Genomic DNA, 72,089 nt, shown 5'->3' on the forward strand with positions numbered 1-72,089 from the left:
TGAAGATAGCCCCAGAGCAATGGGGGAAGTGCTATGCGCACATACAGCGTGCAGAAGGGATCTCAGAGAGGGCTGCTGATTATTTGTCATTCTTAAATTCATATAATTTTACTTTAAAATTATAATATTAACAATAAAAGAAAAAGAGGAATAAGGAAAGAGAAGAAACGGAGGAAGGGCTAGAGTAGCAATTTGATTTGGAGAAAAAAAATAGAAAGATAAAACATTTTATTTCATCTTTTACCTAAACTTACCTAAGTATGCTTAGGTAAATTTACCTTTTACCTAAATTTAGCCATTCTAAGGCCAAGGTTCTCGTTGCCTTGCTCCCTGAAAAGATAAAGAAAAAAAGTATTTTTTTCCTAGGTTCAGCTGGTTTTTCTCTTGGAGACCTTGAAGCCATTTCTGGACGTGGAAACCAATGAATTTTCAACTTAGAATGATGCAGATACATGTCAAGGAGTGATGGGCAGACGTGGCATACAGAAACTTCAGTCATATAATCCTATCATGATCCCAGACAGATGCTGGATTAAGTACATCAAGGTTAGGAATTTGTATTACTTTATCTAATACTCTAACTGGAATCTACATTTTTTTTGTTAGAATGTAGAACTATTCAAATGAATAGTTTATAGGCTTTTTTCCTCCAGTTTTCTGCCTGACCTGACTTGATGACTGCATCACTCACCTCTGGCACATCCCCTTTTGTATTAACGAGAAGACAGAGTCATCATTGTTGGCTTACAAAGTTAGCTCATTTATCTGTTGTTACTTTGTTTCATGTCTAAGGTGTTTTGCTAGATCTTATTTTTTATTCTGTGTCTGAAAAATCATGTGTCCTCCTATAACATGCCACCAGAATTATACCTTTTGTCTATTTCCAATTTTAACAGTTGAAGGCTGAATAAAAATTGGTATCCTCTTCTGAACTTGAGGGTCCAAGACGTCAGGAATGCTTGTGACCCCAGGCTTTCTTTTCTGTTCTGTGAGATTAAATGCCTACAGTGGTCAGTAGATGTGAAGGGACTGGTTATAAGACAATGAAGAAAGGAGGATTCTACAATAAATTTGAGAGCTTGTGACTTACCTAAATCCGTTTGCATTAAAAATAAAATCAAACATTGTTATGAGCAACCAGAACACATCTGTGGGCAGAATGCTGCCTAACATCTGCATGTCTCTGACTTCGGTGGTAGTCTTAGACTGTGTCTACCAATGCATACACGTAATCTGGGACCCACAGCTGGGTATAGGCTGCCTTACAACATCCGAGACAGGCTGTCCTCAAGGCCATATGTGATGAAGGAATGGGATCACAAGGGTTACGTCTAGGACTGTGAGTCAGAACTTGCTCTCTACATTTTCTTAGGAGGGCAGCTTACTGACAGACAGTCACGAAGCAAGTGGAGTATTGTTTCCAGGGGACTAGGTGTCTGTTAATTCTCAGAAGGATGTACCTGTGCTGACAAAGAGTATGAGAGTATAAATAAGGATATGGGTTCTCAACAGGATGCTGGATCCAAGAAACTGCAGAATGTGAAGAATTTGAAACCTCTCCATCCTTGCTCTGGGATAAGGCAACCAGAGCCTGGTAGGTGCCCTAGAGACTCAAACTGAATTTCCCTGGGATGATTTTATGTTTCCCAATGAAAACTCTGCAATTTATGGAGATCAATCCTATACCATTCAGAGAGCTGGAGGTTAAAACGCTTCATGGGTTGTCCAGCCTAAGAGATCAAGCTACATTTGGGACAGCACTGATAGCTGAAGATATTAGGGTCCATATGTGGGATGGGGTACATCTTTGTGTTTGTGTGATAAACACAGTTGAAAAAGCAATGCTGTGAACAGTAATTCATTTCTTGAGGAGACTCATTGAACAAGAATGAACAGTGTGTAGGGGCTGGCCCAGTGGCACAGCAGTTAAGTTCACACGTTCTCCCTCGGTGGCCCAGGGTTCGCCGCTTTGGATCCCAGGTGCGGACATGGCACTGCTTGGCAGGCCATGCTGTGGTAGGCATCCCACATATAAAGTAGAGGAAGATGGGCACAGATGTTAACTCAGGACCAGTCTTCCTCAGCACAAAGAGGAGGATTGACAGCAGATGTTAGCTCAAGGTTAATTTTCCTCAAAAAAGAAAAAAAAGAATGAACAGTGTGTATTCACTTTTCTCCCTCTGTCCAAGTCTCACTCCTTTGCTGGTCTAGAGCTGTTTAAAGGAGAGTTACTCGAGGTGTCAGTGATGTCCGCACCAAAAATATGAGCAGAATCAAGTCTAAATATCAGAGATAAGAACCTGAATTTGTCACCAATCTAAAAGGTAGACAGAGAAGCCAAGAGCAATGGAAAAGGAATCCAAGAGTGAGGGAGAAGGGCAAGAGTTGTGGCTCTCTGAGCAGGGCCAGTAGTAGCTTGGGAAGGGTGTGAATGCTACAAGTGCCTGCAAATGACATCTGTGGGATGTGTTGCATGTCAAGGGAACTTTAACTACATTTGAAAGGCTGAGGCAAAATGGACAGTAGCACTGTGAGCAGAAAATATGTTCTCCTCATCCAGCCTCCTCGCTACTCTTCTCCACGTAACACGCCCATACACACCACTACACCTCCATCATAGTCTCTATTTCAGTCAACCTGAGGCAAAAGTCCTTCCAAAATCTTGGCAGCACAGAAAAATTCAGTAACTATTTTCCCTTCCTTCACTTCTTTTATTTCTGCCCTTCACCCTTTAATTTCTTCTGTCTATATGCAACCTCCTCCTTCTCTACCTTTACCAAGAAATGCTCATAAATCCCCCATGGAAGGACAAATGCTTGTACCTGGTCATTCCCTCCTTACCATTTACTGTGGTCTCCTTGCCAGCAGTTCACTGCTGAGGTAATGACAGCTGGTGTCAGAGGAGTCCTTTTTCCTCTGCTACCTGAGGTGCTGTACTCACTCATACTGCCCTGCCTCAGGCTACTGTCAAGTTCTGGCAAATGGTATCTAGCCCTGGAGATCTCTTTGGGTTTGGGGGTTTACGGTTCTAGGAGTGGTGCTGTGTAAGACAATTATGAGGACAACAAGAATTAAGAGAATATAGGATACAGAGAATAACATCTGTGTTTTCACAATTCTGATGGGAAAATTTAAACATTTGTATATTTGCTTCATGCATTATCAGGGTTTTTCTTGAATGAAAAAATAAAACATTACTCTTAAATTTGAAGTTTCTTTTGGCCCCTGCTCCATTCCCACCATACTCATTCTATTGTGATTGTGTGTGTGCATTTGTATGCATAATTTCCAGTCTAGAGGTCAACAAACTTTTTCTGTAAATGGCCAGAAAGTAAATATCTTAGACTTTTCAGGCTGCATAACTGTCTCTGTCACATATGTTTTTCTTCTTCTTTTTTTAAAAAGATATAATCCTTCAGAAACATATTTTTTTTCGGCGAGGGGGATTGCCCCTGAGCTAACATCTGTCCCAATCTTCCTTTATTTTGTGTGTGGGACGCCACCACAGCTTGGCTTGGTGAGTGGTATGTAGGTCTGCACCCAGGATCCAAACTCACAAACCTCAGGAGCCTGAAGCAGAGTTCATGAACTTAACCACTACACCACCGGGCCAGCCCTTACAAATATTTTTTAAAACTTCATAGCTTGTACAAAAATAGGCCATGGGCTGAATTTGGCTCTGCATCTTAGACTGCCAACCTCTGTGGAAGATCACTTTTATATTTTCACACACAGGTACCATGAATAATAATAAAAGATTTAGACCTCCTTTAACTCCTGCTACTATAGCATCTGTGGTTTGTGTGAATATATGACCATGACCACATCCACAATATTAGAGCTTTTCCAGATTGCAATATATTCCAACTTAGTTTACTTGATGAATAAATCTCAAAAAGTGAAGGTTAAAAAAAAAAGGTTATTAAAGAACCTTGTGACTTCCAAGCTACAGAGTCGTTTAGAAGTATCAGAGAATAAAGATACATTTAAAGAGCATACAGGTCTTAAATGAATATCAAGAAAAATCTGTTTAAATCTACTCCATCTTTTTCTTTATATGGAAAAAGTTATATTACATTATTTATTGACCCCTAAGGATGAACTATATTTAATTTAACAGACAACTGAACTTAGTTGTGTTCAGTAAATACAATTAAGAGAATTTCTGTTTATTGTTGATGTTATTTATTTACCAGGGACATATAAATGAGAGACCTAATTATGATTTTTCCTCTCAATACTTCAGAAGTTGAAATCTCCACATTCCTGTTGATTGGCATCCCAGGACTTTAGTGTGTGCACATTTAGGTCTCCTTCCCTGTCTGCCTTGTGTACCTCATGGCTATCCTGGGCAACTGCACCATCCTATTTGTCATCGAGACAGAGCCTTCTCTGCATGAGCCAGTGTACTATTTCCTCTCCGTGCTGGCCCTATCTGACCTGGGCCTTTGTTTCTCCTCTCTCCCCACCATGCTGAGGATCTTCTTGTACAATGCCATGGGGATTTCTACCGATGCATGCATTGCCCAGGAATTTTTCATCCATGGATTCACAGACATGGAGTCCTCAGTGCTCCTGATCACGTCCTTTGATCGCTTTGTAGCCACTCACAACCCCCTGAGATATAGCTCCATCCTTAGCCGCTCCAGAGTTTTGCAAATCATGCTGGCATTTGCTATTAAAAGCATTCCCTTAGTTCTCCCCCTTCCTTTCACTTTAAAGAAACTCAGCTATTGTAATAAACACCTGTTATCATACTTCTACTGCCTCCTCTAGGATGTCCTGAAATTAGCCAGCTCTGACAATAGGATTAACTTTTACTGTGGTGTGTCTGTTGCACTCTGCATAATGTCAGGCAGTGTGTTCATTGCTGTTTCCTATGTGTTCATCTTGAAGACAATATTGGGTATTGCATCTCATGGGCAGTGGCTTAAAGCTCTTAAGATCTGCATGTCCCACATCTGTACTGTGCTCATCTTCTATGTGCCCATGATCACCCTGGCTACCATGCATCACTTTGCCAATCATATGTCCCCTTTGGTTATGATTCTGATAGCTGATGAATTCTTGCTAGTACCACCCTTGATGAATCTCATTGTGTATTGTGTAAAGACTTGGCAGATTAGGGTGAAGGTCTTGGAAAAATGGTCTGAAGGCTAAATGAGGGCAAAGGTGGAAGTTCCATTTTCTCTAGATTAAATTGTCTTAAGAGCAGGGCAGTGTTTCTTCCAAAGAGGAGATGTTTCCATTTACTCCATACTCTTTAAATTACATTAATTAGTTAAGTAATTCACCAATTAATCCTTATTGGGGATCTAAAACACCACGGCTTTTCCACTTCTAAGGAAGAAGAGGCCTGCATTTCAGAATCCTGTTGTTGTCTGGGGATTGAGGAATCCTCAGGTGATAGAATGAAGAGTAAGAATCCAGGGAAGCTTCTAAAGAGGAGCTCTGAAGAGTTGCCCTGAACTGTGACTGGGAGAACTCCACAAGGTTCTGGAACCGTGTAACACCTTTACCTTCGCCACCGTTTATTTGATTCCTCACTGTGATTTACATTAAACCCTTTACGATGTGTCTAAGTTTGTCTAAGTATGTTCCCTACCTCGCTACTCAAAGTGGGAGGTGCTGATCAGCAGCATCAGCAGCACCTGGAAAGTAATTAGAATTGCAGAATCTCATGCCCTGCTGTAAGCTTTTCAGTCAGAATCTGCATTTTTGCAAGAACCTCTGTGATTGGTGAGCTCATTAATGCTTGAAAAAAACTTTCTTGGGCAACGTGAAAAGGGAACCTAGAGAGTGTGTTTTTTGCTGAAGCCAACTTTGGAGAAATTATAGAAGAGCATTGGCATTTGGCAGCAATTTTAGTAAAGATAAGGGACTGAGTCCTTGGGGCACAAGGGCTAGACATCCCAGGTGGCTCCAACAGCATGCATATGTCTCTCTCACTGACTACATTGTGAATTCCCAACAGGAAAGAGCTGGGAATTAGTCAACTTTAAAAGTCTCCTCACAAGAAATTACCTTGTCCATAGTATGTGCTTGGTAGATGTATACCAATTTGAGCTAAATTAATAGTCCAAAGAAAAGGGCATAATATCTACTAAAATGACAGGCATAAAGAAGTTTAATAAATATTACAACAAATAATAATTCCAGGAGTCTCCTTGAAAAGGGAAACTTGATCATAGGATGAAAGGGCATTCAACATGTCATGTAGACCAGAGGCAACCATTGCTCAAGTATTTCTGGACTGGGGAGTCGGGCATAAATCAGGCTGCCATCATCTAGGCTCGACTGAACTCTCTACTCTCTGCACCTCTTACCAAGAAGTTAACATTGACAGGGAACTTAAGGGGCCTTTGTGAGAGACAGGGAAGCTTCCTTTGATGCTACCTTCTGAACTTAGGGCAGCTCATAATACCATTAGGTAATAATAACTGCCAAGCCATAGTGCAGAATCCACACCACTGTGGCCAAGTGGACATCTAAACAATTTTAAAACCTGAGGCTCCCTCAAGCCACCTGTCACTTCCTAGCATTTTAAATGGAGCCGCTCTAAAGAGCTCCCAAAATCTCCTAATGAGAAAGGGTCAGCAAAGAAACTTTAGGAGCCACTACGGCTATTTATCCTTATTTAGGAGAACAGAGGCCAGGATTATTGCCAGTCAGTAAGATATAATGTAGCTCCAGATTAAGGATTTAGAAGCCACCTCAGAAAAGGAAAAGGAAATAGTCCCCAAAAGGGGTTACATGTCCTCTAAACTATCTATGATGACAACTTAGTCCTGCCAGGGAGGTGGAAAGATGAGTGGAATAGGTCAGGACTCAGCCAGGAAACAAGCCCTCTGTTCTGAGCTCTGCTGTTTCCTGGCTATGTCGTCTTGAAAAAATTACTGTCTATGTATTGTGTATTATGATATATTTCATATGCACTTTGAAATTTAAAAAATAATTCCTTCTTTGTGTATTGCATGGATTAATAAATTAATATTTTTGAAAGCAATAAAAGCCAAATATGGTCTTCAGACAGGTTTGTCTGGACAAGATATTGTTTAGATGATTTCATATAAAAGTAGAGATTTACAAGTCATCTTAAAAGTGGGAAGATAGGCCTATATTTCCCCATAGAAACACTCAGTAGGAATCCACTGAGAAGTGGCTCGCCCCTTAAATTAACACAGTCCCCACTACTCATAGTCTGAGTGTGTATTTGCTCCACTTATTTCTAGTCTCACCTCACTCCTCTAGTTATTTGAATTTACAATCCCTGTTTTTATTGCAGATTAACAAATTTTAATGGAACCAAATTGGTCATACAATAAAATTTTATATATGTTCACAAAATATGATTTAAGAGTCACATTCATAATCTCTCTCTGTCTCTCACATGCATACACAATTAAATTCTAGCTACAAGTCTGGAGGGCTTTGTTCAGCAATAGGAGCAAGATGTGGGTTTTGCAAAGCTTTTCCTGGTCTGCAGTTTTGTCCAACTCGCATGCTACCTTTTCTTTAAAATTGTAAATGTTCTTGCTAATATTTCTATTCCCCTGTGTGCTATTAGAGGAGGAAATAGTTTTCCTCAAATCTGTCAGTCAAGTTGATATGGGCTGATCTGCAGAGAGAACAGTGCCCCCTGACAGCCAGGAGTGGTAATAGCAACCACCAGGATGGATGTGGGTGCGCCCAGTGGTCAGGAGACAGTGAGAACCAGGAGAGAGCAGTTGAGGCCCTGGTGAGAGAGAAAGTTCTCTGCTTCCCTCACCTAGAGAAGTAATAAACACACAGAGGCAGCCAGCAGTGCTGGGTTTAGCTCATCTACCACTGACTGACCAAAGTCCATTCAAAAGTGCTTTCAGCAGGCCCTAAGTTGCAGTTTTCTGTCTGTAAAATGAGGTAATAGGAGCTTAAAGAAACTTCCTGTCACAAAATTCTTTGTTCGTATTGAATATATGCATACCAAGTCTAAAAGGGGTTATTTTAATTTCATCATTAACTCTAAATAAGTACCATTTACCAAGTATCTCGAATGTTTAGACACTACGATACCGGGACTTGATTTTACGTAATCCTCATTATACCTATTTTACAAACATGGGAACAACTGATGCCAAACACACAGGAAGCAGTGGACTGAGAACTCACCGCCCAGCCTGCGTTTCTTCACATTGTTCTACTCTCAGTAAAGAAATGGGAAGCTGGAGGTGGTGTATCAGGGAGGAGGAAAGTGCAGAATTTGGGGAAAGCAGGGCTTTTCAGAGACCTCATCACCATCCCTTCAAGACCAAGCTGTTTCTCTATTCAACAATGTTAAAAAGAGTCTTTTGTAGCAGGGGCCTTGGATTAAGGCAAATCTGAAAATCAGTGCTGTCTCTGCAATGCGCTTTATAGACTTGGGGCTTGCTTAGTTTCTCAGCCTCAGCATCCTCATTTGTGAAATAGAGAGGCTCACTTATCTAATTAGTTTAATAAGAGAACATATAATACACCTTGCAGAGAAACTTGATATGAAAATATATCTATTCCTGCATTCCTGGAATATTTTCCAGTATATCATTGTATGATCTTCTTTTGGTACTAACTGGAGTCAATTGCCACTTTTCATTTAAAAGGCATTATTCTATAATCACAAGAGAACAAGAATGTTTCCACATCAGACAAATTTTCAACACATTAAAGCAGACAATTATAATCATATTAGTGGATGCTGACAAAGGATTAGATAGGATTCAGTAAATGAGTTTATTAAAAAAATGAATAAAATTGGAATATGAATGAGCTATTTAAATGTTACAAAGTTTACTCAAAGACCTAGCAGCCAACTATTGTTCTAATAGGTGAGACACTAATGCCATTTCTATTAAAATGAGAGACAAAATTTGAAAGTTCACTTTCACTCAATATTTTATAGTGGGTTGGAGATTCTAGTGAATTAAATTAAGAAAATGAAATAATTTGTATGAATATTGGGCAAAAGTTACCGATAATCTTTTACTTATATACGCTAAACACAAATAAAATCCAAAAATTAAAAAGAAAAAAACCTACTATAATGTATATGATAATTTGGTAAAGTGTATATTAATGCAAGATGAAAAGTGTTTTGCTCAATCTAGCGATATATTTGTGGAAATAAAAATGGAGATGTGTTTTATTTATAGTAGCAACAAAATCGTACATTTACAAACTACATGGAAATAAATTTGACTAAAGCAAATAATTTTTACTGAAAAATGTTAAAAAAGTATTGATCAGTGAAACACCTATCATATATTCTTGGATGTGAAAACATTATCACAAATGATAATTCTCTTACATTTACTTTATAAAAACAATGCTCTTCCTGTTAGAATTCCAAAGCTCTTGTTTGTTTTGTGAGAGGGAGATCGCTTTATATCAGTAACACATTAACTAAATCACACAACGAGGCTACTCTACTCGAACAATGACATGTGATAATATACCAAAATCCAAAAACGATCCATCAAGCAAAGTCTGACTACACTCACATTTAAAAGATGATATACATAATATTTTATTTCAGTGAGAAAAAGAGACTATATTTAATAGATCATGCTGTCACTAGTTACGCATTCACCTTGATTAATGTAAGTTTGAACTTCTGACAAAGAAAGACTTAAAAGTAAAAAATAATACAACAATTTTAGAAAATAAGGATAAGAAACTATACGTAGAACATGGGGGCCAAAGATACTTTTTTTTTTAAAAAAAGCAACATATTAAACACAAGAATTGTAAAGTAAAACAAAGGTGGATTTATTTATGTAAAATTATCTATATCTGCTTGAGATTTGATTGCCTAAATAAGGCCAAAGACAAATACTATATTAATAAAGGCATAAAACTTGGATCTCTTGCACATTTATATTTAAAAAACCGATAGTAAAATTGATGAAGGGTATTTGAAGAGGCTATTCATGGAAGAGAAAACAAAATAACCAACAGTATGTGAAAGGCATTCATTGTTACTATTAGGGAAATCCAACATAAAGTAAAATGAATAATTCTCACTAGTAAAATTAATGAAAATTTAAGAATAGTAGAGACAGTGAATTTTGGTGGATTTGCAAGAAAAAGCCACACTCCTACATAGAGTTGAAACAAGAACTGATATAGACTTTGCAGAAGGGAATCACTAATACATAACTGAAATTCAAAATCTACAGCCCTTTGAAACCAGGAGTGATGACCTGGTGATCAGTCTTATAGAAAGACGAGCATAAGTGCACATGAAAAGCTGAACAAGAATGTTTATTACAGCACTATTTGGAGTCCATAAAACTGAAGACAACTCCAATAACTGTTACTAGGAAATAGTTGAATTATTTGCAGTCCACCCATGCCAAGGAATATTTTGTAGTTACTTGAATAAATTATATCCATACTGATTTATTTGGAGGGATTTCCACCATAAGAAAAACAAGATGCAGAAAGGCATATAGCATGTATTTAACTTTTGTACTACAAATGAAGCAAGCTCTTCATATATGTGCATTACTCATAAGAATATAAAGGAAAAAACATTAGGAAATTAACCATGCTTATAGAATAAAACTGCAATTATACTTGTTAGTCCACTTTTGCTAAGTACTAATCACAAACTCTTGGCTGCATACAACTACAGAATTTATTGCAATGCTCACTGACTATCTGGTATACAGAGGTCCTCTTGATCTATGCTGCTTTGATCCGGTGGCTCTGATTCAGGTCTCTGGTCAGTTGGGACTGGCTTCAGGCTGTAGGTTTGGGTCAGAACTGCAGCATGTGTCTCATTCTGGGGACCAGGTTGAAGGGGCAGTACCTACCTGAGCTATGCACTATTCATAGCACAAGAAGAAACCCCATTGCAAAATCCTGTGTAGGCTCCTGCTTTCATCACGTCCACTAACAGTCTATTGACCAAAGCAAGTCATATGGACTACCTTGACCAGAGCAAGTCATGTGTCCAATTCAGAGTGAAAGTGATGGTAAATACAGTCTGCTCACTCTGACCCCCATGATGTGGATGTGGATGTAGGAAGTAAAGAATTAAGACTGATACTTTCATGTATCATGTGTAAAATTCCATTTATATAAAACTTTACATTTATTAGCGTTTACTAAAAAGGTAATTATGGCTACATTTGGATAATATAGTTTAAGGTAATTTTTATTTATTCTATTTTTTCCAAATTTTTGAAATTTTAATTATAAATATGCATAGATATTCAAAAAGTATACTAACATTTTGAAAATTAAGTAAAGGGTGAAAAAAATGCAATTTTTTTGTGGCCTGATCAGAGTTATACAGCATATTTCTTGGTGTGAAGAGCCTAAATGAGATACTTACTTGCATCTTCCTCATTTATACAATCCCCATGGATAAGTCAGAATTTCTACTTCTTATGAAGTTCCAACACTAGTTGAAGGTCCTCTGTCTAGATGAGAAGAACATTTCTGTCTTCTCTTTCCTTCACTGTGTAGCTGATTAACTCCTCCAGTTTCCTCAGTTATTAGGGTATAGATGTGGTGGAGAAATGAACAAAAACAAAACAACAGACACACACTTTGATCGTTGTGACAAGACCTAAATTCTGTCTCTTTCTGTGCCACAGATCTATAGTGTTACGGTGGGTATGTCACTGTCATTCTCTGGGGCTTGTAAGTTTTCATCGGTAAATACATGTGCACTTCTCGGGACAAGCAGACACATCTGTGAATGTGTGCTTATGTTTACCCGAGTGACAATTTCATGGATGGTGAACTGATTTCTCAGTCATAGTAACCTTTGTATCCGATAGCCTTGAACCACCAAATGTAGAGGGATATCCTCCTCACTAAGCACAACCCACCTTCCTGGAGTACAACCTCTTAATAATTCTCTCTCTAATCTCCTTCATCTTGACACTATAGAGAATAGGGTTTACCAGTGGAGGAAGCAGGAAGTGGACATATGAGAGAAGTGTATGTGCAGGCTGAGGGATTGGCACTCTAAGACGGTCAATTAGTGCCAGGAGGATCATGGGCACATAGAAGAGGAGGACAGCAGAGAGGTGGGCAGCACAGGTTTGGCAAGCCTTCCAACGATCTTCACTGGACCCCAAACTTTGCAATACCCTGCCAATCAGGCCATAGGAGAAGAAAATAAGTAGGGGGTCCAATCCCATGGCTGACAGGACCACAAAGAAGCTGTAAACTGCACCCCAAGCTCCTGGGCAGGCCAAACGGGCCATATCTGGGTGCAAACAATAAGAATGGGTCAGGACTTGTGGGTGGCAGTAGGGCATGTGGGCCAGGAGGAACGGCAGGGGCAGATGGAGACCCAGGCATCGGGAAGCAATGGCCAGGCCAATCTTGTTAATGTCGCCATTGTTGAGAAGTGTTGGGTAGTGGAGAGGGCGGCAGATGGCCAGTGCCCGATCTACGGCCATGGCAAGCAAGACAGAGGACTCCATAACGGAAAAGACATGGACAAAGAACATCTGTAGGAGGCAGGCTGAGGCAGGGACAGCATGAGCATCAGCAAGGGCAAGACCCAACAGGGTGGGCATCAGAGTTGAGGCCAAGCCAACATCAGACACACTAAGCAGGAAGAGGAAGAAGTACATGGGGCGGTGCAAGGTGGGCTCCAGGGCAATGATCCAGAGGATAGTACCATTGCCCAAGACAGAGAGAATGTAGACAGTGATGAGGGGTATTGTCCACCAGGAGGGTACAGCTGACAGGCCTGGCATGCCCACCAACAGGAAAGTGGGGGCCATTGACGTGCTGCCGTTGGGGGTTGCCTGGGTGGGGAATGTTGACATAGTTCGGGATCCCACTTTGAACTCTAGAACCTGAAAATTGATTAGAAAGATTTACTTAATCTTATGACACATTTGCATGATACTTTCTAAAACAGACTGCCTCTTCTCTCCTCTGCCCCGCGCACACACACACATATCCCCTCCCTACACACATACATTCTACTGTCTATGCTTTAGTCATCCCTTGCCTTGGAGCTTTTCCTATAGCTGTCCTCAAAGCTCTGTTTCTCTCCCTAAATTGCTTTCCCATTTTCCTTTAACCCTGCCTTTCCCTGTAGCATTTTCTTAATTTATCTCCCTCCCTTAAAGACAAACACCTGAAAGAAGGTCTGTACGCCAATAAACGCTTTGTCTACTCCTCCCAATCCCAGGCCATCTGACTTCTGTGCTGCCCTAACACACTCACATTTCAGTTCACTTTATCTGCTCTCATTAAGGTCCCCAATTACCCTTTTGTAACTAAACCAAAGACACTGATATTTCCTAAAGTGATTTACTTCTCTATGAGCTTTAGCTGTTATGAATCCACTTTCTCTTTTTCTTTTTAACTCTGCCTTTCAGAATTTAACTTCTTAGTTCACCTTGCTGTGTCCCATGCAACTTATACATTGGTATTTTTGAGGGATCTTTACTTGACTCTCTTCTTTTTCCTCAGTGGTCTTATTTACTCTCATTAATTGAACTAAACTCTATAAATTAATGAACCACAAATATATGGCCCAGATCTTTCTATATTCATCCCATCCTGGAAATCTCTACTTGAATGTCTCATGCATTTTAAATTAAAACAATCCAAAACAGATCTTAACAGATGCATCTTAAAACCCCTTCCAGCTTCTTCAGCTAGGAGACAGTGCTGGGGAAATTATAACAATGACAAAAAGGAAACATATTTTGGTTCCCTAAGTCAGTTAGGAGCATCACCACTCACCAGTTTCCAAAATAAAACCCTCATAATCAGGCTCACTTCACTTATAATATACAAATATTATTTATAATTTCAACAAGGACTGGGCACACACTATAGATATATTTCCCTCCCTAGTCAAAGGCCTAAAAAAGTGAGAAATGAAATTCTGGGCTAAAGGACCATGAAAATTACAATACGGGGAAAAGCAAAATAAAAACATGCTAAGTTGTGTTTTTACAGGAATGATATGGATGCAAGTTAACTCTAAACATTTATTAGAAAAATCTAAAGGCATATATTTTAAAATATAAAGTTAATTTTTAAAAATAACATGTAAAACCTTCAAACTATAAGAGGAAAATAAATGAAAGAAAGATCTTAATCAATCTAACAGAAAACACTTAAAGAGGAATACAGAAACAGATGTTCATTTCTGGTGTGATGGAGTGAGGAAGTTGAAAAATCCTCTCTTCCAAAAAGCAACTATAAAAGTGGCAAATCTGTCAGTATCATTTTAGTGCTCTGAAAATCCATCAAAGACACAAGCCTGGTCATTAAAATTACTGAACTTTGGAAAATAACTACCCTGTTCTTGGCATTCTGGCCTGGGGCTTCCCTCACCATCCCCACTACCTCCAGTTCTGTCAGCAGGGGTCAGACAAGTAAAGCCAACAGCTTTGTTCCAGCTGCTTGACTTGGCTTCCTTGATATGGAACTTGTCAGTTAGTGTGATGATCTTGGTGGTAAGCAAATAGGGAGGGCCAGAGGCTCTACTGCCCTGAGTGTGTGGTCTTCTTTGTGGGGAGTCAGGGACTCACCCAACTGGGAATTTAACAGGGGGTTTTGGCAAAATGGCAGATAGCATTCCAACCATAACAATAACTAAAAGTGAATGAAGTAAACAATCTTCACAAAAAGCAGACATTGTTATAGAGAAAAAAACCAAGGAATAACTATATTCTGTACACAGGAGACATACCTTAGATTCCAAGATGTAAACAGATTGAAAGTAAAAAGATGGAAAAACATATACCATGCAAAAATAAGCATAAAGGGGCTGGCTATACCAATGTCAGACAAAAAAGACTCCAAGATAGGAAATATTATAGACAAAGAAAGACATTTCATAATGAAATAAGGTCAATATCAGAAAAATATAACAATTATAGATGCATATACAATAACACTAGATCTCTAAAATGCCTGAAATGAAACTGACAAAATTGAAAGGAAAAATAAGAGATTCAACAGTAATAGTTGGAGATTTCAATATCCCACCCCCAATAATTTATTAAAAAATTAGACAGAAAATCAGCAAGGAAATAGAACTCTTGAACAAAATTATGAATCAAAAATGACATTTATAGAATACTCTGTACAACATTCTATATGATAGACTATACTCTGGGTGACAAAGTAAGCCTCAATAAACTTTAAAACATTGAATCATACTAAGTATGTTTCTGGCTACAATGGAACTAAATTAGAGATCCGCAATTGCAAGATATCTTGGCTTTAAATCACATACTTCTAAACACTGACATGTGCCACATAACAATACTTCAGTCCATGATAGACTGCATATACAATGGTGGTCCTATGAGATTATTATCACGTAACCTAGGTGTGTAGTATGCTACACCGTCTAGGTTTGTGTAAGTACATTACAATGTTCACACAGTGAAGAAGTCGCCTAACAACACATTTCTTGAAATGTATCTCTGTTGTTAAGTGATGCATGACTGTAATCAATGGGTCAAAGAATAAATAACCAGGAAAATTAAAAACTATTTTGAACTACATGAAAATGAAAACACAACATATCAAAACTAGGGCAGGCAGGTAGAGCAGTGCTTTGAGAAAAATTTATAGCTTGGAATGCCTGTATCGATAAAGTTCTCAAATCAGTAATCTGAGCTTCTACCTTAGATAGTTGTAAGACAAAGAACAATTAAAACCCAAACTAAGTACAGGTGAAGGAATTAGAGTAAAGATCAACAAAATGGAAAACTAAAACCAACAGAGGAAACTAATGAAACCAAAATTTGTTCTTTGAATAGATCAACAAGTTGAAAATGCATAGCAAGCCTTAACAAAGAAAACCAGAGACACAAGTTATCAAAATTAGGAATGAAACAGGAAACATCATTTCTGACTTTAAAGAAAGCAAAATGATTATAAGGGAATATTATAAACAACTATACTCTAACAAATAGACAACATAGATGAAGTGAAAAAAATTCCCAGAAAGACATAAATTACCAAACTGACTCAAGAAGATATAATAAATCTGAAAAGACCCACAGCAAGTAAAGAAACTAAATTATTAATTAAAAATTTTCCTACAGGGGCCGGCCCGGTGGCAGAGCGGTTAAGTGCGCATGTCCCGCTAAGGTTTGCTGGTTCGGATCCCAGGTGCAGACATGGCACCACTTGGCACGCCATGCTGTGGTAGGCGTCCCACATATAAAGTGGAGGAAGATGGGCATGGATGTTAGCTCAGGGCCAGGCTTCCTCAGCAAAAAAAAGAGGAGGACTGGCAGTAGTTAGCTCAGGGCTAATCTTCCTCAAAAAAAAAAAAAAAATTTCCTACAAAGAAAACCCCAGGCTCAGATGGCTCATTGGTAACTTATATCAAATATTAATATAAGAAATGATACCAAATGTTTCCCAAACTCCTTTTAAAAATAGAGGAGGATTTAGTAAATTTCAATTCATTCTAGGAGTATAGTGTGACCTTGATTCTAAAGCCAAAGGCATCATAAAAAAAGAAAACTACAGACAAATATCTCTGAAGTGAATAGACATACAAATTCTTAACACAATATTTTAGCCAATCAAATTCAGCAACATATAAAAAGAATTATACACTGTGATTAAGTGGGATTTATTCCATAAATGCAAGGTTGGTTTTACATTTCAAAATCAGTTAATCTAAAACAACGTATTAGTAGAATAAAGAACAAAAACTGCATGGTCACCTCACTTGACACAGGAAAAGCGTTTGTCCTATACCTGCTCATGATAAAAACTCTTCAAAACTAGATATAGAAAGGAACTTCCTCAACCTGCTGAAGGGCATTCATGAATAAACCTACAGCTAACACCATACTTGACTGTAAGATTTAGAATGAGGAGAAAATATCTGCTTTTGCCACTTCTATTCAACATTGTACTAAAGATTCTAGGTGATGCACCAACAAAACAAATTAAAGTTTCCAGTTTGGTACGGAAGTGATAAAATGACCTTTATTTACAAATGACATGCACCTATATATAGAAAATTCTAAGGAATCCATGAAAAAACTACTAAAATTAATTAGTGAATTTAGCAAGGCCACTGATTACAAAGTCAAGATACAAACATCAATTATATGCCTACATAACAGCAATAAACAATATGACAATGAAATTAAGAACATTTTATTTACAATAGTATAAAAAATTTAATAATAGGTATAAATGTAACAAAAACTACACTATTTGTACACTGAAAACTACATAACAATGCTGAGTCTCTAAATGAATGGAGAGATAGTCCATATTTATAGATTGGAAGACTCGATATAGTTAAAATATCAATTATACCCAAATTGATCTATAGTTTCAACAGTATCCCCAACATAAGACCTTTTTGTAGAAACTGATAAACTTGTCCTAAAATTCATATGGCAATGCTATGGAATTGGAATAGCTAAAATGATTTTGAAAGAGAAAAAACAGAGTTGGGAAAGTTACACTAGCCATTTTCAAAACTTACTATATAAAGCAACATTAGGGAGGATGGTGTGCTATTCACATACAGAGAGGTGTATAGATCAATGAGACAAAATTAAGAGTCTAGAAATACGTTCTTGCATTTAGGGTCAGTTGATTTGCAATAAGGATGCCAAGGCACTTAAATAGGGAAGAGATTTTTTTTAACAATAGTACTGTTGACTATTGGATATCCATTTGCAAAGAAGTAAACTTAGACCCTTACCACAGATCATCCACAAATATTAACTTCAAATGGACCGTGTACCTAAATCTAAGAGCTCCAACTATTAAACATTTAGAAGAGAAAAGGATAAAAACTTCATGACCTAGAGTTAGGGAAAGAGTTCTTATATAGGATACTATCAGCCCAAGCCATAAAGATAAAATTGATATTCAGAGTTCATTAAAATGAAAAACTTTTGCTCTTCAAAACACACTAATGTAATAATAAGAAAATGGGATAAAAATATCATCAATTCACTCATATTAGGCAAAAACCCAAACAGACAAACAAGTGAACTAAAAAGAATTTAAGAATAAATCTTACAAAATGTGTGTATCTCTTCACTGAGGAAAACACAAAACTAGACTAAAAGAGAGAAACTAAATAAATGAAGAGATAGAAGTAGTTCACAGTTGAAAAAATTCAGTTAGAAATTAATATACAGATTAATGGCATGTTCATTGCAAATCCCAACAAAATTGTTCCTGGAACTTGGCCATCTCATTCTTAATCTTCTATGCAATATAAATAATTGAAAATGTGAGACACAATTTTTAGAAGAAGATTCAAGAAGGGACACGTTATATTACATACCAAATCCTGTAATGCTAAAGAAACTAAAGCAATGTGATATTATCACATACCCCAATTTAAAAACTACTAATAGATCTTTTGATATATAGGAATTATATATGCATCATTTAAAATATATGGGGATTGCACTGAATCTGTACATTGTTTTGGGTAGTATCTACTTTTAACAATATTAACTCTCCTAAATCATGAACACTGAAAACTACAAAAAAATAGAAAGAATAAGATACTTAGGAATAAATTTAGCCAAGGAGGTGAAAGCCTTGTATGCTGAAAGCTACAAAACATTGATGAATGGAAATTAAAGAAAATAGAAATAAATGGAAAGACATCTCGTGTTCATGAATGGAAAAAATATCATTAAAATTTCCACTCACCCAAAATAATCTACAGATTCAGGGAAATGCCTATAAAAATCCCAATGGCATATTTTACAGGAACAGAAAAAACAGTCCTAAAACTCCTATGAAACCACAAAAGACCCCAAATAACCCAAAACAATCTTAAGAAAAAAGAACAAAACTGGAGGCATTACACTTCCTAATTTCAAAATAAATTACAAATCTGTAGTAATTAAAACAGTATTGTCTTGGCATAAAAACAGACACATAGACTATTGGAATAGGATAGAAAGCCTGTAAATTAACTCATGCATATACGGTCAACTAGTCTACAACAAGGGTGCCAAGAAAACACAATGGGGAAAGGACAGTCTCTTTAACAAATGGTGCTGGGAAAACTGGATATCTACATGCAAAAGTATTAAATTGTATCTTACAATATACACAAAATCAACTCAAAATGGGTTAAAGATTTAAATGTAAGACCTGGAACTGTAAGATGGCTAGAAGAAAACAGGAGAAAAGCTCCATGACATTGGCCTTTGCAATAATTTCTTGTGTATGGCACCAAATGCACAAGCAACAAAGCCAAAATTAGACAAGTGGGATTAAATCAAACTAAAAAACTTCTGCACAGCAAAGGAAACAATCAACAGAGTGAAAAGGCAACCTACAGAACAGGAGAAAATATTTGCAAACCATATATCTGATAAGGGATTCATATCCAAAATACGTAAGGAACTTCTACAACTCAATAGCAAAAAAACCCACAATTTAAAAAGGGCAAAGGAACTGAATAGACATTTCTCCAAAGACATACAAATGGCTAACAGGTATATGAAAAGGTGCTCCATATCAGTAAGAATCATGGAAACGCAAATCAAAATCATAATTAGATATCATCTCTCACCTGTTACTATGGCTATTATCAAAAAAGTAAAAGATAACAAGAGTTGTCAAGGATGTGGAGCAATTGGAACCCTTGTGGAATTGAAACCCTTGTACACCGTCAGTAGGAATGTAAAATGGTGCAGCCACTATGGAAAATAGTATGGTGATTCCTCCAGAAAACAAAAATAGAATTTCTATGTGATCCAGCAATCTGGCTTCTTAACATATACACCCAAAAATTGAAATCAGGATCTTGAAGGATATCTGCACCCCCATCTTCATTGCAGCGTTATTCCCAATAGCCAAGATATGGAAATAACCCAATGTCTGTCTACAGATGAATGGATAAAGAAAATATGGAATATACATACAAAGGATATTATTCAGCCTTAAAAATGAAGGATATTCTGCCACATGCAACAACACGGAGGGGCCTGGAGGACAGTATGCTAAGTGAAATCAGCCTATTATGGAAGGACGTGTACTACATTATTCCACTTACGTGAGGTACATAAATAGTCAACCTCATAGAAACACAGGAGAATGGTGGTTGCCAGAGTCTGGGGGTAGGCAGAAACAAGGACTTGCTGTTTAATGAGTATAAAGCTTCAGTTATACAAGATGAATAAGTTCTAGAGACCTTCCATACGACATTGTGCCTAGAGTTACCAACTTAAAAATTTGTTAAGAGATAAGATCTCATGTCAAGTCTTCTTAAAACAATAAAAAAATTAACAACAAAAATCTAATATAACCATGGTATCATATCCCAGGTTAAAAGATGAAGGAAAGAATAGGACAGAATGTCCCAGAATGGGACAATATTTGTAAGCTACATTACTGAAAAAAGTTTAGAATTTGAAATATATAAACAACTACAAATAAATAAGAAAGGGATGGGCAATTTAATATAAAATCTGGCAAAATAAGATTTTTTCATACAAGAATAAATATACATGCTAAATAACCGTATACTAAAATCAAGCTCAGTGGTTACTAGGAGAATACATATTTTAAAAAACGATAAAGCATCTCCTACCTATCATGTGGGATAAAAATCATAAAATTATATGCTGGAAAAGATATTAAAAGACTACTCTTAATCAAGGCTGTCAAGATTAAAAAACTGTGTAGCCCTTTTGGGAGCAATATGACAGAACCCATTAAAATAAGAAATTTACTGGATTTGGCACTTCTAGTTTTTGATGTATTGATCAGAGAGAAAGACTCTTTTATGCGTAAAAAGGCATAAAAAAGATTCTTTTTGCAAGAGAAAAAAAGTGGAGTTCTTTGTAATTCTTCATGTTCTGATAGCTGGTTAATCAGAGAGATGGTCACGATGCATAATAATCTCAACACTTAAGAATGAAAATATATTGTTGAGTTAAAAATTGCAAAATGATTTATGCACTATGGTATCATATGTATTCTAAAAGCCTGCTAAAGTACTCTATCTCCCAGATAGCTACATTTGTACGTAAGTGCCTAGAAATAATCCTGGAAGGATTTGCTTTAAATTGATTTGATTAAAGTACTAATGGCTAAGGGAAGGGGACTAATACTGAATTGAGGATAGGATTCAAAGACGACTTTGGCCTTAATATTGTATTTTTTCTTGGAAATATATATTCTTATATCGGATGAATAACTATCAATTATTCAGTAAACTCTACGGTCTCATCTCAAATTTTAGTCCTGTATACTCATCAACAGTGCTGTGGTCTTTGCCGAGACTTTCCTTTGAACTATCCTGATTGGTTTCCCTGCTGCCAATTCCTCGGCCTTCCAATCCTTCCTCCATACAGATCCCACAGTGTTATTTCTTTTCTTTTTTTTTTTTTTTTTAAAGATTTTATTTTTTCCTTTTTCTCCCCAAAGCCCCCCGGTACATAGTTGTGTATTCTTCGTTGTGGGTTCCTCTAGTTGTGTCATGTGGGACGCTGCCTCAGCGTGGTCTGACGAGCAGTGCCATGTCCCCGCCCAGGATTCGAACCGACGAAACACTGGTCCGCCTGCAGCGGAGCGCACGAACTTAACCACTCGGCCACGGGGCCAGCCCCCCACAGTGTTATTTCTAACTTGCAATCTGATAATTTGGCTGTGGCGTCTTTCCTTAAAGCCATCTGATTTTCCACTGCTCGAAAATAAAGGGCACATCTTTATTTGTCACAGAAATCCCTTCACCATGTGGCCCCAGACAACCTTTACTGCTTAACCCATTTCTATTCTATTTCTATCCATGCGTCTTAGCCTCCAGAACTACTAGGATTCCTCAGATATGTCACTGATTTTTGCATTTTCCAACATACATTTTATAAGTGGAATTTCGTTTCCTTCTCTGTATCATCCAACCTCACGTATCATGGAATTCCAACTCGTATATTGTTCCTCTCTGTCCTGAACACCTGTTGACCATCTTTCCTCACACAGGTCCTGGGATCAAGTATTGACCCTCTCATAACACGCTATGGTACTTTCTATAATATAGTCCCTATTGTTCTTAATTATTAATGTTTCTTTCTGCATCTTCCTCCTCAATGGACTGTTACTTCCACAAGAGATGGTTCCTTATTTTATTCATTGTCGTGAGTCTAGCTCCTAGTTTATATTGATCCAAATAAATATGCTTCATAAATCTTTTACACCTCTATTTTTCACTTTTGCAATTCTATTTCTCCAAATTTTCTCCTGGATTTGATCCCTCTTTCTGAAATGCCCACTTAGTTTTATTATTCCATAATTATCAGCTTTCTCAAAAGCTTCCTTGTCCACCCTTCGTGCACAACTCATGTAAGCTTCTGCAAAATGTTACTCTTTCTTCTCAACATAGTCCTTTCTTCTCAACATATTCGCAGTCCCTGCTCTCGCCTCCTGTGACTCTTGGAGTCTCTGCCTCTCTGCCCGAAGTGTCCCCCAGTTAGAGCTTCTTCCAGGTGTCTGGACTTGCAATCCACAGGACAGAGTTCCTGATGTATACATTTCATGGAACATTTCTGCTTATTAAAAACAGGTCAGATGGCAGGTATGCTTGACAGGAGGTAAAACAGAAAGAGGTTTGGGACAGGTGCCTGTTGAAAAAAGCCTGTGAGGCTTTCGTGGAAATGTTTAAACCACCACATGGAAACTTCATATTGACAGTTCACCCCTACCCAGAATTTTGAAAGCCCTCTCCTGTGTACCTAACTAGCATACAAGAAGCACATATATCTTCTCCCTTTTACAATATTCACACATAAAAGAATACTCACATTTTGTAATAAAGGTGCCTGCCCACACATAACATAGACACATATGCATACACTCACACGCATGCACAAACACACACTTATCCACACTGATATACAGAAAAAAACATACACATTCATACATTCATGTAAAAAGGGTTTATATTCATGAACAGAAATATTTTTGAGGCATTGCCTATCAATTAATAGGTATTCAAACAAAACTGTAACTCATACATACATTCAAGAGTGCAGAAATATGCAAATACTCATTCCCTAAATAGAATACATATTGATATATATGCATGAAATCACATGAAAAGACATGTGGGAGCAAAAACACCCGTATGTGCACATATATTGTTATCATATATACACTCATCTCCACAAATTTTGAGTGGCAAATTCTTATAACCAATCTTTTGTCACCTCACACAATCACAGTTCAAAGATTCATTCATTTTTCCAAAACACGTATATGCAACCAATGATTAACTCTTGTCCCTTCATATACACACATATTCATCAGATGTTCACAAACATCCCTTCAATATGCAGCACATGTACATACACCTATATACATCAGAAAGGCAGGGGGTCATAAATATCACCTGATAATCACATCTCACATTGCTCAGGCCACTCTTATTTACGTCAAATATCCAACAGGTTGCTACAAAAACAAGTAAGCTCCCTTTTTCTCAAACTGAAATCTTGCTTTCTATTGATTCAATTCTATGATTCAAAACTGAAAGTGAGGACGTTGTCACCAAAAGACATTTATAAATACTGAAGGACTTTTTCTAGGAGAGGACAAAAGTTTCATCCATTACCAGATTAGTTCCCCGCCGTCTGAAAGACCAATGGCTGAGCTTACTAAAGGGGTGGAACATAGGATATTTGATTATCGGGGAGAGTTGCTGCTGGTGCTGCAGAGAGATCTGAGCAGCCACATACAGATGGCAGAATATAATGAACAAATTTGCTCACTTTACACTTGTATCCAGACCTAGTCTTGGCTGTTTGGGCCTTCACCACAGTTATCCTTGCTACTTACTAGACTAGCATCAAAGAGTGCGTGTCAGACAGGGTCTTTGATGGCAGATGAATGCTGCAGGATTAGAATGGCTTCAAGAAGTGGCCAATGAGAGAGAATTTATAGCATTGACTCCTGTGGAGTTGCGCCACCGTGGGTTAACCACAGTAGGAAGAAATGGCTGAGAGAGCGGACTTATCTCCAAGGCGATGATTACCCCTTCATATCCTGAGAGACCCCTTTTTGTCTCCACATTAACCCTGACTGTGCTGAAAGAAGCAATGTGCTGGAGGCAGGTGATGCATCCTGTGGATAACTACCCAACAAAGTAAGAGACCAAAGAAGGTACATTATGAAATATGGATGTGGTAAGAGACCTACACACACAGAGAGCAGAAAAAAAAAAAAAAAAAAAAAAGCAGAGCATGTGGGGTTGAGGAATAAAACAACCTAAAGAAAAGAAATGATTAGGTAAGTTATAAAATCTAAATTTAAATTATAACCTCTCATATTCTTAGTCTCAAATCTTTGTGGTTAGTTGGAATAGGAGGCAATGATCAGCATCTTCTGCTCTCTATATTCAGAGTATTTCTTATGCTCTGTCTTCACTGGGGATACCTACGGAATTTAGCTTTGCCCTGAAGAAGCTGGAGACAATGACCCCAGCAGAGTATTATTAGGACAAGGTAGGCAGAAAGCCAGCCCATATATAAAGGATAGAAGATACCACCACTGAATTTTTAAGGTTCCCGAGTTCCACTATCCAGAGGTTGTGGCCACCAGTAAACTTAGAACTGTACTGTACAACTTTAAGACATCCCTCAGCAATATGCTTGGTTAGCAAAGTCTGTTCCCAGTGAATTCCTAGCTCTAAATTATGATGTTACATGTTAAGAGTAGTTGTCTAAGACTTTCACCCAATTCCAAATACTGTGTGCTTGGTCATCTTCCTTGCCTTCGCACCTGCAGTTACTTCTACCTCTTCTTCATTTTCCATCTCAGGAAACAATTTATCCTTACTAGAAGTCAGATGCCACCAGCTCCCATAGGCTTTCTAATAAATTAGCCCCTCCAGATGAATCACTTCTTCTTCTCCTACCTTTATGGATCCCTCTAGCATAGACTCATGCAGTATGTAACTCTTCCAGGGCTTTCCTACTACTCTGTGAGCTATTTGAAGACAAAGACTATCTTTTATATTTTTCATTCCTATAATAACAGCATCTTTCCATTATATATAAAACGTGTTTGTTGAATTCCATGAGCTGTTTTAAATTGTCTGCTTAGACAAAAATTTCTCTCACTGTCCAGATTCTGAACTTCATACATAGCTCCCAATATTATATGAAGGGCTCTGTGCTTTTCTGATTTCTCCACTTGCCCCATCCCAATTTCCCAACCCAATCTACCATTCAACTGTTCAAAAATTGAAGTAACCTTTTGAGAATGGTCAAATTTTTGGCTCCATCTCCTTTCTGTCCTTCCTGGCTCAGGAACAGTACCCCCACACCTATTTCCCCCTCCTCTTTCCTTTCTTTCTTGTTTCATCTCTCTACTTACTAGCCTCTCCCCATTTATTTATCATTCTCACCTTGAATCTTGTTGTCCTTTCCCACATCTGCTTCTCCCTTTGTGCAACTCACTCTCCACACTTGGTTCTCCCAGCCACCCTAATACATTTTGACGTTCTAGTGAACTGCCTCAGGTGTATTCTTTATGCTACTCCTGTTGTACCCCATCTGGGGGAGTGGGTGGATTGTGGGATACAGGAAAGGTGAGAACAGATGTCCAGCATCTTGTTACCAGAGCCCCATGGGGAGCCTCAATGAGAATGCTGTGGTTAGTTAAGGGCCTGATGTCCTGCCCAGAGGAAGCACCATGATGACCTTTGAACCATAGCAGGAATGGAAGAACCCTTCCATCCCTAGTGCCCGGTCCTGCTCTCATAGCCTGTGAAGAGGTCCTCCTCCACCCCACACTAGTCCTACACTTATAGGCTCTAAAGGTCACAAAGTCCTGTCTCATCCTGGCCTGTCTGCTCTTAGGCCATTACCACAAACTCTCCCCAGCCTGTTTTTCAGAGAGGAGATAACAAGCCCCAGCGAGTGCCCCAGGCTCAGTCCACAGGGAGACCTTCTGGTTTTGTTGCTTGTCTTTGTTTTGACTAATTGCCATTAGTTCAGTTGAGTACCATATGCTGCTAATGGCTCTAAGGTCACAGGTTCCATCTCTGCAGAGATCACTTAGTCACTTTTCTTTGCATCCTCAGGCTAAGGCCTGAATCAATTCAAAGACTACCTGTGCTATAGAATGATCTCTTGTCTTTCTTATGGTTTGATCTCCATCCCTCACTACAAGCCCACTGCTATACACAAAGTCAGATCTCCCTGAAATACAGCAGCTAGTTTGACTAGACCCCCTCACTCCTCTGGCCCAGTCATTTTCTCACTCTTTTTCTCTGTCTTCCCATATTTTGCACTTTCTCATTCTCCCTGCCATTTCTTGTTCTTTAGAGATGCCCTGTTTTCTGATGGATCAAGTATCATCAGACATCCCCCTGCTCATGAGAGCTTGTGGCTTTTATTTCACATTCTGGACATAATCAGCCCAAATCTCCATAAACAGCATGGGCGCTTATTGTGTTCCACTTGCCATCCACTGCTTCTCCCCTCCCTGAGACCTTTCAGGGGTGCTTTTGTTCCTGTAATCCCTGCAGCAGACCTGGGTAACCAGATCCCAGCTTGTGGGCTTATCCTGGCTCATCCCTGTCATTTCTACTCATTTTCAGGAGATGGGGTGTTAATCTCTCTATCCCCAGGGTACAGCTAACCCTCTCCTGGACTCAGGTTACTGCATCCCTCCTCTTACTTCCTTCCAGACAATTCCAGCAGGTATGATCTATTGGACTGAAGGCTGCCCTCAAACTCTCCAACTGAAATTTAACCCCATGGTGAATGGAGCTGAGTACACTGACTAAGTTAGTCTTAGCTTCTCAGAATACCACAGCCTCATATCCAGGTCCTGTTTTAGGCTCCCTGTTCAGTCCAATGTACCATTCCTTATCCTTTCATCACCCTGGGATGCAGGGCTGTCTCTCCTTTGATCTATAAACCACAGAAAGTACCCTATATCTATCTTTACTCTGGTCTCCTTGATGTTCAGGGTAGTCATTTAAAATTTTTTTTTGAGGAAGATTAGCTCTGAGATAAAGTCCACTGCCAATCCTCTTTTTTTTTTTTTTTTTTGCTGAGGAAGATTGACCCTCAGCTAACATCCGTGACCATCTTCCTTTATTTTATATGTGGGGCACCTGCAGCAGCATGGCTTGCTAAGCTGTTTGTAGGTCTACACCTAGGATCCAAACTGGCGAACCCTGGACCACCAAAGTGGAGCACCGTAAATTTAACTTCTGTGCCACCAGGTGGCCCCAGGATAGTCATTTATTAATGTAATAAACAAATCTGGCCTAATAGGTTGGAGGGAGTGATAGAATTAAGCCATCTCTGGGTCCCTCCTTTTCTTAGATCAACATGTATGTCATTTGATATTATGTTTCAGGACCCCACAGTATGGTGCTGTGGCTTTCAGATTTAGATTATCTAGGTAAAAATTCTCACTTTGCCACTTTCTAGCTATAAGACTGTGGACAAACTACTTCACATCTCTAAGCTTCAATTTTCTCATCAGTAAAAAAAGTTCAGATGTAATGTTAGTGAAGTGTTCAGAACAATGCCTAACTCCTACTATTTACTATATGTGCACATCAATCTCAGTTTTCTAATCTCCCTTCTTTGTTGTCTAAAATGGCTTTCACTCAATACTTATTTTTGAGCACCTGATATATGCCAGGTATTATTCCATGCTATAGCAGTAAATAACGGCGATAGGTTCCCTTCTTTTATCAATCTTACCTTCTAGTAGGGAGTGATAGACTATAAATGATTAAACAATTATGATAATTCCAGATGGCTCTAAGGTCTATGAAACAAACAGAAAAGGATTGTGGGATAATAAATGGAGAATAGCTGAATACTATAAAAAGGGTGACATTTCTGAAGGTGATATTTTAAGCTGAGACCTAAATACTGAGAGTGAACTAGCAATGTAGAATTATTGAGGAAATGTCTTCCAGGCAAGTAATTCAGGCAGTGAGGCCGGACTAAGCTTGGCATTGCTTAGGAACAAGGTGGCCAGTATACTTGGAGTAGAAGGAATAAGGAGGCAATTAAAACAAGAAGAGGTCAGAGATGCTTACAGGGCTATGCTATATAGCAAAAGATCAGACATGGTTGGGAGTTTTTATTCTAAGTGCAAGGAAAGACCCTAGAGTGTTTTAAAAGAAGAGAAATGTAAAGATGTGATTGGTGATTTTAAAAAGTTACTTCCACCCACCATGTAGCGTAAGAAGGGACTTTCGTAGACAAAAAATGGAAGCGGGAAGATCACTTAAGTGAAACCTTTCAAAGCAGTTGAGAATAGAGGAAAAGTGACTCATTATGCTTCTCAAAATAACTATGTTTGTACATTTGTATGTAGAACTATACAGTTAAAAATGCATAAGATTCTTCTCTTCAGTCAGGAAAGAAATTACAAAATAATATTTTATTTCCTGCCCAATCACTGAATATTTATCAAGTTCTACTGTCTCTATTATGCTATACGTATTGTAGCTTGTTCTTGTACCCTGTTCTCACCGCTCTCATTAATGCCGCACTGCCTCTCATCTCCTGTCCCCCATTGTCTCCTCCTCCTGAAAATGATGTGATCTCTAGTCATGTCATTTTCTACTGAAGAATTTTTCCATTTTTTTCTCCACCCCTTGGATAAATTTCAAAGTTTTAAGGTATTCAAGGCCCCTAATAGTCTATTTCCAACATTTTCCACTCTTATCACTCTCGTCCCTCATCCAGCTCGCCTCCAGGTGGGGCTACTGCATTGTCTCCTGAAAATGCCTTGAACCTGCTCACCTACAGGCTTTCACATGTGCACTCCCTCTGTCTGAAGTATTCTCCCTAATAGCTCCTCAATCTAAAATCCTGATGCATCTCTAAGACCTAATTTAAATGTCACTTCATACACTACATTTCCTCAGTCTCGCCTGCCTCTCCACTGGCTAACATTGATCCTTATAATGTTAAACACCTAATCTTGGTCTGACCTTCTCAAACAGCCCATAACCACTTAACATTTCTTGTAGTTATTTTAATATTTGTCTTATTTTTCCCAAATCTTTCTATTATTGTGATAAGAAAACACATAACAAATAACCATTTTTAAGTGCACAGTTCAGAGGTGTTAAGTATATTTACATTGTGAAATGGATCTCCAAAACTTTTTCATCTTACAAATCTGAAACTCTGTACTCGTTAAACAACAACTGTCCTTTTCTCTGTTCTCACAGTCCTTGGTAGGCATTATCTAGGATTTGTCTCTATGATTTAGAATACTTCAGAGACCTCATGAAAGGGGAATCTTACAGTATTAAAAGGGCATCACTCATACTTTTGACACTCTAATAGCAACTACTTTTTAGTAACCTTCATTTATTAACAATATATTGAAATGCTTCATTTTTTCTGCAAGATGAAAATTTGCAAACTCCCTCTGGTGATACTTGATACTATCCAGATATTGTTGAAGTTGATATTTGAATTTTAGCCACTAATTCAAGAAGAATTTTGTGATATATTCCATACAGAGACTCAAAGATAAAGTTTTTATCATTAAGGAGATCAGCAGTTACTCTTTTTCAGCTTTTTTTCTATATATATACGTTTTAAAAAAAGTCTTAATGAACAATTTGATGGATGAAGGGTTTTATTACACATGGTTATATAAACAGCTTTGAAAACAAAGTCCAACTCAATGTAATAAAAATATTGCCCATATATGTTAAATTAAAACCAAACTAAACAAACAAAAAGAACATGTGATACAGTGTCAAAAGACACAAATCTCTGTTCTTATTTCATTGGTGCCTACACAGTGGAGATGGTGTTAAGGAAAGAGAAAACATACTACAGTATATTCATACAGAGGATTATTATTTTTAATTGCTCAGTGCAATGAGACAGAGACTAGAGGCAAAAATAACTAGAGAACTTAAAGGTTTAATACATTTTATTGTTCACTGTATACTATATAGACCTGATTATGTAATTCAGCTAAGAAATCACTGATAAAAAGATTTACAAATATATAGCTAAAATTTATCTTGTGCATATTTTAAGCAAAATCCCTGCAAGTCATAAGAAAATCAATTTAATAACGAAGTATTCATAGAAGATCAAGTAGCTTAATATTTACTTTCTGAGAATGTATGCTCCTTTTTACTACAAAATAGCTCCTTTACAAACAACAAAGGCCAATCCAATTATGGAATTTGGCAAGGTCATTAAATATTTCCAGGTGAAAAAGCAGAAGAAAGGACATAAAGTACATTTCTGCTTTCTTGTTCTAGAATATTTAGCTCACCTTTTCTTTCAACTCTGTTTTTTGCTTTCTGGGAGGTATTAGGTGGCAAAGCAAGTCATGCTGTGGTTGGCATCAGGACCATGTTGGTCATATCACGTGGTCAGAAAAGAAAGTTGTGAACTGTAACAGAAGTTACAGTAAATGACACACTTTGCTTGTGAATGGTGACATACAGAACAAAACAGTTGAAAATTACTTTGTAAGAGCATTCATAGCTAGTTAACAAGTAAAGCTTATACCTTGTGTGTGCTAGGAGTGAAATACCCTCAAAAACAGGAAGAGGAGCCAAACTCAAAAGGAAAGGAGATGAAAAGCAAAGTTACAGTGACCATTCCTGGGAATTTACTCAGAGTCTTTGTTCCATAAGCATTGTCACCTAATCTGGGGATATCCTGCATGGTAGTCCCCAGAGGAAACAATGAGAGGAAGAATAGCAACAGAAGAGGAAGGAAGAAGTCAATGGAGTTGAAATAGATATGACCAGGACAGACTGTGTCGCCAAAGAAATCTGGATCACACTCTCTCTTCTTCTGAAACAACATTCACCCCAAACTTCCTGGGTTCACACTCAAGAGCGAAATATCCGATGTGAAGCAACTTGAAAGGCTTGAGCAGAAGATGTTAAAAAAAAAATAGAAAGTTTCAGAAAATACCACTTTTGCCTGCTGTCAATGTTGTCAGAGATATGTAGCACTTAGAGGAATGATCCACTCCAAGTTTCACGACAAATTCTTAGATGTAGTATTCACCAATATAAGCTCAATACTCAGCAAGTATTTAACCTTTACCAGTAGGGCAAATGTGCTAGCAATCAATATAGGTAATTTAATTTCTCCCAATTAGCTAGTATTAACCCTGAAAAATGTGGCAATGGAATCTAATATTTCTGCCCAGAAAAGTACTTGTCTCAAGCCCAAGAGAGTTGCGTGATAGAAAAGGCAAACCAGACTCAGTCTGTAGGATCCCCAACTTTTTGTTGGGTGTCAGATGGGCATCACTCTCATTTCCTAGAGGCTGCTCTGATCTTTGTGTGTGGTGGCCTCTATCTTCAAAGCCAGCAATGGCGTGTTGAATCCAACATAATTTTCATGGTAAAATCTCTCAGCAAATTAGAAATACAAGGAGAACGTCCATAATTTTATAAACACCTGTACAAAAAGCCTTCAACCTAACAGCATATGTGATGATGAAAGACTTAATGCTTTCTCTCTAACATTAGGCAAAAAAAGGCACGAGTATGTGTTCTCACTACTCTTATACAACATTTTACTGGAAGTCCTAGTCAGTGTAGTGAAGAAAAAAAAAATAGAAGGCACACAGCTATAGATTGGAAAGGAAGAAAGAAAACTGTCTATTTAAAGATAACATGATAGTTTATAAAAGTTCCAAGAAATACACAAAAAAATTCCTAGAACTTAAAGGTAAGTTTGGCCAGATCACAGGATACAAGGTCAATATACAAAAATCAATGATATTTCTACCTCCTAGCAATGGATAATTAGAGATGGATTTTGTTTTAAAGTACCATTTGTAATAGCACCAAAATGACACACTTGGATATATAGCTAAGAAAATTTGTGCAGGATTATTATATTGAAAACTATAAAGCATTACTAAAAGAAATAACAAATGACCTAAATAAATGAAGAGTATGAGTTACAAGACTTATCCTTGTTTAAGATATCAGTTTTACCCCAATTTTTCTATAGATTTAATAAAATTCAGTGAAATCACAGCAATGTTTTTGGCAGATATAGACAAGCTGATTCTAAAACATATGAAAAGTCTAATATAGAAGAAACCAATATAGATAAAACAATTTTGAAAAAGAGGAGCAAAATTTGAAGGCCCACAATACTTGAATTCTAGACTTCCTGTAAAGCTACAGCAATCAGGGGAATAACGTCTTGGCAAAGGAATAGATACATAAATCAGTAAAATAGTTTAGGGAATCTAGAAATAGACCTGTGGAAATATGGGCAGTTGATTTTTGAACAAAAAATAATAAATCTAAATGTAAATCATAATACTATGAAACTTCTATAAGAGAACATATGAGAAAAATCTTTGAAACTTTTTGTCACAAAAAAGAAAAAAGGATAAATTATATTTCATCAAAATTTTTGCAAAAGTGCTCAATGAAAGACACTGTTAAGAGAATGAAAAAGCAAGACACAAACTAGGGGGAAATATTCACAAATAACACAAACAACAAAGGCTTTTTATCCAGAATGTATATTAAAATAAAAACTCTATAAATCCAACAATAAGAAAGAAAAAAGTAACCCAATAAGAAACAATGTGCAAAAGATTGGAACAGCCACTTCACCAAAGAAGATATATGTACAACAAATAGATAAAAAGAGACTCAACATTACTAGTCATTAAAGAAATAGAAATTAAAATCGTCTTGATGAGATGCCACAATACACCTATTATGACAAAAAGGAGATAGTTTAAGGTTCTGGTTGGAACGCAAAGCAACTAGGACTCTCATACAATGGTGATGGAGTGCAAATGGATATCTGCATAATGGCACAACCACTTTGAAAAACAATTTGATATTTTCTTATAAAGTTAAATATATACTTAACATATGACTGTGGAATCCACTTCCAGGTATTTAACCAAGACAAATGAATATAGAAAGCTACACTTGAATGCTTACAGCAGCTTTACTCATAACTAAAGTTCCCTCAACTGCTGGAAAGATAAACAGACTATCCCCTATATCCACATAGCAGATATCCATACAAAGGAACACAGTTCAGCAATAACCTGTATAAATCTCAAATTATGCTATGTTAAGTGGAACAACTCAAGTTTGAAAGATTACATACCACATAATGAACCAAAGTGTTAGGGTCAGGCAGCAGATTAGTAGCTGCCAAGGGCTTGTGGTGGGTTGAAGGGTGGACCACGAAAGGGTATCGCAAGGGAATGTTTTGGATTGATGGAACTCTCCTGAATCTGGATTAGAATGGTGGTTACATGACTTTATGCATTTGTCAAAACTCATTGAATTGTACAACAGAAAGTAAATTTCAGTGGATATAAATTTTAAAAATATTTTAAAAATGTAAACTCTCATAAGAGCATTTGGCAGTTTCAGTTCTTTAAAATTTACCTTTCAAGGTTCAGCCATCTTTTTTTATGCCCTCCCTCTCTCTCTCCAATTTTCTCATTCCTTGCTTGGTTTCCAGCTTCTTTCCTCCCTCCCTTTCTTCTGTACTTCCATCCTGCCATTTTCTTATACAACAAATATTTCTTGGTCACTTTGATTGTATAATATATAGTAGATCTGGATTATGAATTGAAGCATCTATGTTTGACAAATTTTAGTAATCCAGTTTTTTAATGCCTCAGAAATGTATTAAGAATGAGTCAATAAGAAAGAATATGATTGGGGAGAAAAATATACTTTCATGAATGCTAAAAATTATCTTGATGTTATGAAAACTGCTTAAGGGTAGACAAGATATATTATATAGGCTTACAAATTATTTATAAATGCACTTTCAACTTCTCATAGTTATGATTTTACATGAGGCCTTCATAAAAATCAAATTTATGTGGCAATGAAATCCTTTAACTAGAAATGATAAGACATCTGTCTAATTCAAATTTAGTTAGTGCCTAATATTATTAGAGTAATATTTCTTAAAGAAATTGACAAGAAATAAAAGAAACCTCATTTCTCACTCTAGGAGAAAGAAGAAACAGGAAAAAACAAGAATAAGCAAAGCAATTTATTTTTGTATAAATAAAAAAGTTAGGATATTATTTAAGAAGTTCACATAGGAGTAAAAGAGGCTCTGAAATTGTATAACATTGTTAGATATACAATGAAAGGAACACCTTCAGATATATTTAAGAGATAAAATTGTCAGGATGCTATGTATTGAATGACTTATATATCTATTTTACAGGCCGAGATGGGTTGAACTATCAACTAAGATATAAAATTTAAAGAAATAGCCAATTAAGGAATAGGGGGAAAAGCATAAAGTTGCTTTTCAAAGTTATGGACTTGTTGCTTTTGATAAATATGTGTGATACGGAGCTGAAGATGACCATCAGGTAGATAAATATAACTCTGAAACTCAATACAGGATCAGTATCAGAGATATAGATTTAGAAGCAATCTGCTTGTATGTGGAGTTGAATATATATATAATATATAACATATATTAATAATTTATTTAATATATATTATGTTATATAAATATATATATTATGTTATATTATATAAATATACATATATATATTATACAATAGGGGAAGAAGAAATATTCCTCTACTCTTTAGGTTCTTCTGGCTGGTCCGAGAATTAAATTGACAAGAGGCAGAATATCAAGAGAAAATCAAACGTATTAAATAACACGTATACATGGAAGGAATCCAGAAAGACTGAGTAACTCGCCTAAATGGTTTAAGCCACCACCTTAAATATCATCTTCAGCTAAAGATAAAGGAGGATATTGGGGGTAGTGATTTGTGACTTCAAAGAGGAGGAAGGCAATTCACCCAGAGATGGAAAAGCAAATGTTTGGTAAACAAGTATTTGCCATACATTGCGAAGACAGTGAGAGATGGAGGGGAACTTGGTCAAATGGGCCTTGCTAGGTTCCTCCCTGTCTACCACACCTAGTTCGTATTATACTATGGTTATCTTACGTTATTAGTTCCTTCCTGGAATAGCCCTTCTATCTTAAATTATATTAGTCTGTTAGTGGGGATAGGTCAAAGTTTCTTTTTGAAACTTTGTTTGTTCTTAAAACAAACTTTGGTTGTTTGTTCTTAAAAATAATCAATCCAAAAAGACACATTTTGGGATGGTAAAATCTGATCTCCCAAAATACATACATATATAAATATGTAAATTCAGTTGCCAAGGGGGAAGGTGAAATGAGGAAAGCAAGTGGGCAAGGAGGAAACAGAGTCCAAGGTACTGGGAGTGGAGTGGGGTTACTATTGAAACTTCTCCTCAAGCAACCAATTCTCAAGAGTATTCTTGAGAATACTCTTTTGAAGAGGAAATTTACTTAAATTCTGGGAAGGAAAGAGTGGGTGTAAATGAATTTCAAGAAGTAGCTAAGAGAAGAGGGATATTGGGAAAGATTGGATCAAATCATCTCAACTTTTTTGAATGAGAAGGGGAAAAGTTGGAAATATGATGGATATTTTAAATTGCTTTTGATAAGAATGAAGTTAGTATCCAATCAAAGAAAAGTAAAATAATTAACTAAAGATAGGTTCTCTAAATTTTCAGGGCCAGACAATCTGACCTGTTTCATAGTCTCCTCTGTCCATGTTCAGCTTTGAAGATGTTAAAATAAAAAGAGAGATGGTAACTTTTGCTTACTTTTTTATTTGTACTGGCAGTATGTGACAGAAAGTTAAGATAAAAGACATCAGAATCCATGTGAGGTGCATATGATCAAACTGTATAAGTAAAGATCAAAACAAAAGAAACCAACGTTGGCTGAGAGATTGGAATAAAATTGTAATAATTCAATTATTCAAAAATCCTAATTGTCAGCACAGAAGAAAAATATAATTAATAGCGTGACTGAGCTGAGAGATGACACATTTATAATAAGCAGTGGAATACAGAGTTTAGGATATTGCAATAGAGCAAGTCCACATTTTAATTACTGCAAACAATATTAAAGGAATGATTATATGATGTAGACATGGATTTTATTTGTGTTGAGGAACACAATGCTTTGAGAGACTATGGTATTGAGAAAGTAATCTGCATTAATATTAAATTACTCTAGGATTATCATGGAGATAAATGGTCAATAAATAAGAGAACCTAGTATACGAGCCTCATTCTATATGAGCATTTCTTCCTTACCTAGTCATGGTGACCTTCAAGATCCAGGAAGTCCAGAACACACTTGGGGCAGGGAGGAGACCATGCTCTATTATTTCTATCCTAAGAAATTTCTGCAGTTAAATTCTTTCAATTACATCCAGAATCTAGGCCAATTCCCAATGTGATCCTCTTTTATCTTTGGAACAATGAAGATGATTATACTCACCATATCCACTTCATTGGACTATTAAAGTTATGAGGATTTAATTGATGAAAGTATAAAGTAAATGTGATAAATCACATAACTGATAAAGCTTAGAATTAATATTAGATATTATTATTGTTATTTTTAATGCTGCCACTGGTGGTATTATTATTCAGAGGGCAGGTAGGGTCAGTAGCATTATCTGAAGGTGATAATTGGATATTGTGGAATATTCCTTGTCCCTTGATTGATTGGTGCATTGATTAATGCCTCCCTGAAGGGCCTCTTGCTTTCTTTCTGCACAGAGCATGATTACGCTTATTATCTTGACATTGAAAACTGAAAAATGCAGGTGAAATGTCAGGGAAAATTCATTCATTAGGAATCATTTAAACTTTAGAATCCCTTTTGAATGGGAAAATCATAGTCACATGTGCTCAGGATATTTTTGTTAGATTTGTCTCATTTGGAGAAAAATAAAGGCAACCATAATTCATTTCAGGGCATGGAAAGCGTAAGGTAGCTAAGATGGCCCTGAGAGACTGTGAATGAGCAGTAACCAGCCTCTGAAATTCCCAAACAACCCAAACACGCACACACACACACACATGCAAGGACACACGTGCACAAATGCCTTTTCTTAATTCCCTCATCAATATTATCTCATTTCCAAGACAAGAGAATCTAGCAGGTAATTTTACAGCCCTGGAGAGACCTCCTCAATCTTGGAAGCTCCAGGGAATAACCGTGTTCATTGATCTGTGAAACCCTCCATGGTATAGTATAGGGAGGAGTTTTGGAGTAGCTCAGGAAATAAAAGTCTTCAGATGGATAGAGGCATTGGTTTGCCAAGCAAGTCTCAGGCTACCTAAGAATCCTCTTCCAGCTAGGGATACACTCAGCAACAAGGTAAGTTTTAGGGCAAAATCAGAGGATAAAGTTGGCCTATCACAGACTATTTTAAGATGTCATCACTGAAGTTTCTAATTGCCCCCCAACTACTTCTTTCTGTGCCCCATCTCTCTTTTGTCCTTCATTCTCCACTCAAGCACTTCATGTTCTTGCCAGATTTCTCATTTATATCTGCTTTAAGGGAAATATAGAGAGACAACTTATTTAACCTCACGGTGAATAGGTCACCTTTTTCTAAGAGGTGAATAGAAATCTGATCCTCTATAGTGAATACATTGCCTTAGAAAATAGGGAACTCTCAGTTGCTGGAACTAATGTAGGCAGAAGATAAGTATTCCCTGTAGAATATTGCATGAGTGTTTCTATATTGGTTAGATATTGGGCTTTTAAAATTCCTTTTATCTACAGCCCTAGAATGATTGAAGTTTGGGAAATTTCCCCTTGAGAAGGGAATCTGTGACTCTACCACCAGGTGAGGGCTGGTTAAAGTTAATCTCTAGACAGGAGGATTTTTCTTTGTTTCCTCAGGTCCTCCCTGCCTATCATGCATCTTGGTCTAGTGAACAGTAAAGTTCTCCTTTTAAGGCCAGTCCCAATCTTATTCTATCATCCACAAATATCCTAGAATGCCTGGAAACCTGGAAGTTTCCCTGGTACTTAAAGCAAATGGAACTGTGTTTTTAGTTTGTGTTTTTGTTGGCTGCTATTCACGTAATAGAGAAATTTTGTAATCTTATTTCGTTGTTCACCTTCTCCTTTAATCTAGGATCTATAATGAGGCCACATAGCTTGTGGTATCCTAGGGTGCAGATAAAAAACACTTACAAAGTCTGTTTTTCCATAAATGTGGCAGTATGGACAGCAGAGTTTTAGGGCTAGATGAACATTTCAAAGGAGGAAGTTGGGATCTATGACCCTAACCTTCAGGGGATTCAAGGGACTTGAATTCCACCTATTTTCTAGATACTGGGCAATGTAGATAAAGACCAAAATCTAAAGAATAAGAATCTTGGCCAAGAGATTCAATTTTGATTTGGTTTTCTCTAGTTGAACCCTCAAGCTCCCATTGCACTTAGTAGTAATTTTCCTCAACAAGGCTGTGCCTTCCCCCCACCTCCTTCTCATCTGTTTCACAACTAACTAGGTGTTTGACTCAGGGAAGTTATTTTCTTTGACAGGTCTTCGATTTCTTTATTAGTAAAAGGTGAAGTAGATTAACTTTCACTTCTACTATTCTTTGCATCTCTGTTTTTCTCTTTTTATTCATTTTCTTTTCTCTCCTTCACTCCTCCCACCTTATCTTCTCTCCTTTCTCTCATTCATTTACCTCTTAAACTTTTCTTTTATTTCTACTCCTTATAACAATTATTTGAAAAAATTAATAAATTTTTGTCTCTCAAAAATCACTAAAACACACTAAAAACTAAAACAACAGTTTATTGGAAGGACAGAAATGTATACTGGCAATCTAATAGGCTATATATCTGAGAAAACAGCTAGCTATCTTTCTTAAGAGCAATAGGCAGAAATGGACATTTTATAGAAAAAGAGAAAATACCCTGGCTCAGGTTTGGGAAATAGGAATCAGAAATCTTTCTAAGAGGATCTTTTGGGATATTTCAAAAACAGTTATAATATTTTTTTTGATTCATCATGAGCATGGGTCAGCTAGAGATGTATACATAGCCTGGGGATGAGGTATTCAATAGTTGCAGAGCTGGGGGTAAATTAGTCAAAAATTACAAGAGATACAAAAGTAAATATGATTCCTTGCTGACAGAAGAGAACCTATCAGTCTTCTCTTCCACCAACTGCAAAAAACTCTGTCCAAAAAATCCAAAACAAACAAACAAAAGAAAAATGAGAAAGAAAAAATGAAAAATTCAAGATCAATACCTAGAACATACAAAGAGAAGAACTTTTTATTCCAGGTGATCATAATAGAAAGCACAAATTTTGCTCTCTAAGGGCTTTATATTTTTAATCCTCACACTGCCCCTATGGAGTAGGTATTATCATTGTCTGTGTATTACATATGTAGGGCTATACTGAGGGGCAGGAGGAACTGGAATCTGATTACAAGATGTGTGGACCTAGAGTCTATGTTCTTAACACTGCATTGTTTCTTAATCAACTTGATTCCAATCAATTGATGAAGGCAACTAATGAGTGCCTTAAAGGTGAAAAGTTCTCAAAGAGAATATACTCTATCTCTGAGTGGCATTCATGTCTAAGGTTGAATGACCTCCATTAGGGGCACTTTGAAATAAATGTAGTTACCAATTGTGTCAATGACTTCTAAATCTCTACTAAGGTGTCTACACTGACTTTCAATCAGAGTGTAACATGCAATTATGAATGGCCACTATTCCTTTATAACAGGAGACTAACAGATAATCCTGATCCTGAAAAAGCTTCAGATGAGCTCTGGGGGTCTCACTTACTTTTGGATAATAGGAGTTATTCTAAAAAATGAATTACTGTTGTTGCTTTCCTAAATGTACTCCCATTTCCACTAAGATTTCAGTAGATTAGAGTTGACAAGTCCATTATATTTTCTATGATTAGAAGTGGCTGTCTGAGGTTCCAGGGTTGAGAATGATTTTTAGGCCACATTCAGAGAAAACGATGGCAGGTCACGCTCAAACAGAAGCATAGGCATGTACACGGGGCATTTCCATCTGTATCCTACATATAAGATCTATTTCCTTCATAAGAGCTTTGAGCATGAGGAGTGTGATGGGTGGGAATGGTATCCTTTGTTGGGAATCAAATAATTCATATTTTGTATTGGTTCTTTGTTAGTTATTATGGCCTCAGCCTCTGACTCAACAGCTTAAAGATATTGATTAGAAAGAGGGAGGAATGGAGAGACAGAACATTTTACCTAATGCCTTGGCATTACAGTGTGTGCTTTAAACTGAATATGACTGATTAGTACTTGGCTGAGCCTTTTTTCCTTGGGCCAGTAGAAGCTTCCTCAACAGGATACACCTTGGAGTAGTAATTTCAGGGATTTAGTCCTCTCTTACACTCTCCCCCACTCATGTGAAAATAAAATGGTTCCACTCCCAGGGAAGTCAGATTCTATTATCTTATTAATCCCCGTCAATATGTTTTTAGGAAGTCACCCATCAGGATCACACAAGCTCTCTTCCCATGCCTATGTCACATTGGCTTCATGGCAGATAATAACCACTCCCATTTCCAACACCTTTACTTTGTCTTAAATGGAATTCCAGGGCTTGAGCAAAAGTATTACTGGATGGCATTCCCACTGGGTGCTATATATGCCATTGCCCTCTTTGGCAATGGTGTCATCTTCTCTACCATCAAGTCTGAATTGTCCCTGCATATCCCTATGTACTACTTTCTGTGTATGCTGGCATTGGCAGACATGGGACTTTCTCTCTGTACTGCGCCCTCGATGCTAGGCATATTCTGGTTTAACTACAAGTTCATCACCTTTGATGCCTGCCTTGTTCAGATGTACTTCATCCACACCTTTTCAGCCATTGAGTCTGGCGTGCTGGTGGCCATGGCTTTTGATCGGGTTGTGGCAATCTGGAATCCCCTCAGGTACAGCACCATCCTAACCAATGGTGTGGTCTGCAGAACAGGGGCAGTCATCTTGATAAGGTCAGTCTGTGTGGTCTTCCCTGTACCTTTCCTCATCAAGCGGCTCCCCTTCTATGGCTCCAACATCCTCTCCCACTCCTTCTGCCTCCACCAAGATGTCATGCACCTTGCCTGTGCCAGCACCCGTGTCAACAGTCTCTATGGCCTCATTGCTGTCATCTTCACCAAGGGTTCTGATTCTCTCTCCATCCTCCTCTCCTATGTGTTCATACTCTGAACAGTAATGGCCATTGCCTCAAGGGAGGGCCGGCTGAAGGCACTCAACACCTGTGTTTCACACATTTGTGCTGTACTCATCTTCTATGTGCCACTCATTGGGGTGTCTGTCATTCATCGTTTTGGAAAGCACCTTTCACCATTGACTCATGTTCTCATGGCTAATGCCTACCTTCTTGTACCCCCCGTGCTAAACCCCATAGTATATACTGTGAAGACCAAGGAGATACGAAGGAAGATCATCCAGATATTTGTTCAAACCAAGATCACTGCAGAGGGTTAGGGTCTGCCAGTTTGAGACAGACAAAATCTACTTTTCCAAAGCTCAATTGTGACTGTGAGAAATAAAGGTTTATATTTTTGACATTTTCTGTGTGATTTGAATTGGTCAAAGAGATTTCTGTGTTCTCAGAGCACACTTTCCTATTCCTGTGCCAAACCATCTTTTGCCTAGAAAGAGTGGTATCTATAGGAACTGTTCAATGTATGGTTGTGTAGCCCTGCATTTATGAGTTGGAATATAACAGCTGAAGGCAGGAAATATTACTAATTCCATTTTGTAATAACTCTTTTTAACAGAAATAGGCCACAAGTTTGATGCCTTTTAAATTGATTTAATTTAACATTCTAGCTCAAAAGTTAGGAATGGCTTTCATTAGCTTAATAGGGGAGAAGTGAATTATGCTCATTAAATAATAAGAGAACACCTGGGGATACTACATTATTAAATAAAATATGAATCAGAAAAATGATCAAATTTTAGAATTAAGAATATAAAAGTATACAATGGAGCAGGGGTCCACTGTGTTGCATAACTTGGCATCAAAAGATTAAGGATGAGTTTCAGCTCTTCCATGTGTGACACTGGGTATTCTTTTAACTTCCCCTAACTGCGATGTCTTCATTTTGAAAATAGAAATAATATTACTCAGCATCCAGTGTTTTTATGAAATTAAATTTAACCACATAAGTGCAATTATTTATAAACTATGAAGTACTGTGCAACTATAAGAAGTGTTCAGAATACCTAATGCAAGAGGATAAGAGAACTTGTATTTATATACTATCCATCAAGTACAAGACACAGTACCAGAGCCTTTTACATCTTCTCTTATTTGATAATACAACATCTCTCTGAGGGAGAGTGTGATGCACTGTTTTTACATGAAGATATCAAGTCAAAAAACAGTTCGTTTGTTGGCCAAGGTTCAGCCAGGCGGATTTCCTGGGGAATGCTGGACACAATCTGTATCTTGGGAGAGAGAGAGAAAACGAGTTAGACAGAGTTGGGAAGACACTCATAATAGAAGTATAAAGAATAACTATGGATTTTATTTGAAGACAAACTAAGTTTAGGAAGTAGAAAGAACAAAGACGTCTGTATACAGTGAGCTATCTGTATCCCTTTACATGGTTCAAATGACTTTTTCTAAAGTATTTACTGTTTGATTGTTAAAATCTAACACAAAAGATTCTTTGTGACTTGAGTGGTATCATTACCTATCACTCAAATCAGTAGCTCTTTTAGAAGTTTATTAGGGTAGATCCTGGCCTAGCTAAGATTAATTCAGTAAGACTGTATGTATAAGAAAAAAGTATTTCCATTTAAATTCTGCTTTCAGTTTCACAGGGCCTTACTGAATTAATGTTATACAGGTTCATAAAAAATACACTTTTAAAAAAAAAATTTATAAGAAACACAAGCAAATTGCAGATACTTAATAAAATAATTTAAATATAAAATATTATAAATCTTCTGGATTTGTAGGGAGAGTTGAGCTCTATGATCCCAGGAAGGACTTGTTAAGAGTTCGCCACCCCATCACAGTCCTGAGTCCTGAGCAGAGAGCAGAGAATGCAGCCTGAGAGCTATTCATGTTGTCGTTAAGAGGTTGAGCCTCCATTTGGAACTCACCAACATGAGGGAAAGGTCCTGGAAGCAGAGTAAAGTGACTAATAACCTCAGGGGATGAACAAGTCTCTCTGAAGACTTTTAGGTCTTGAGTGTTTTCACATATGTGATACTTGAAATTTAGTGCACGGCAAAAAATTCTAAATTACACTCTACATTTTAGAGACAAATACAAATGCTCTCATAGCCATTGTCTTTGGTGTCTTAAGTAGCTAAATGCTGGCCTCTGAAACAAGGGGAGTGGTGAAGGAGTTTGTGGGTGTCCCTGTATCCTCTTTCTGTCTCCTTCACTTTTCTTCTTTCAAGGGTGACGATGATGAGAGCCGTAGCGGTGGCAGCATCGGCAGTGGTAGGTAATACTGCAATATCATCTACTAATTACTAACTGTAATAACTGGTGCTTTAGATACTGTCTCATTACAGAATTAACTCTGTGAGTGAATATATTGAAAGCAAGGGCTTTGGTGTCATACACCCCTGGTTTAAGTCCTGGCTGTGCCACTTAACCATCAGCGTAATCTGGGCAAGAAACCTAATTTCTTTAATGCTAATTGTTCTAACCTACAAAACCTGGATAGGAGTATTACTTATTTTATAGAGTTACAGAGATTAAGAGAGTTAATACATGTAAGGTTTAGCCCAGGGCCTGAAAATAATAAGCATTCAATGAAAGTCAGTTGGTATTATTTTTATTATTCTCAATTGAAAAGAAACACACTGAGACACAGAGGGTTTATATAACTTGATCAAGTTCACACAGCAAGTAAGTGGGCACAGACACAATTTGAAACCACAGCATCACTCTCACCCCGAAGCCCATGCTGAACCCCACTGTGTCTCTTTTGCACTTGCTCCCTCTAGTAGCTTTCCTACCCTCTACCTGCTATCATGAGCAAAGAACTGAGCAATCTTGTTAAAATGAGGAAGTATAATCTAGTCCATATCAATGGTGAAATTTTAATTCCAAAAGATCAATTTGGGAGAGAAAGCAAAGAAAGGAATGATTTAGTTCAGGGCTATTGAAAGTGAGGTCCATGTACCATTGCTGGTCTGGGAACTGTCCTTACCTATCTGTGATGGGGCAAGTACAGAAAGGAAGACTGTTTGAAAATTTTTGTAGCAATTTGACTTTGCGGTGACTCTAAAGTGCACAATTTTGTATACAAACCAAATCTAGGGATTGACGGAGAAATGTGTGTAGAGGAAGCTTTCAGATCTCCTAGATTTGTCAATGTTAAAAGACCTACTGCAAGGCACATAGTAGTACAATTGGCAAGAAGGAAAGATAAAGAAAGAATACTCACAATCCACAGACTAAGGAGACCGATAGATAGAACCAGAACAGGATAGCAAATATTCAACTGTAGCATTAGGGTAAAGGTAAGGAAACTACCAAAGCAAGGACGATCTTATAACTCTAACTACAAATTCATAACACGAGTTGCAATAAGAAATGAAAATAATTATTTAGGAGGGGAAGAGCAAAGGGTCTAAATCAGTATTGGCCAAGTAAGTAAGAGACCACCAGAGAATAGACTATATTACACATGAGATTCTAAATACAAACTTCAGGGTAGACACTAAAATAAAATACAGAACAGAGTCACAAATAATAAATAAGGAAAAATCTAAGGAACCCAGCATAAGAAATTGCAGTATTAAATGGGTAGGCTAAAGCACACAGGAAAAGAAACGCAGGAAAACAAGATAATGAGCGACAGATTGACAGCATTAAGTCCACATGCATCAATAATCACTCTCATTTAAACTGATTGAACTCTCCAATAAAAAGACACAGAGTGGCAAAATGGATTAGAGAACAACATCCAACATTTTGTTGCCTCCAAGAAACACACCTCAGCCCCAAGGACAAACACAGGCTCAGGGTGAAGGGGTGGAGGACAATTCAAGCTAATAGCAAGAAAAAAAAGGCAGATGTTGCAATTCTTTTTTTTCAGCTTTATTTCCCAACCCCCCCCCCCCCATACATAGTTGTATATCTTAGTTGCAGCTCCTTCTAGTTGTGGGATGTGGGATGCCACCTCAACGTGGCCTGACGAGCGGTGCCATGTCCGCGTCCAGGATCCGAACCCTGGGCCGCCACAGCGGAGCACGCAAACTTAACCATGGGCCACAGAGCCAGCCCCAGGTGTTGCAATTCTCATATCAGACAAAGTGGATTTCAAAATAAGACAGGTAAAGAGGGACAATATATAATGATCAAAGGGACACTTCATCAAGAAGAAATAACACTTATAAATATCTATGCACCCAACACAGGAGCACCAAGATTCATAAAGCAACTATTAACAGACCTAAAGGAAGATGTTAAAAACAACACAATCATAATAGGGGACCTCAACACCCCACTCACATCAATTGACAGATCATCCAGACAGAAAATCAACAAGGAAATAGTGGAGCTAAATGAAAAACTAAAACAATTGGACTTAATAGACATATATAGATCACTTTACCCTAAAACAGCTGAATACACATTCTTCTCAAGTGCACATGGAACATTCTCAAGGATAGACCATATGCTGGGAAACAAGGCAAGCCTGATTGCTCTGGCCAGGACCTCCAGTACTATGTTGAATAAGAGTGGTGATAGAGGGCATCCTTGTCTCATTCCTGTTTTCAGGGGGATGGCGTTCAGGTTTTGCCCATTGAGTATGATGTTGGCTGTGGGTTTGTCATATATGGCCTTTATTTTGTTGAGGTAGTTTCCTTCTATGCCCATTTTGTTCAGAGTTTTTATCATAAATGGCTGTTGGATCTTGTCAAATGCCTTCTCTGCATCTGTTGAGATGATCATGTGGTTTTTATTCCTCATTTTGTTAATGTGGTGTGTCACATTGATTGATTTGCAGATGTTCAACCATCCCTGTGTCCCTGGTATGAATCCCACTTGACCATGATGTATTGTCTTTTTGATGTATTGCTGTATTCGGGTTGCCAATATTTTGTTGAAGATTTTTTGCCTCTATATTCATCAGCGATATTGGCCTGTAGTTCTCCTTTTTTGTGTTGTCCTTGTCAGGCTTTGGTATCAGAGTGATATTGTCCTCGTAGAATGTGTTATGAAGTCTTTCATCTTCCCTAATGTTTTGGAATAGCTTGAGAAGGATAGGTATTAAATCCTCTCTGAAAGTTTGGTAGAATTCCCCAGGGAAACCACCTGGTCCTGGGCATTTATTCTCTGGGATGCTTTTGATTATTATTTCAATCTCTTTACTTGTGATTGGTCTATTCAGGTTATCTGTTTCTTCTTGATTCAGCTTTGGGAGGTGGTAAGAGTCTAAGAAGTTACCCATTTCCTCTAGATTGTCCATTTTATGGGCATATAATTTTTCATAGTATTCTCTAATAATCCATTGTATTTCTGTGATATCCATTGTTATTTCTCCTCTTTCATTTCTAATTTTATTTATCTGAGGTTTCTCTCTTTTTTTTCATTGTAACTCTGGCTACAGGTTTGTAAATTTTATCTTCTCAAAGAAACTGCTGTTTGTTTCACTGATCCTTTCTACTGCCTTTTTTGTTTCAATAGCATTTATTTCTGGTTTGATTTTTATTATTTCTGCTTTGATTTTTATTATTTTTCTCCTTCTGCTGACTTTGGGCTTTGTTTGTTCTTCTTTTTCTAATTCAATCAGGTGTAGTTTGAGATTGCTTATTTGAGATTTTTCTTGTTTGTGAAGGTGATCCTGTATTGCAATGAATTTCCCTCTTAATACAGCTTTTGCTATATCCTGTATGAGATGGTATGGTATGTTTTCATTTTCATTTGTCTCCAGATATTTTTTGATTTCTCCTTTAATTTCTTCAATGATCCATTGCTTGTTCAACAGCATGTTATTTAGTCTCCACATCTTTGTCCCTGTCTCAGCTCTTTTCTTGTAATTAATTTCTAGCTTTATAGCATTGTGATCAGAAAAGATGTTTGTTATTATTTCAATCTTCTTAATTTTATTGAGGCTTCCCTTGTTTCCCAACATATGGTCTATCCTTGACAATGTTCCTTGCACACTTGAGAAGAATATTTATTCTGCTGTTTTTGGATGGAGTTTTATATATATGTTTATTAAGTCCAATTGGTCTAGCTTTTCATTTAATTCCACTGTTTCTTTGTTAATTTTCTGTCTGGATGATCTATCCATCGATGGGTGTGGAGACACCCCCTATTATTATTGTGTTATTATTAATACCTTCTTTCAGGTTTGTTAATAGTTGCTTTATGTACTTTGATGCTCCTGTGTTGGGTGCATAAATATTTATAAATGTTATTTCTTCTTGATGGAGTGTCCCTTTGATCATTTTACACTGCCCCTTTATGTCTCTCTTTACCTGTCTTATCTTGAAGTCTACTTTGTCTGATGTAAGTATTGTGACACCTTTCTCTCTTTTTTGCCATTAGCTTGGAGTATCATCTTCCATCCCTTCACTCTGAGCCGGTGATTTTCATTGGAGCTCAGATGTGTCTCCTGGAGACAGCATATTGTTGGGTCTTGTTCTTTAATCCATCTCGCCACTCTGTGTCTTTTTATTGGAGAATTCAATCCATTTACATTTATGGTGATTATTGATATACGAGGGCTTAATGTTGCCTTTTTATCCCTCATTTTCCAGTTTTCTTGCATTTCTTTTCTCCGTCCTGTGTATATTGGTTTACCAATCGAGTTATGTAGTTTTTGATGTTGTGTTTCTTTGTTTTCTTCTTATTTATTATTTGTGTCTCTGTTCTGCTTTTTTGTTTAGTGGTTAGCATGAGGTTTGTATTAAAAATCTCTTGTATAAGACAGTCAATTTTCTGATGGCTTCTTATTTCCTTAGACTAAATCAATTCAGTCCCATTCCTCTTCCCCTAATAAGTGATTTATCTCATATCTTATTCAATCTTCTTTTGGGAGTTTGTGGTTAAAATGACGAGACTATATCTGTTTTTGTTGTTTTCCTTCCCTTTGTCTTTAATGCTATACTCCAGTGTTTGCTATCTTGCTCTGATTCTGTCTACCTATTTACTGTCTTACTCCATGCTTTGTAACACTTTCTCCCTCTTTTTTTTCAGGTTTGAGGGCCTTCTTGAGGATTTCTTGTGGGGGAGCGGTCTCATGACTTTGAACTCCCTTAGCGTATGTTTGTCTGGGAAAGTTTTATTTCTCCATCAGATCTGAAGGATATTTTCACTGGATAGCGTATTCTTGGCTGAATGTTTTTATTCTTCAAAGACTTGAATATGTCATTCCAGTCTCTCCTAGCATGTAAGGTTTCTGCAGAGAAATCTGCTGAAAGCCTGATAGGGTTCCTTTGTAGGTTATTTTCTTCTGCCTTGCTGGCCTTAGTATTCTTTCTTTGTCATTCAGTTTTGTCAGTTTCACTACTATTTGCCTTGCAGTAGTTCTTTTTACATTGACATATTTAGGACCTCTGATAGGCTCTTCCACATGGATTTCCATTTCCTTCCCTAAGATTGGGAAGTTCTATGCTATTATTCCTTTGATCAGGCTTTCTGCTCCATTCTCCTTCTCTTCTCCTTCTCGAATACCTATACTTCTTATGTTGCATTTCCTAATTGAGTCAGATATTTCTGAGACTGTCTTCATTTCTTTTTAGTCTTACATCTCTCTCCTCCTCTATCTGGAGCATTTCAACATGTCTATCTTTGATTATGCTGATACGCTCCTCTGTGAAGTCTGCCCAAGTGTTCAGGCCATCCATATTTTGCTTTATTTCTTCCATTGTGTCTTTCATCTCTAATATTTCTGATTGATTCTTCTTTGTAGTTTCAATCTCTTTTGTGAAGTAGCTCCTGAACTTGTTGAATTGTTTCTCTACATTCTCTTTTAATTCATATAGTTTTTTGATGATAGCTATTTTGAATTCTTTGTCATTTGGATTACATATTTCTGTGTCCTCAGGACTGATTTCTGGGTCTGTGTCATTTTCTCTCTGGTCTGGAGATCTAATATAATGTTTGATATTGCTAGAGTGCGTGGCTCTGTTTTTTCACTTCCTGATGTTATTTGGTTGCAGTTAGTGCCTATTGCCACTCAGTGGGGTTCAGGAGCCATGTATTCTGAGCCCTCTGCCTTCAGTGGGGATCCCAGGTACTGGAGCTGGCACTGAGTGGGTGGGAGGAGGGGCACTTTCTCCTGTGTACTCTTGGGCTTTTCTCCCTCTGCTCTTGCTCTCTGCTCTCCTAGGGTATTGGCTTTATAAGGTCACCCCTGTTAAAGCTTTCATGCCAGTAGAGGACTTCCCTCTAGGCTGCAAGTGTCCTCCAGGATCCTTGTTATTCCAGTGAGCAAATGTCCCCTTCCCTGTTCCTTCCCTCTTGGAGGCTGCCCATGGTCCCAGATTGCAGTCTTTAGGCAAGGGAGCAACATTTTATTTTATCCTGTTCCACCTCCTCCAAATGGGGCTCCAGCCTCCCTGCCCTCCATTGCATGGCTGCATGGGTCTCTCCAACATCTTTTGTGTTGTGTTTGGATGTCCTCTGCTGGAGTATGAATATCTTTTTCATTGTAGGGTGGAGAAGAGAGATTACTGGGAAAGCTCACTCCACCATGATGCTGATGTCATTCCCAAGTAATCTGGGATACCAAGATTGATTTTTTACCATACATAGAAGGGAATATTTTCGGAGAAAGGAGGAAGAGGCAGCCCAATTTCTTATAAAGATATTTTCAGGCACAGACTAGCAGAAATCTCACATCCATTAATAAAACTGGGCTCTGAGACACTGGAAACAGATGAATTATGGACTTCTTGGTCTATCACTCTTCTTGTTATTTTTTTCATAGTTAATTTAAAAAGATCTATTGTATGTGTGTTTGAATTAGGCACACAACTACATAATAATGATGACGAAACTCACGAAGTCCAAGATTTCAAATAAAAAAGATGGTCTAATGGTGGAGACTGTTAACTAAACAGCAGGAATTCTTTCTAGGTGCCTATAATGTCACCTGGAAAGTAAGACATGCCATCTGCTTTCCCAGGTAAGGATGGCCCAAGGTCAGTATGCCTTTGGTAGTTTGCTGATGTGTGAACTTAATCCTTTTAGTGCCATGACTAGATCCTATAATCAGTCTGGAGGCTTCATTCATTGGGCCATGATGTAATTCCAATTTCTTTCTGTATACCCATCTCAGGAATCTAGATAGACTATGACTCTTATTTACAATATTCAACAACTTGAGTTTTGCTCTTTGAAATATTGGAAAACATCAGGGAGTAGCTCCAACATCATCTGAAGTCTTTCAACCTGGCTACTACCCTAGCTTCCTGATGCACACATTCTTCTCTTGAAGTCAAGCTCTGTGGTAGACAGAATAATGGCTTCCCCCAAATTTCCACGACCTAATCCCTGGAACCTGGGAATATGTTATGTTACATGGCAATGGAGATTTAAGGTTGCAGATGGAATTGTTTGCTAATAAAATGACTTTAAGATAAGGTGGTTATCCTGGATTACTCTGGTGGCCACAGTGTAATCACAAGGGTCCTTTAAATGTGGAAGAGGGAGGCAGAGCATCAGTATAAGAGTGGCATAATGTAAGGATAACTTTACTTGCTGTTGTTAGCTTTGAAAGAAGCCACAAGTCAAAGAATGAGGCTGACCTCTAGAAACTGGAAAAGTAAGAAAATGACTTTTCTCTAGAGCCTTCAAGAACACAGCCCTATAAACACCTTGATTTTAGCCCGGTGAAACCCATTTTAAACTTCTGACTTCCAGAAAGGTAAGATAATTTTTTGTGTTGTTTTAGGCCACTAAGTTTGTGGTAATTTGTTACAACAGCAATAGGAAACTAGTATAGTGGCTGACGATAAAGATGAAGAAATAAAGGTGGGATTTTGTGTACTGAAAGGCACGCTTCAAGTTCATCTCCTAATTCTTTCTATTTGAACTCATGCTTAGACTCTATACAGTAACTGCTGCAACAACACTATGCTTTTCAAAAAGCAGTGTCCACTGTCCTATTAAAAAGAGGCATAATTTTAGAAAACAGCTCTTAAGTAATCATTACTTAGAGGTAGAAAAAACTACATTCAATCCATCATAGCAGATGGTTCCAAATGTATTGCAACAGGCTTTGGGACATGATGTCATTGCATTTATTATCTCCATAATTTCATACATAAGTACCATACATCAGTGGGCATTTAAAAAATGCACACATAGAGATATGAACAAGAATGTGCATCCACTTTCAAGCGTGTGTGTATTTTCACATAACCATATACAAATAGACGTGTACCCACACAGACATGCACACACCCACACCTCTACACATCAATGGAAATAGAGTGACATATCTCTAAACACATGTACACACGTACTTTATTGCTCAAATATTGACACTTTTACTTATACAACTGGTATAAAACCAAGATGATTTTAAACACAGTTGAAACCTCATAGAGGTACACATTCTTAAATCCACATAACTCCATCCACATATATGTATGTATATACACACACACACATGTAAGTACATATAGCGGCATATAAGCACCAATCATTCTTGGTTCATTCCACACCAGGGGTGATTCCTGGGCTGAGGCAAGGGGGCAAACTTGTTCTTCTAAAATGTAAGTGGGGTTACACTTACCTGTATCTACCCTCATCAGTGTCAGAGGTTTTTTTTGCCTAGATTGAGAGTAACCCTGAGAGAGTGTGAACCTTATTACTAAGCTTGGGGTATATACAGCTGTCTAGTTAATTTTGAGAACGAACAGCTTAGCAGAAAAGCTAGTTGCTTAAAATTTGAAACTAGGTGTAATCCTTATTATCTTTTCTTAACAGTTGCAGTTTTAGGAACTGAGGGAAGACCTATATGTGAAAATGACAATAAAGTTGCATCATTTCTTCTGTTCTTGGACAGTAACAACAAAAATAACAATAGGACTGATTGACATAATGCAAATCCTCATGTGATTCTCAAGCTAGTGAGTTTTGCTACCATGAGATGGATGGTGGCTCAGGTCCAAGAGCAAGCATCTCTAGGGACAGAACTTAGAAGCTTCTAGTTTCTTAGGGTTGAAGTCTAGAAACTTGCATGATATCACTTCTGCCATCTTCTGCAGGTCAAGCAGTTAGAGAACCCAGATTCAAGAGGAGCACACATAGACTTCATCTTTCAGTAGGAGGCATGTCCAAAACTTTAGTGGCCATGTTTTACATCAGCACCATCTGCCTTCTAGTCAAAAATGATACACATTTTCCCAAATGCAAAATACATTCACCCCTTCTCGAGACCCCAAAAAAGTTTTCACACCATTTCAGCATCAGACTTGGGCTCCAGGCCAAGGAGTACATCTATATCAGGCGCAGGTGTGATGAGTTTCCTCAGGTGTGCTTCCTCAGCTATAACTCCTCAAGTAGGATTCTTAAAGTGAACACCTATGTATTTGATAGGAAAATTACGAGCTGCACACGTGATCAACACAACGGCAGGATCACAAAACATTTGCTGTGGATACTCTTCTTCAAACAAGGCAAAGCGTTATGAGCCCATAGCAACTCTGAAATCCAGCAGAGTACATGTTGCTAGTTCCTCGAGACTAATTCTCAGTGATTTTGGCTCTGCCATCCAGGTTCTTGTTTCCACCCTGTACATCAACTTTCCTATTTGTAAAAAGTTGTCTGTGCCTGCTTCTTCCCCAAAGACATTTGATGTTCCAAAGTCCTCTTTTTGTTTTTTAATGTCTCCGCCTCCTTCAGTATAACCTGAAAAAATCCTTTAATAACTTTACGTGTTTCTTTGAATAATTTTGTAATCCTTTCCACTAGCCAAAAGCCACAATCACAATGCTTTTTGAAATCAGTCTTTCTCTGCCTTGAACTCCCAGTAAAACTGCTTTGGGACAATGTCGTTAAAATCCTTAGAGGTCCTACTGTTTAACAGTGGACATTTGTAACACATAACTTTAAGATACATAGAGGGGTTTTATCTGTCTTAAAAAGTTCAATTAGGTGCCCTCTTATTCTCTCTAACAGTTAGCTAAAGGGTCTTTAAGTCCCATCCCAGAATTGATCTTTGCCTGGAAGCCGTTTTTTAAATTTGAGTATAGTTTACTAACTGGAGGGCTGAAAAAACAGATAGTTGTGCTGTCAAATCTACTAAATTCTGGCTCATTTATATTTCCTCTAAATTTTCTTAAAAATTAAATTTTTTTTGTTTTTTTAGATCATCTTTTTCCTTTCACATTTTACTATAGGCAACTAGAAGAAGTCAGAAAATATCTTCAACATCTTCTCAGTCAAATCATCTATTCTGTTAGATGCATTTCCTATTTTCCACATAATTGCAGGTGATAATGTTACCAAATTTTCCACCACAGCATAACAAGAGTCTCCTTTTCTCCAAATTTCATGAACACTTTTCTTCTTTTTCTTTAAACTGTCACTGCCAGCCTCCTTGAGGTCCTTTAGACTTCTGTTAACACTGTCCTAAAATGACTTCAGTCTCACCAACACTCTTCCCCAGACCCTTAAAGCCTTTTATAACAATCTAACAATCTCATTGATGCCCTCCTATCTTTCATTCATTTTCTCCTCCAGAGCAGCACCCCACTTCTGGTTGCCACATCTGCTTCAGTTATCTATTACTGCATAACAAGTCACCCCAAAGTTATTGGCTTAAAAGAACAACACTCATTTATTTTGCTTACTAATCTACAATTTGGATAGGAAACAGCTCATCTCTGCTCCATGAGGCTTCAGCTGGGGCAGTTCAAATGCTGAACGTGGCCTGACTTCTGAGGGGTACAATCATCTGAAGAATTGCTCATGGACATGTTGGTTTTGTGGAAGATGTTGAGTTCAATGTTAGATAAACTAAATTTGAGGAGTTCATGAGAGGTTCAAAGGCAGTTGAACTCATTGACTTGAATCTCAAGAGAGGAATCTAGACTGGGTATAATGATCTGAGAGTCAATGAAATATGGATGACCATTTAACCAGTGAAAGTGGATAAGGAGAACAGCGACAGAATTAAAAGAAATGTGTGGAGAGAACCTTAAAAATATTGACGTTTATGGGATTAAAAATAGAAAGAAGAACTAAGTAGGAGGATGAAGGTAAGAAGAGAATTTGGATTGGTGACGTTTCAGTGCCAAAAAGAGAAGAACAGTTAAGGAAGAGAGGGAACTTAACAGGGGCAGACAGAACGTAAGGGCCCCTCAAAATTATACACAAATTGATGTCTTGGGGTATGTTAGTCAGAGAATGGTTAATGTTTTGATGAGGGTAGAAACCTGATACCAGCTAATAAAAATAGAAAGCTAATGAGTCAACAAACATACATTAAGTAACAAATATGTTCAGTACTGTTCTGAGTGCAGAGTGTTTGAGAGGTGGTAAAGTTGATGCTAAAAGTCCAGATGTTAAAAGAAGCTTGAGGATGAAGGAGATAGGTAATGAATAAAGAGGATTTGCTTATCTGTTTTATTTTAAGATTGTTTTGAAATGTTAATGTTTTTAAAGTGAGAAAAGGAAATCTTGAAGAGAAAAGATCTGGATGAAAGGCTATGTTTTATTATCTTTACATATGAGGGATGTCTTTTGCCCAGTCTCCACAGTGCTATGCATTCAGTGAGCTAGATCCCTAGCTCACATTACTGAAGAATAATTTAGGTGTTTACTGTAGTACATTACTCTTTCTTTAAAAGCGTGATGGAGGGGTTTTACATAGCAAAATACCTAACAATACTTCATAATAGTCTCTTTGAGCATTTTTTTCTGTGTTTATAGTTTTCTTCCCAGGGCAGCTGCTAATAGTTTTCTTTTTTCTATCTTCTCTCTCCCCACAGTTCTCTCATCAAACCCACCTCCCCTGTTCATTTCCTGCTTCCCAGCCAGATGCAGCTGTGCTAAGTGTAAGTGTATGAGGAAGAAAAATTTTGTCCCCAAACTGCAAATTAAACAAATTGTGTTCAGAGCACTTGCATGACAGAGAAACATAAGAGTAAATGTCCGTGTTTCTGTCAACATGTCTATGTGCAACATGTTTTGTGAGTGTGTGTATGTGTGTAGATACAACCTTGTGGTTTTGTATGTTTGGTCAGTAGCCACAGATTAATTTGGTCATCATTTGATTTTCAAATGTATAGCATGTTATTCCTGTTTAACGGTTCATGTCTGAAGTTAGATTTAAATTGTGCCCTAAATGTTAAGTGGGATGGCTGATGAACACATGGAAGTTTATGGCTATGACAAATTTACAGCTCTATGAAATAAACCAGGATATGAACCCAGAAGCTTAGGTGTTCATGTAAACATTCCCACATCTAGGATATATAAATCTATTCTTTCCAAACATTTTTGAACAGGCATGCTGCATCTGATAGATCCTTTATTAGTAAGTAATAAACTTAGTCATGTATGCAAGATAAATATTCCTAAGACATCCTGTTTTAAGATGCAGTTAAACCTGTAGTTTGACATCAAATATTGTCTCCTGTGCTGTTTTCTTCCCCCTCAGCAAGGTTCTCTCCTCATTCTATATCACCTCCATAATTCTGATACAAAAATGTATCTTACATTTTCAAGAGGACCAAACTATTGAGTGATCACCATGGACATGTATGACAGAGGCAAATCCAGGGAAGAATCAAGGACTTAGTTTCTAGATATGTGTCAGGTTTTTGAATGCTGTGTGAGTGGAGAATGTTTATGCCTTTAAACAAAGACATACAAAGTGATTACTGTGGGGAAAATCAAGAGTTAAATATGGATTGTGTGGTAACTGAGGTATATAAAAAACTCCGCATAGAGATTATGCAAAGGCAACTAAAAATGAAGAATTAGGTCTTGAGAGAGACAAGAATGAGAGGGAGATCTGTATGGGATATACTTTAAAGCCATTAGCGTGAATGGCATCTTGGGGGAAGAAATTCACTAAGGTAACAGAGTGACAATGGGGAATCTTTGAGAAATATCCACATCATGTGTGAGAGGACGAAGTGAAGGCAGGTGAGAAAACAGAGAAGGAACAAGTAGGAGATGTGGTAGGGTGCCATGAAATCAACTAGCAGATTAAAAAGCGACTGAAAATATTTGTAATTTGTCCAAATAAATCAAGCTGAAGGAAGATAATGGAAAAATATTTCATTTGTTAATTAGAAAGAGATCTGAGTCATGGAAAACACAGCCTTCACCAGCAATGGAGACAAGTCTGTTATCATCGTACATGAATATTGTAAATATATTCCATGGTGGTTGTCTTTTATCCATAGTCTAGAGTGGTGGTTTTAAAGTTTTTAGTTATGCATCTGCACAAGGAAAAAATAAAAAAAGGACACTCCCTAATATATTTATATTTTATATTCATTCATTCAGAAATTGTATACAGACACTACTCTACTCATATGTATGTGGTAACACATTAAGAAAAATAAACATTTTTGAAGAATGAAATAAACTTCAATACAAATAAAAGTTTGATTATTTTCTCCTTGTGGGCCAATTGATTATAATGTGTCCTGTTTGGGATTCATGTTTTCCATTTAGAAAGCATCAATATTGAGGCCGTAGCTGATATTTGCATTTTGCACAAACCAACAATTTTCAAGTAATTTCCACTGAAAATGTATCAGTCTTGCAAATTTAGTCTTAATCTGCCTCTCTGTCTACTTTCATCTTGGCGAGCTGAACCTCTTACTGAAGGTTTCAACAATATTGATTCCTAGCCTATCTCCCATGCATCACTGGTTCTTTCTCTCTCCCTGGAATTTGCTTGCAAGGTTAGAAACGACTGAGGCACGGGTCAAGTCTCAATTCACAGGCCAACAGATCTAAATTTGAATCCATTTCTGCCACTTAGAAACTGTATGACTTTCGGCAAGTTACTTAAGTGCTCTAAATCTCATTTCCTACATCTGCAAAATGTTGATAACACCTAATCTCAAAGATTCTTGAGAGAATATTAATTGAGACATGTAAACATAGATAGCTATTAATATTAACAAATTGTGTGATATTACAATATAATACGTACTTGACTTGTAATCGTATACATCTTTCCTTGCAGAGAAATATGCCAGGCATTGAGCAGAAAATTGGTGCATTTTTCTCTGTATCTACAGGGTCTAGCATCATGACTGGCATTTCCTTAATGTTAAACACATATTGATTGAATGAATAAATAATTCCCCTAGCAACTTGATTGTGTACTAATTAGCAAAATACTTAAAGCAGGTATTAGCATCAATGCAAAGGCACATTGCATTTGACATACTCATCCCCATACATATTCACTGCTTTCTTAAATCTTTTCCCAGTGCTGAAAGTTTTCACTTGTCCTCATACAAAGCCCAGCAGTAGTTTTTCTTGGGAAGTTTTGTTGACTCCACTAATATACAACAAAATAGTCTTCACCCATGCTGTGTCAAAAGAGCGAAGACAGAACACCTATTAGTCTACTATGTGGCAGGAAACTAAAACTATTATACGTGTAAAGAAGTGGTATCCCTTAAAAAGAGATATAAATTAAGTAACCACAGATGCATCTTTTAATTTTATTATAGGCATTCTTCACCCAGTAACAATGAAACACAAAGATAAATGCTATTTGATTTTGTAGTTTTCTTTGCTCTGTTTTAAGAAACAAATAATATCTCAGAGACCCAAACCTTCAGCAGTGCTGCAGTGCTTCTAGAATCCTTCTTGATGTAATTATTATTTAATTGACAATTAAAGAAAGAATATTACTTAACAGCATATGAATAAACACTCAAGCATTATCTGGATAAAAAGATAATTTATGTCATTATTGGTGTTCATCTCCAGTTTCAAAGAAGAAACATTATGTTAATGAAATTAGATTTTAAATGTGACACCAGATATCAAAATATATACATTCTAAAATGGAGTCTATATGAACAAGAAAGACCTGTGTTGCATCTTCACCCACAAACCTTGCCCACCTTTGCATTTTACTAGATGTATATAATTTGACTGCATTGCAACTGTTGAAAATGTTACTTATTCTGTATCTTACATTTGATTCCATTTCCCTAGGCCCTGTTCTTTCTTCTCTGAAAGACCTGGATGATCTGCCTTCATATCTGCTTTGTCTTCATGCTATAAACAATGGGGTTTACTACAGGGGTAAGAAACAAATAGATATTTGCCAGAAGCACGTGCATTACTGGTGATAAATGCTTCCCAAATCTGTGGATCATGGTGATGCCAATGAGAGGAACATAGAAAAGGAGCACAGAGCAGATGTGAGAGAGGCAGATGTTGAGGGCTTTGAGTCTTTCAGCTCTGGAAGCAATGCCCAGCACAGTCTTCAGGATGAGCACATAAAAGAGAATTATAAGGGCTTCCAGCCGCAATGTGAAGATGACGTGATGAAGCCATAGAGGTTGTTGATGCTGATACTGGCACAGGCTAGTCTCATTGCACCTTGGTGGAGACAGTATGAATGAGACAAGACATTGGAATGGCAGAAGGATAGCTGCTTTATAAGGAAGGGCACAGGGAAGGCCAAACAGACTTCCCCAGTGAGGAAAGCTATTCCAATCTTGCCAATGGTGCCATGAGTGAGGATGGAAGCATAGCATAGCAGGTCTTGTATGGCCACAAATGTGTTGAAGGCCATGGACACTAATACTCTTGATTCTACCCCTTCAAATCCATGGATGAAGAACATCTGTGTGATACATGCATCAAAGGGAATCTCAAGGGTATTAAACCAGAAAATGCTGAGCATGGAGGGCAATGAGAACATGGAGAGAGTAACATCTGTCAGAGTCAAGATAGAGAGGAAGTAGTACATAGGCTCACGGAGACTTTGATCTAGCTTGATGACAGCTAAGATGGTACCATTTCCCAGGAGAGTCAGTGTGTAGAGAAACCCCAGGGGAAAGGCCATCCATGGATTTTTATCTGGCATCCCCAGGTTACCTGTCAAAATGAAACTATTCTGGTTGGCATGTGATGCATTAGAGTTCAGCATGGTGTTCTCACGATTGGGTAAGGCTGGACTCTCCCACTTAGCTCACAGCTCCTAAATTGAAAATACATTTTCATATAAGACAAGTAAATGGCTTTATGAATAGATAAGTGGAAGAGCAGAGGGGAGAATTATGTTAAAAACAGCACCTAAGAAGTTTTTGTATCACTTTGTCTTTTTGCTTCCTAGACAATCACTTGGGATGACCTCCTTTCCCCTGAATTTAATTTGCTCATCTGAACAATGGACATAAGATGTAAAACCTGTTGTTTAGACAATAGAAAACTTGGATCTCTCCTTCTTTAACATCTCTCAAGGTTTAGTAGAAAAGAAGCAGCAACACCCAAAGACTTAATAGAATAAACCATTTTGCTAAATAATCAAAAAACACTAAGCTCACAGTACCATTAGCACACACGTAGCTACGCACACATTTCCACTCCATGTCACCATACAAAGTTACGTGTGTGTGTGAATATATGTGTGTGGCTATATATGTATATTCTCATACACACACATATACATGTGTGTATATATTCTTTCACATGCCTAGATATCTATTTGACTGTAATTTGTAATGGCTTACATTACACTAGTGGATAAAACTGTTCAAATTAATATTTACTCTTCACAAATTTGAACAATTTATAATTTTCCATAACCTCATTTCAAAGTAGTGAAGGACAGAGAATAAAGGTTATTGGTACAGGAACAACCACACATAAGATATGAGAGTAGCCACTCATAGGATTTTCATTTGAGAGTCACCTAAACACCTTGGGGCCTTTCTTGAAATCTCTTCTTTCATTAAACCAGTAATTAATCAATTTTAAAACATGCCTCCAAAGCATATGAAATTATCCTCTTTCTTCCTTTTGTATAGCCAATAAATAGTATAGCCCATTTCTTTGAGGTTTCCTAACATCCTCAATCCACTAGTGCCCTCTTCCAATAATTCTTCATTCTGCAGTCAGAATAAGCTTTTAAATTTGGAATATGATTTATTCATCACAAGCAAACAAACATTCCTTTAAGGGATTCTGTTGTACTTAAAACAGAGTCCCAAATCCTTATCTTAGCCTTCAAGATAGGGCATGGTTCAGTCCTATTTACCTCTCTAGCACCAACTCACACCATTTACACTTCCCCTCGGTCTCTTCAATACAGCCAAATTTGCAGTGCTTAAGTTCCTGGATCTCACTAAGATACTTCCTGATATAGGATTTCCACATGTGTTCTTCCCTGTTCTTTATGCATTTCTCCAATGCCTGTAAAATTCCTCTTTGCTGAATCTATCCTCCCCAAATAAGCCTTTTTCAAATGTCTGTAATAGTTAGACTCGTTAGTATGCTGTTTTCACATTCTGGGCTTTTCTTTCTTATAGGTGAGTACAGTTAATTAAACATTGCACAAATATTTATTTAATGTCTATCTTTCCTACTAGAATTAAACTCTCTGATGGAAAGGAATATTTATCTTGGTAATCACGTAATAGACCACATGCTAAGCATATATTAGCTTTTCCATTTGTGATGAATGAAGGAATGAAATTATGAACAAATTAATATGGATGATTAAACCTCATTCTTCTTTCCAGAAGTCTTGCAAATCCTCAGATTCTCCCTGATCTTTTGCGTGGGTTGAAAGTCATTAACCAAGAGAAAATTTCTCTTTCTGAGAAGGACAGACAGAAAAACTTAAATGAGGAGTCTTCGTTCTAACCTAGGGACCTGTTGTGAGGAGGGGGAAAGGAAGGTCTCAAGAGCTGTTCTGGGAACTCTGAGTGTAGGTGGGGCAGGAATGGTGGGGGTATGTGGTCAGGTGCACAAGAGACGTGGGCTTCCCTGTTTATTCTGTCTCCTGCTTCTCTCCTGGGAGATGAGGATTGGCTGTTTGGGAGACCACACTACAAAGAAGTTATTTTGCAGGTTCTGATCTTTTAGACGTGGGGGAATCCTTGAAAGATAGTATAGTTCACTTACTAACGTTGTGCTGTGTCCTTGCAAACAGAACCCAGGTCTCTCTCCAAATAAATCACAATGCTCAGATCTAAACAAAGCACTTTGCGGTGCCTGTCTAACCCTCTGGAGCGCTTTGAGGACGGGCCTTTTTTACACTTTACGTGTTGAGTGAGAGACCTTCATTTGTTTGGGTCTGCTGATCCCTCATCTCCAACAATTCTGCTGGCTTTCACTTGGGAAAAAGCAGTTAGTTCATCCCTACTGGATGTTTTTCTTGGAAAGACTTGAAAAATCTTTGATATTCTCTGATGAAGTTCCTAGAGCCTGCTGAAGCATGGTTGTTCTATGGAAATAGTTGATTCTTATTTTCTCCTTCCTTTCTTATTGCTTTGACTTAGTCTTTCTTTATCCAAATATGTTTTACTCCATCCTCTCCTTTTTTCCTTCCATTCCTAGCTCTATACTCCATTTTTCTTTTCTTTTCCATTCTCCTTAAATTTTAAGCCCCCTCTCTCCTCTAGCTCCCAATTCAACTCTCGTTTACTCTTCCATTCAAGTCTTATTTCATTCTTCTCCATGCGCTTGATCCTCCCCCAGTATATGTCTCCTTTTATACCTAATCACAACATCTATGTTTTAGTTTTTTCCATCTTTTCTTTACTTTCCACTGCCCTATGACACCCTATAGACTCTTCTCATCTGTCCCCATCATTTCCCTCACTAGAATTTCTATGAGGATTTAATGAAATAATGTACATAAATAGTCCTACATAGAGTTTGCTATGTGGAGGGCAGGTAAAAAAACCTTAAGATTAATTTATTACCTGTATCCATTTCTATGCTCCAGTTCAGAATTAATTTGGCTTCTTTGCTTCTCTGAGGCTAGCAAACAGAGCACTTATGAAGACTTCTCAAACCTTTAGTGGTGTCTGGAGCCAACATGATTCTACATTTCACAACTCCTCTGGAGAAATCCGTTGAGGCGTGTTATGTCACCCCACCTGGGCCATTCCATCCTGATTTCCCTAAAAATGCCAAACCCTTCCTTTGCCTGTCAGACTGTCCTTTCTTTTGCCAACACTTACCTGAAATTTTCCTTCATTGTGATGTTCTTTGCATTCTCTCAGCCTAGTTGGAAACAGGAAGGATCTGCTTCTTCTCCCAGACACACACACATGTGCACATAGCACACATTTTACTATGTATGTGTAGCGATTTGCCTCATGTTAAATCACTAAAAAAGTTTTGGGCTGCCAGCTCAATTTTGGCCCGAGTCTTCTGATTCCAAAGCCATTCTCAGTGTCAATGCTGACATAGTGTTATAATTTACCCTGAAATAGGACTGGGATCTACTGTTTTTTTTTTGGATAGAGAGAAGGATTGTTTAAAATCTCTATCAGGGACACACAGAACAAAGTTCTTTAAATTTGTTGGACTTCTTTGCTTTCCTGGGTTATTATTCAAATATATCAAATATAATTTCTTTCATTCATTTTAATACATCCTTCCATAACAATATATATATTTTTTTACCAATGAGGTAATTCTTAAGATTATAGAAACTGCTGGTTACTCCATCAGTGTGTGCCTTTGTGTGATCAGTCCTTAAATTTGTCCATGGACCCTATCCACCACCTCTTCGCACCCCTTTGGAATCCATCTATAGGCATATTCACATTATAAACAGCAGAAAACAAAAGCCAGATATAAACAATTCTTATGATGATACTTCTTTTATCAGGCTTAATAGAGAATGTATGGCAGAAGTTTATTTATTTTTAATTTCTAAGCCCATTTCTTTCCAAGTATGTTTTACAACCCTACAGGAGACAACTTGAACCATAAACAGTAAGAGCTAGTACTTTATGATAAGTGTTTCTTTATATTTTTAACAAGAATTTGTTACCATGTCTAGAAATCTATGATTTTCTGTATATTTACGGTTTTACATGATGCTCTATAGAATATGTGTGCGTATATATATATATATATATACACACACATATATTATTCTGCATGCAATATATATTTAAAGACAAAGTCTTTGCCTTCAAGGAGTTTCCAGTCTTGTGAGAGGGCAAGTGCTCCCAATCTTTGAAATACTGTTAGAGACAGAAATAGACACACAATATGTTTGATGCAAACCTGTGAGTGCTTAACTGGTGGCTTGGACTCCTCTGAAGACATCAGGACTTGCTTCATCCTAGAGAAACTGATGTCACCTTTAGCATAACCTCTTCCAGGAAGACTTCCAGATTATTCTAAAAATCAGAATTTCCTGTTATTTGGAGTGCTACTTTATCAACGATCTGCCTCTCCATATCCAAAATGACAAAGTTTAACAGAAAACATAAAGTCTGTGAAGTCTGATGGACTTTTCTTGAAATCACTGTTTTGATTTTTCAGCTGTTTTATTTTAGAGAAAATCATTAAACTTATTTATTTAACATTTCTTTGTTAGCTACTATTAAATGACAGCTATTCCCTCTTCTTTCCATGTATGTTTATACAGCCCAATATACCTAGGGGAAATCATACAACCATGTTGACTATTCTCACCTTAAATTTATTACCAAAGACCCCATGCACCCCCTCAATGCTTCCAAACAATCACACTTTGTGACTCTTCTCCTACTATCTTACATCTTACCTAAATCCATATTCCTTGTTGATGACCTTGCTTCTTACTTCTCTAAAAAATTGAAAAATCAGAAAAAACAATACCCAGTGTCCAAGAACAGATTTACTCATCTACTAACACTGTCAAATATATGCTAATTGTTCTATTTCATTATATAAATTAAGTGAAATATCCATGCTCCTTTCTAAAACAAATCATTCCATTTTTGCATTAGATCCTTTCCCTATTGTCTACTCAGGAACATTATTTCTGCAATTCTTCTTTCTTACCACTCCTTCTTATCATGAAGTTTTTACCCTCTACTTCATTAGCATCAAACATGATGTCATGTTTTTCATCAAAAAGAAAGTTTTCTTCCAGTATTTCTCTCATTTCTTTGTTCCCTGATAATGTAAACACCTTAAAGTAGAAAAAATTTGTTAGGAAAAGAGAGACTTCTCCCTACTTCAGATGAAGAGGTTGGTGAATACTCTCTGCAAAAAGGAAAAAAAAAAGGAAAGAAAAAAAAGTAGAAACCTGAATTGAATAAATTACTTAAAAAATATAAGAACAGCAAAATATTCTAAGACTCTGGAAGTTGACCAAAGTAAGACAAAAGATTGATAAATATCTATTCTTGAAAAGCTTTTACAGATTCAGGTAAGAACACCATTCTCTCACCACTCATTTAAAATTTTAAAAAAGTAGTTTTACCATGCTGAGGCTGGCTCAAAGATCAGCAGCTGTGCTGCCAATGAAGCTGATTCAACTTGAGATGGAGGAGAAAAAAAAAATAAGATTATGTTAGCTAAAATAGGCAACCTTTGTAGGAAATAAACAAAATTTTGGTAGTCTGGGTTTGAAAGCAGGGCATCAGTGAGAAATTTAATATGGAGAATCTGGAAATTAGAGTCATAGAATGCCTACAAAAGCTCTCCATGCATACCTGACTTTCTGAGAAACTATACAAATGTGGGGGAAACCCAAGAAATCCTGGTGGAAAGTGAAAGCAAAAGGAGATTTGAGATCTTGTTGAATATTAAATATATTCCTCAAATAACCCACATCAATCAGTAGTAGTGTTTTTGGCCTCTGGTTTATTGGTGTGTTACCAAGATGTGCAGACACATGGGCAACTCCTAGCAAGGCAGGCTAAAACATGAAATAAAAATAAAAGTAGTCCAAGAAGACACATCAGTGACTGCACTTAGCAGGAGAGATTTATTATGGGAATATAGATCTCACAGTTTAAATTCAGGCAAGTTACTAAAAATAAACAAGAAAAGAAAAACAACAAAAACACAGCAACCCTTTGAAAAACAATTAAGAATCTAAGGTGTTTAGTCAGTTTTCAAGAAAAAAAATACTGAGACTTTCAAAGAATTAGGAAAGCATCTACCATAATCAAGAAAAATAGCAACCAAGAGACTCCAACTCTTAAAGGGCCCATGTATTGATGTTATCAGATCAATGATTCAAAGAATCTATTGTAAATGTGTTCAAAGCAGAAAACAAAACTATGCACAAGTATTTAAAGGAAATATGATGATAATGATTGAACAAATAGGTAACTCCATAAGAAATAGAAATTATAAAAAAGAACCAACTGGAAATTTAGGAATCAAAAATTAAAATATACTGAAGTAAAAAAAAAATTATACGTGGCCTCACAACAGATATAAGATAGGATAAAGAAGAATCTGTGGACTTGAACATAGATGATAAAGTGTCAAATCCAAATAATATAGAGAAAAATATTGAAGAAAAATGAACAAAGTTTCATATATTTGTGGGACATCAAGATACAAACATATATGTAATGATAGATTCAGAAGGAGAGAGGAAAGTAGAAGAACTGATATTTGGAGATATAATGTTATAAGCTTTGGAAATTTAAAAACAAGAAACATTAGTCTGCATATCCAAGAAGCTCAAGAAAACTAAATGAGAATAAATACAAAGATGTTAACACATAGAAACATCATAATCAAACTGCCAAAATGCCAACACTAATAACAGTGAAAGAAAAATGACTCACCAAGTGCAGGATAAAAAAGATTGAATTAATTCCTGACATTTCATCAAGAAGAAAACTGAAAGCTTCAGATCAATGGGATGACACATTCAAAGTTCTAAACAAAAAAGCAATCAAACAAGACTTTTATATCCAATGAAACTATCCTTCAAAGACAAAGGGTAAATTTATGCATATGATATACCAAGCAAAAAGAAATTTACACCATAAACAGGTAAGGTTTATCCCAGTAATGTGAAGTTGGTTTCACATAAAAAATAATGTATCATAAAATATTAATAGAATACAGAAAAGCAAGTGAACAAACCAAATGATGATCTTATAAATAAAGATAGAAAAACCATTTCAAAATTCAATACCCAATCATACTAAAAAGCAAAACAAAACAAAGACCTCCCAAGAAGTCAGGAATAGAAGTGAAATTCTTCAACCCAAAAAAGGGCACTGTGTAAAACTTATTAACATTATACTTTATGGTGAAAAGTGAAATGATTTTCTTCTAAGATGAGGAACAATATTAGAATGCCTACTTTCAGTACTTCTATAAAATAATGGTCTTGAGGCCCTAGTCAATGTAATAATGCAAGAAAAACAAGTTAAAAGAAAAACTTTGGCAAATAAGAAGTAAAAGTGTTTTCAATCAGAGATGATATGGCATATGGAGAAAATATTAAGGAACACACAAAAACCTACTTAATTAACAAGCAACAAGCAAGTTTAGCAAATTTAGTAAGGCCATAGGAAACAAGATGAGTAAGTAAAATCTATTAATTTCTATATTCTAGAAATGGTCTAGCAATTTGAAAATGAAATGAAGAAAATAATCCCTTAACAACAACAAAAATAAAATAGGAGGAAAAAATTAATGAAAGCAGTGCAAGATCTATGTATTCAATAATACAAAACATTGCTGAGAGAAATTAAATAAGATCTAAATATATGGAGTGATTTACCCATGTTCATAGATTTGAAGACAATATTGTTAAGATGGCATTTTTCCCAAGTTGACCTACAAATTTAATGCAACCTCTGTTAAAAACTTAGCAGAGACAAGCTGCTTCTAAAATTTATGTAGGAATGCAGAGGAATAAGAATATTCAAACAACTTTTGAAAAATAATGAAATTGGAGGATGGATAATCTCTAATTTCAAAATTTACTATAAAGTTACAATAATCAAGACAATGCAGTGATGGCATAAAGAAATACAAATAGTTCAATGTAGACATAAACCCTCATATTTATTTTCAGCAAAGATACCAAGACAATCCAAAAGGAGGAAGGAGAGTCTTCCAAAAATAATGCTGGAAAATATTGAATAAAAATATGCAATAATAAAGTCACTTTGATTTTCAATTCTCATGATACACAATATTAACACAAAATTAACCATAGTCTTAAAACATAAAACTCAAAATCATAAAACATGATGATAAACATCTGATATGTTTATCATAAAACATAAAATGAAGGGCTGGGCTGGTGGCATAGTGGTTAAGTTTGCACTCTCCACTTTGGCAGCCCAGGGTTCATGGGTTCATATCCCAGGCAAGGACCTATACACTACTCATCAAGCCATGCTGTGGTGGCATCCCACGTGCAAAATGAAGGAAGATTGGACAGATGTTAGTTCAGGGACAATCTTCCTCAAGCAAAATGAGGAAGGTTGGCAATAGGTGTCAGTTTAGGGCCAATATTCCTCACCAAAAAAAAGGAAAAAAGAGATTTTATTTATAAAAAATTTAAAAACCCTACAAAATATAGAAAAAACACAGAAGAAACTCTTTTTGAACTTAGATTAGGCAATGATTTCTTAGATATGACACTAAACACACAATCCTTAAGATAATAAAATAAATTTGATTTTGTAGAAATTTTAAAAACTGGACTTATTAAAAAAACACCATGAAAATGTTTATGATTTTATGCCTGAGAATGGTTCAGCTATGTTGGTAAACAGTTTGACATTTTCTTCAGTTAGACAAACACCCATCACACTGCCCAGTAGTTCCCCTCCCGCATATTTTCCCAAACATGTCTGTTCAAAGACTATACGCTAATGCTTGTAGCGGCATTATGCATAATTGTCAAAAGCTGCAAACTATCCAAATATATATAAACTAGTGAATGGATAAATCAGTGTGTTCTATCTGTACAATAACATAATACTCAGCAAGGAAAAGGAACAGACTAGAAATACATTCAGCAACATGGATAAAACTCAAACCGTTATGGTAAATGAAAGAAGTCAGACAAAAAAGACAATATATTGTACAATTTCATTTATATGAAATTACTAGTAAAGGTACACTATAAAACTAGAAAGCATATCAGCAGTTTTCTGGAGCAGGGGACAGCCACAGGGCTTACCTCCAACCACCATCAGGGAATCCTTGTATGTGATGGAAGTTTTAAAACTGGTTTGGGGTAGTAGTTTCACAATTGTATAAATTTACTAAAACTCTTTGAATTGTACACTTAAAATGGATAAATTTTATGATTTGTAAATTATACTATGACAAAATAAATAACAAATTAAAAAAAAATGAATAGGAGACTATTGCTACAGTCTAGATGAGCAGTCAAGGTAACTTTGCTAGTGTAGTAGAAGTGAAGATGAAGGTTTTTGAAGTAGGTGGAACATATTTTGGTTTGGACTCAATAGGCCTTGGTAATGGATTGGATATAAGGAAGCTGAAAGAAAAGTCTGGAATTTTGTTTTTTGTTTTACTTTTGAGGAATATTAGCCCTGAGCCAACATCTGCTGCCAATCCTCCTCTTTTTGCTGAGGAAGACTGGCCCTGAGCTCACATGTGTGCCCATCTTCTTCCACTTTATATGTGGGATGCCTACCACAGCATGGCTTGTGAAGCAGTGACATGTCCGCACTGGGGATCTGAACTGGGAAACCCTGGGAGGCCAAAGCGGAACGGGCCAGCCCCTGGAATTTTGGCTTTAGCAACTGAGTGAATCGTGGTACTGTTAGTGTGATTTATTAAAGTTAACCATAAAGAGATAGGAAAAAAAATTTTGTGTTTGTTTTATTGTACTCATCATGCTAATTTTGAATTTCCTATTTGATACCCAAGTAGAATTATCAAATAAGATGTTGATCTGAAGATGAAGGCAGAATTCAGGCCATAATATATACTTTTGGGGATAATCAATATATAAATGATATTTAAAACAATGGGATTTGATACTATCACTCAGTGAGAGAGTGAAATTAAATTATTGGGCAAAAGACCAAATAAGAGACACCCTAACACTTAGTGATGTAGGAGAGAGATAAGTCATCAAAAGATATTGAGGAGTGGGAACTAAAGCAGGGAGAAAATATGGTATCACAAAAAAAAGAAAAAGCAAAGAAAAAACACAGAAGAAAGTAACTTAACGTTGAGGCAATTTTCCATTGTATTGAATCCAGCTGATAAGGAGAGTAAGATGAAGAATGTTCAGTGGGTTTAGCAATAAGCAGGCATTGGTGACATAGGCAAAGACAGTTTCAGTGGAGTAGGAAAGAACTCTTAGTGAAGTGAATGCAAGAGGGCATAGGAAGTAAGTGGAGCCAGGGACTACAGATCCCCAGTGTTGAAGGGCATTGCTGTGAAGCAGAGAAAAGAGTGAGAGAGTAACTAGAAGACTTGTGGAAACAAGTGAGCTTTTATTTTACTTTTTTCCTTCCTTCTTTTGTTTAGAGGGAATTATAAAGATTAGGCAGTAAAGTATATTTATATTTTGATGTGGCTAGTGAGGCACCATTCATATAGGACTGAGGTTGATTCTGCTGTATTTGGATGGTTGCCATCACAGTTTTGCATCAGGGAAAGCTAGGTCCTCTGAGATCAAGGCAAAGACGACCAATGTGCCCAGAAGCCTGAGTCTACAAAGACTTTGGCAATGGGGCATCTCCAGGAAGACTGATGCTTTTGTCCCCAGAGGATCACTCCAGTGGGAATTCTGGACTAGGGTGTGACTGGTTTTAAATTCCTGGCTGTACTGCTGTGGTTGTCAGCATCAGAAATGACTCTCACCTGCTACACTAGGCTTTGGGTGAGTTGGGGAACAACCTGAGATCTGGGTAGTACTTTCTCTGAGGATGCTGTCACAGAATGGAGGGGATTTTAGTGTGGACAGTGCATGGAAAAATCTTTAGACATCAGGATTGAGCGGTTGGAGTGAAGGAGGTCAGGTCTATTGAGCTCAGGCTACTGTTTGGTCTGGGATTTGAATTTGATGGCAGAAGTTGTCCCTGTGGCTAAAAGTTAATCCTCTCCTGTAGGGCTAAGGAGAACTTCAAAGCATAATCATCAGCGCACCTGGATTTAAGTTTTAGTTTGGGATTTGGGTCAAGTTAATTAACTCCCCTGACCCTTGTTTTACTTGTGCATACCATGGCAACAATAAACATTACTTTTCTCATAAAGTTTTGTGATCATTAAATGAGATAGCATATGTAAAGGGCTGCAAACAGAATCTAGAGCATAAATAAGCACTCAATAAATATTTGACATTTTTATTATTAAAGGATTAAAATAATTTAAAAATGTCTGCCCATTATCCTTTCCCTTGTCTGTATTTGACATCTTATAAAGCTATTGCTTGTGACTTCTACATATCTATAACAGCTTAGAATCACCGAAGTCTCAGCCAGAATTATTTCTCCATTTCCTTCATTTTTTTCATTAAAATAGAAAAATAGTCTAATTGTAGATGTGAGAATTAAGTGCTAATTAGAGAAACAACAAGAGCCTTGCAAATTTTTGCCCTTCCCTCCTAAGTCCCAGTTCAAGGCAAAGAGCAAATATATTCCTTCCTCAGGTGAAAGACTAGTTCATGTCTCCTACAGAGGACCAATGCAAGGGGCCAGAACCATGTTTCAGTCTGTAGTTCAGATACTTTAAGAGTATAGTTTGCTCAGTCCTATCCTTTAGGGAATAGCTCTTCCACCTGGCTGCCTGGGTGGAAAAGAGCATTAAATTGTAGTTCCATTGTAGGTAGAAGAGAAAAACTCTCATTGCCACTTCTGCTCCACCTCCATCCCCATAAAGCTTTCTTAAGCCACAGAAGCTCCTGCCCTTCTGCTGTGAGGGAAGTCCAGGTTTGATCCTCTCCATAGTCTGCGACTAGTATTGCTGGAGAAAGAATTAAGCTGAGTCCACCTGATGATACAAGCTGGACATATTGGCCCATCTGTAAAGCATGTCTTTGTTCAAGCCCAGCCACACATTCCACTCCTGTATCTGATCTTGATTTTATGTGTTCTTTGCTAAGGGTCTTAGAAGGAAAAAAGTTGCTCCTTTTGATCCTCTGATTATCATAACATGTCTAGTACTTAGCAGGCATTCAACAAATTTGTTAGTGCCTTCAAGTTGATTCTGACTCTTAGCAATCGCCAGGGCTGACTATTCAACACATAGGAAGTCATTAATCAATAAATTAATTAAACATGGAAAGCTTTTCCTGAGTTCATGAGATCTTAAAGAATCAAGAGCCTCATTTGCCATCCTTATCTTGAATTCTGGAAGGGCTGTGCTGGTCTTTGGGATTAAGCTCCTCAGATGGTGAGTACGATGTTTCTTTTGTGGTCCTAGTCCTTCAGAATCAGTTTCCTTTACTCTTCTCTTCCTCTAACTGATTTTCACTACCCGTGACTCTTACTGGTATATTATTCTTTCATCTTTGATTTATCTAGGACCCACTACCCACTTCCAATAAATCCTTTACAGTACGCATTCACAGTTAAGTGCAGAGTCACTGAGCTCAGATCCTAAGAATCCACCATCTTAAGCACTCAATGGCCACCACCTGCAAGCCGCTGATATTTAGTGTTGGACTAAATTGGCTGAGGATGGAGACATTTAGGTAATATAGAATTTGATCAAAATATATAAATAATATGTGGATAGGTAGATACATCTAGCAGCATACAAGTAGATTTTATGGCTTATGAATATTTTGAGAGATCATTTTCACAGTTAACCAAACATTACAAAATTTACAGATAATAGATGAACTTTGGTTATAGCTAAACTTTTTTGAGTGTTTACTATTTGCCTGGTGCTTATCTAAATTCCCTATCAATATTCCAAATATTTACTTTTAACCATCCCATGGTAGGTGTATATTATTTTGACTTTAATTTTAAAGAAGTAAGGAATGAAGCACAGAGATTATTAAGTAACTTGTCTGACGTATTAGAGCCGGATTCAAACCCAGGTGGTCTCTCTCCAGTCTTTAGTTTTAAAGCATTTTCCTATTCAAAATTCCAGAAAAGAAACAAAGACAGGGAGACACATGTGAAGACAGACATGTTATGCAGTATATAAGTGAAAGACCCTCAAATCCAATTGTATCTAAGATTTGTCAAGAGATCAGCTAGAATGTTGGTATCCTTTAAATCTGCAGTCTGTAGGACCAGTTTTTCAAATTTCAATAGAGTTCTCTGCAATGATGGAAATGTTCTAAATCTATACTATCCAGTACAGTTGAGTTTTCAGTTCCAGGGAAACTGACAACCAATCTGAACAATGTTTG

The 72,089-nt window shown here is 37.1% G+C and overlaps 2 protein-coding genes and 2 pseudogenes across 2 annotated transcripts; 2 read left to right on the plus strand and 2 right to left on the minus strand.

The window, feature by feature from the left end:
- The first annotated feature begins 4,221 nt into the window (after positions 1-4,221).
- Positions 4,222-5,160, plus strand: LOC106831597 (olfactory receptor 51A7-like; annotated as a pseudogene).
- A 6,680-nt stretch (positions 5,161-11,840) lies between these two features.
- OR51S1 (olfactory receptor family 51 subfamily S member 1) lies at positions 11,841-12,809 on the minus strand. The gene has a single exon (XM_014842108.2). It carries the CDS (start codon positions 12,807-12,809, stop codon positions 11,841-11,843), a length of 969 nt encoding a protein of 322 aa, XP_014697594.1.
- A 27,574-nt stretch (positions 12,810-40,383) lies between these two features.
- LOC106831697 (olfactory receptor 51H1-like) lies at positions 40,384-41,340 on the plus strand (annotated as a pseudogene).
- Positions 41,341-58,038: 16,698 nt separating this feature from the next.
- Positions 58,039-58,940, minus strand: LOC139041108 (olfactory receptor 51H1-like). The gene is given in 2 exon segments (XM_070490366.1): positions 58,039-58,331; positions 58,334-58,940. Coding segments are annotated over 2 exon segments (900 nt in total).
- Positions 58,941-72,089: the final 13,149 nt, after the last annotated feature.

Source organism: Equus asinus, chromosome 20, assembly GCF_041296235.1.
Source record: "Equus asinus isolate D_3611 breed Donkey chromosome 20, EquAss-T2T_v2, whole genome shotgun sequence".
Lineage (NCBI taxonomy): Eukaryota > Metazoa > Chordata > Mammalia > Perissodactyla > Equidae > Equus > Equus asinus.

Coding starts and splice junctions, on each gene's coding strand:
- OR51S1 (XM_014842108.2), bottom strand. CDS start 12,809: ATGTCAACATTCCCCACCCAGGCAACCCCCAACGGCAGCACGTCAATG.